This window comes from Miscanthus floridulus, chromosome 19 (assembly GCF_019320115.1).
Source record: "Miscanthus floridulus cultivar M001 chromosome 19, ASM1932011v1, whole genome shotgun sequence".
Lineage (NCBI taxonomy): Eukaryota > Viridiplantae > Streptophyta > Magnoliopsida > Poales > Poaceae > Miscanthus > Miscanthus floridulus.
Genome location: NC_089598.1, coordinates 97102651 through 97169839, shown reverse-complemented (window position 1 = coordinate 97169839; position 67189 = coordinate 97102651). Strand labels below are relative to the sequence as shown.

At 42.7% G+C, this 67189-nt stretch overlaps 2 protein-coding genes across 2 annotated transcripts; both read left to right on the top strand.

Annotated features, from left to right (window-relative positions):
* Positions 1-27843: 27843 nt before the first annotated feature.
* Positions 27844-28476, top strand: LOC136526436 (uncharacterized). The gene has a single exon (XM_066519102.1). It carries the CDS (start codon positions 27844-27846, stop codon positions 28474-28476), a length of 633 nt encoding a protein of 210 aa, XP_066375199.1.
* Positions 28477-28514: 38 nt separating this feature from the next.
* On the top strand, positions 28515-35249 carry LOC136526435 (uncharacterized). Its single transcript, XM_066519101.1, has 5 exons — positions 28515-28856; positions 33985-34113; positions 34234-34344; positions 34447-34579; positions 35170-35249. The coding sequence occupies exons 1-5, from the start codon at positions 28515-28517 to the stop codon at positions 35247-35249; spliced, it is 795 nt and encodes a 264-aa protein (XP_066375198.1).
* The last annotated feature ends 31940 nt before the right edge of the window (positions 35250-67189 follow it).

The following is a 67189-nucleotide window of genomic DNA, read 5'->3' as shown; positions in this document are numbered from 1 at the left end:
GAAGCTCCATATCATAGGGCGTCAACTAGTTGACCACAAGTCTAGTAATCCTCAGGAAAGTCGTCATTACCATAGCCATCTGTTATCCATCTGGGATTTTTCTCTCTCCCCTTCTCTTTTTGGCCTGTTGGCCCACGCGTCGGCCTAGCTTCTCCCGTGTGGCCTCCGCTTCTCTGCAGCGGCCCAGCAGTGCGCCCGCGCCCTGAGTCGCTGACCAACCGGCCCCACTCGTCAGCGTCGTTCTTCAACCTCTCGCGTGTATCCGCGTCAGTCACGACCGCTGCTGCCTGACTCTGCGCTGCCCCGGAGTCCACGACCGTCACACCTCCTTCTTTGCCATGTGCGCCAAGGCTCCCCACCCCATAAATAGCGCCCCTGCGTTGCGCCGCCCTCATCTAGCCTTAAAGCGTCAGCCACCACCCTCGTATTGCACCAGTCGCCGCAACCCTAGCACTGCCGCCATCACCGCTCGCCTCGCCGAACACCACGCCGCTCTCGTTCGTTTCATGCCGTGGTAAGCTACTTAGTCAAGTTCGCCTTGCTCTCCTCTCTCTCCCGGTGTCTTTGGTTTGTTTTCCCGTGGTCCATAGGTCATATCCCATGTGCGCCGCCCGCCTCTGGCCATGGTGCCGCTGTCGGAGATCGCCGCCGGCCTCGCCGTCCGCTCTCTCTGGTTTATTTCCAACCGTCCGATCCAAAATCAAGGGCTGAGATTAGAAGTTACCCCTTCACTTGTCGTTTTGCGAAAAGGCCCTTATAATTATTTGGATCTTAACCCGCCGCCCCTGCATTTATTCTAAAGAGCCCCCGCGTTCTCTTTAAATTGTATCCGCAGTCCTTAGGCAGATTTAAAATCAGGTTTTAATTATTTTAAATTCGGAAATTAAGTTTCATTTATTTCACTATACCACAGCCCATACTAGCGTCCAACCAAGGGTCGGTAAAAATGTCGAAATGCCGTTGGACGGTTGGACGGTATAACTTAGTGGCTTACAGTCAGACGCTATATCTTGTTTTGGCTATAGACTGTCGGTCGTTAATTCTATTTCACTTCGACGTTGAACGGTCGGTCGTTATATCATACTTTTAACGACCCACCACTCGTCGCCGTAGATCCCGCCTAACTTTTTAATGTGGACACACCTGTCAGAAAAAAAATTGGAGCCCGCCATTCTAGCCCGCCAAGGCGCAACACCACATCAGCCCATTCCCGTCTCCCCTGGGCGCTCACCCCAGTAACCCACGATCCCTTTCCCCAAACCCCAGCGCAGCACCCCGCCGCCGCTGGCTCCAATCGAAGAAAAAAAAACCGCGGCCACCACCGGTCCTGCACACGGAGCCGCCCCCTGAGAACTGCTCGCCGCCGTCGGCCGGCCGCCCTCACCGGTGGCCCACTAGCCTCCTCCGCGCGCTCAGTCAGCGGGCCGGCGACCTCAGGTCGCCCCTACCGGCAGCGACCTCATTCCAGCCGCTCCGCGCCGACGACCTCAGCTCGACGCCGTCTCCAGGTCAGCACAGCCGGTGAACTCAGCTCGCCCCTCCCTCCGCCCCCATCAGTGACCTTAGGTCCCCCTCCCCCACCACCACATACGGCACCCCCACCCCCTCCAAGTTGCTCTACACCTGCACCCCCATCCCCACCCCCTTTGGGGTCCTCCATTCTTCTGCACTGGCGCCACAGCCAGCTCTCCCCCTATCTCCCTCCGCATGGCCAGATTCAAAGTAAGGGAGCCACGGTGTCCCTCTACACTGTGTTTGCTGCTGTTGACTGCGTCACCTCCTTACTAACTAAGTCATGGATCTGTGCATGTTGTATTCATGGTTGTCTAAAGCGTACAAGAAGAAGGTGCTCCTTGGACCTCTGCCCTAAGAAAAGCCGCAGCATCTACAGGCGCCTCATCAGGCCTCAACAAGCACTAGGAACCAGCTCGTGGATTAGACTCACGAGTATCAGGTAAAGTGCTCTCTACCACTTCGCTACCATTGTTGCTGCTTGTCTTTTCTGATTCTTGGTAAAGATTCTCCATGTAGTGATATGGATCTCTATTTCTGCTACTAACTGTGCCTTCTATTTATTATAGTGGACACATTTGTTATTGCTTATTTGCTTAACTGGGCCAAATCAACAAGTACACGTGGCATAGAAACTAAGTGTGCTCTCTGCATCCCAGATGTTGCTTAGTCGATTTGGCATATGGCAAAAATGAATATATAGTTCATGCAGAGCTTCAATGTGTCATCCAGATTTATTGTAGGAAGTATAGCAGTTGCCTTTAAATTTACTCAGTGTGGGCTGTGGCTTTAGTTTGATCATCAGTATGGACTGTGGTTTAGTTTGATCTTTATTTACTCCACATTCAGTTACTGTGGCTTAAGATTATTTTTTCCTATTTTTTTGCTTCCTGTGGATAGTTCAAGAGAATCTATAGCTTAATTGAAAACCGAGTGTAGCTCATGAGAAATATGGAAAGTTTACTTATAAGACAGGGTCCCCTCCCCCTCCAAACTAATCACCCTATTTTGCAATGTTTATTCTTGTTAAAGTTAATATGCATGTGTTCTATTTCTTGCTTGCTTGCCTGCCTGTCAGTACGACTGAGACTGAATTGAGTTGAACTGAATTTCAGAGAAGAAGAGTACACATAACTCTTGAACTCCCTTAGAGTGCAGATCGTGCAATATAGCAGTTTGGGAGGACCCATTGTTCTAATCAACTTATGCTATGCAGGTCACTTCCCTACCCTTGCTTATTGTGTGCATGCTATATCAGACACATTTTTCCGGTCATGTTATGCATAAGAGTTTCAGTTTGGCAATTTAGTTTTTTTGCAGCCAACAAACACGAAAGCAGCATAAAGCTGGACCAGTTGTTAGTTAGACAAATAAGTGTTCATGACCCCACATAAAAGAAATCAAGCCCATTCCCTATACATCTAATTTTTATTTTACCATTCCCATGTTTTCATTGCCCACCGTTATTAAGAGTTGGTACATGTAGTTGATATAATATTAGTTGTCGATCATTGGTTGAAGATCATCTTACTTTCCAATTCTAGGTGGGTATTTCATTTGTCGGTGTCACTAGCTTTAGTGGACCTGAAGGTCTCTTAGTGTGGATGCCTCTCACTGCACCATAGATGACATAAAGTTAATGAAGTATAGTATAAGTAACTTTGAGTGATTTTGGTGGTTCCCCTTATTCTAAATGACAATATCCATTTAAGACAACTTTCACTATTGCATTCACTATTCCAATAATCATTGGTACGAGCTCGGTCGAAACATAGTAGTGTAAGTATTGCTGGGACAGTTCATCTTTCGGTGTAGGGCTAAAAATAGAGTTCATCATTGCAAATGTGTGAACTGAACATTGCAAATAAAGCATGTGTTTGCTACCACTGAAGTATTGAGCAAATGTATGATCATAATGTTTGCTACCACTGAAGATTCCTGTAGGTCAAGTCGTTGCTAATCATTTCTGATCATAATGTTTAATCATTGAATTTTTGTCTATGTTGCTAGCACTAGCAGCCTAGCATGATTGTGTTACGTAGGTTTGAAATGCCATGAACTTACTCTTTTATTATTCTATCTAACCTTGCAGGTTGGGTTAATCGCTTCGCCAACGCCGGTGATACTGCTGTGGTTGTTGCTGAGAGCACAGCAGTTAAGGTAATTTTAGAATCTGTTGCTGTGATACAATGTGCTATCTCCAATTTACTTAATCCTAGCATGAACTTATGATTGCTTCCAGCTGGACTTGATTTTTTTTATTGTTAATGTACTCACGATCAGTTCCAATTTAAGCCTATCATAAAACATCTCTTTCACATAACTATATATTTAGTATCAGCTACGTTAGTGGTTTCTGCTGGTGTCCTGAGATAGTTGGTGAATGGTGAATTGGAACAACAGTGCGGTGACATATGGTTATAGGAAAGTTAATGCCAGAATTTAATTTAGCTGCTTCTAACTTGCTACAAGAATTTTTCTTTTTTCAAACAAGAGCAGCCTTTTATTTACTAATGGTGCTAATTTCATTATAGATCTCATGAAGGCTACTCATGAGGACCACACGGAATTTCTGCTTTACTTGGTCTAGATCCATGACGAGGTGGGTAACCTTTTTTTATACTACAAAAATGTAGGTAGGCATGCAAGATAGTTTGCTCCTCATGCTATGGTTATATGACAGGAAACCTATCGATATTAATGAAGGGTGAGTCATCTGCATGCTAATTACAGTTCATGCTAGCCTAGAGTTCGTATTTGAAGGCGTCCCTCTAAAATAGTGGGAAGGTTCCTGTTGGATTGGTGATTGCTGATGGAATTATTATGGTATCCAGATCAATTTTATTTTTGATGTACTGAAAATTGCACTATTTGTTCAGCTTTTTATAATGGAATTTGTATGGTAGGTCTGGCAGCTCCATGAGTTGACCTTCAACAAGACGGTGTCGACATTGACCAGCTCAAGGTACACCTATGGCCCTTATTTCATTAGATTTTTTTTTTGTCGACATTGACCAGCTGAACATTGATGTCATATCCTGCTTGCTTGCATACTGTTTTTTTTGGTTGAGTAAATAGCTTTACTGAATTTGTGGTACGTGTACTAGATAGGTCTAGCTAACTAACCGTTATATTTCACTGATCACTGGATGGAATACTTCACTTTCCTATTATCTTGTTTCTTGCATTTACAGTATGAGATGATTGTTCACGCAGGCGCAACTAGGGAGCACTGTTTTCCTTTGATCAATATATTTGTCCACTTGATTGTCTATAGGTGACTGCTAGCCAGGAGACATATTTTGCTACTTGAGATGAGCAAATAGCAAGTGACATGGCTGTCTTCTGAATTAAATAGAGACCAGAGAGAAGTAGCGCAGATGAGTTGACTCATTTGATCTATATTTGCATGCTATACACAGACTACAGTTACAGAAAGAAAGTGTGAATTAGAGGTTACATTGCAGTAGTACACGAATGAATGGATGGAAATTAGGACAGATCAACTGCAGATAGTTATTAGTTGTGAAATATTTTTCATGTAGCAAGATATGAGTATTTTTTTTTGTTCTATGATGAAATTTAAGTTTTGTCGGCTCATATTTTTGGATGTTCAAACGCCGCCGTAGCATTAGCACGGGCATTGGTGATGAAGAAATTGCCTACGTTTGGACAGAATGGTTCTAGAACAAAATACCATTGTAATGAAATAATAAGTTATTTGAACCTATTTATACTTGGTAAACTGATGGGGTTCTTAACGAAAAAAAAGAAACGAAAAAAACTTATGTTGGTTCTTTGGTTTCAAATTTAGAATGGGAACGATCTTGGGAGTGTTCTTTGTCTCCAGGCACTTGCAGTAACATGGATGAAATGATCGATTCATGGAAGGAGTTCAGGAAAGTTATGATTCGAAAATTTGTTACTTCAATCCATCAGTCAATTCAAACATTTGAGGATGGTAATGAAATTTTATATATGACCATGTATATAATTTGGAAAACTGTATATAATCCGGAAAACTATAGAAAACTGTCGTTGTTTGGTTGTTTTCATGTGCACTTTGAAATAAAGCCGTGGCGTTAGCACAGGCATTATACTAGTGGCATGTAAAGCAGGGCATTAATACTGTATTAATAAATGTAAGTTTTATGGAAGAAGTAAAATTTTTTTAGAACTCTTGCCATGTATTCTCTTCTGAGGTTCCTTCTTTTGTGGTTTGCCTGCTAGTAGAAAAATCAAAGGGTTCTTGTTATCAACACTTAAGCACAATGTAGCATGTTGGAGAGAACAGGGCTCTTGTCACTTTTACCTCTGTATTTGTGTGCCCAGAGAAGGGCTATGAATGCAAGTAGCACCAGCTTGGTATGGTCAAGAAAAAATTATGGTCAGTTTTAGAATATTTGTATTACTAGTACTGAAATCTACACACTATTTAGGTAGCCAAATCAAAAGCATGTTACTTAGCCGAATTACATCTCAGCTGCTATTTGGATTGGAACTATTAGTTTATTATATCTTTTATTTGCAGGTGGGAGGTAATGGCTAGGGGGGGGCTGATGCATGCAGGAAGCAATTGGATGGAATTTCACATGGCCAATGCATTATTTTGGACATTCTAACTAGATATGAATGCTTTTGGACATTCTAACTAGAGATGAATGCTTTTGTTTAAGTGATGAATTGTAATGAGTGCGAGCAAACCATGAGATGTAAACTGTGCAACTAGTGCAAACATCTATATATGAGCTATGCATTATTCTATCTTGATGGCCAAACTGCCTTATGTAACTTGTTTCTCCAAGTTGAGCTTATGGATATGATATAATGATATAATTGTGAGGTATGATGAGCTTCATTGTCATAATTGTGCATATTGTCCAAAATGGAATTGATGATTTTATATATGGTTCATTGATTGTATGATTAGTACTGATACTGAGGTTAATGAATAATTTGAGGTTAATGATAGTGTCAGATAGTGTCAGATAGTTGGACGCTATATAATATATAGCGTCTGACCAATAGTCGCTATAAGTATGTACTTGGCGTCGAACAGTCGGTCAGTATATCTTTAACGTACCGTCGAACGGTCGGTCGCTATAATTAAGGTCGGACGCTATAACTTATAGCGACGCCACTTATACCCACGCGTCAAGTCGGACGCTATATGTATATAGCGACCTACCGTAGGTCGCTGTACTAACTTATAGCGACCTACTGTAGGACGCTGTAGATAGGCTGTGGTATAGTGTTTACAAAACTGCCACTACCTTCTTTAGGCCATATCTTCTCCGTTTTAACTCCGATTTGATCTGTTCAACTTACGTTAGGTTCGTAATTAAGTAATCTACATGTTCATACTACTATTAAGTATGTTTTCAACTTTTAAAATTCAAGGTTAGATTTAATCTATTATTTTATTAAAGGAAATCTTGTTTAATTCCTAACTTCTTCGTTTTAGCTCCCTCAATTACCTTGGGAGGTGATTTACCCAAGATGGCCACCTATGCTCTGCACCGCCTATGAGATGAATGGAGATGAAGGAGAACGGGAGCCATGGTGGTGTTGACCTGGGGCGCTAGTTGCTGGATGGCTGCAGTACTTCTCAAAACAGAGACGAGTAAATGAGTAATGTTACACTTACTGGTCTACTTTCCTTTCCTGTACTTCTTTCTACTTTGATTTATGTATGATGAGGCAACTCCATGAGCCTAGCCTTAATTTAATCTGCATTATCTGCACCACTAGCTCTGGGTCCATGCTCCATGCCCTCCTTATATATCTCTGATCACCTGCCAACTGTCGTCTTGTGCTACCTATCACCAGCATAATTCTTGTAGATGCAGTTTCAGGCCATGTTGATCCATTCCATCAACCACGAAGTTTAGAGAAATTGTTGCCTTCATCTCTACACAGCTCGGCATGGAAGGTACAAGATATCCAAAAAAGGCAGGGGCGGATCCAATGGTGGGGGGTTGGGGGGGGGGGGGGGGGGGGGCTCAAGCCCCCCTACCCATACCGAAACAGTGGAACCTCCTGTGGAGCCCCCATGATTTTTTAGATAAAGTTCTATAGTATAGGGGGCTATACCGAAACAGTGGAACCTCCTGTGGAGCCCCCATGATTTTTTAGGCAAAGTTCTATAGTGTAGGGGGGACTAAGATTTAAGATTGAGCAGCAGTGTTGTTCAGCCCCCCTGAAATATTTCCTGGATCCGCCGCTGTCCAAAGGTGCAGTAGACGTGTTCCCATGCAGACATTGTGAACCGTGCGTAGCAGAAGTAGCAGGAGCCTGTGGTTGGCTTCCTGTCCGCCATTGTTTGAGTCTCGGACTCCACACTAGTAGTCCTCGATGGGCCACTTGATGGAAAAAGGGGTGCTCGATCTTCCATTAGGTCGAAGTAACTCAGTCCTTATAATAATATATCAGGTGAGATTTAGTTGCGGTGCTCGGGCTCTAGTAATTGTTCCTTGCATAACCACGGAAGGTAGTCCTCATTGTAATGTGAGCGAATAATGTCAACGAATAAGCTGACAACATTGTAAGACATGAGCCAGGATTTTTCCATTTTCCAAAAAATAGCCACGCAAGGTAGTCCAAGTTAGGATCAAATGCTTTCACCTTGTGTTGTAGTCTATGAACATTTTTTTAGGAATCCTCTATGGATAATTGTAAATAAGATTACTCAATAATCCATCTTCCTTGCTACGTTAGTATACACATCCTATTTTTAATAACCAATGGCACCAGATTCTATGCAAGAAGACTTAGGCCCCGTTCGGCTTACCCCATATTCGATTTGTTCGACTTGTTTTTTCAGCCGGAACAGTGTTTTTCTCTCACAACAATTCAGCCAGAGCAGTGTTGTCAGCTAAGTTTCAGACCAGCGAATGGTGCGGCTGCAGCCATTAGTTTAATTGCACAAATGTGAGATCCCGCATTTGCTGAGATGCTCAAAACTATTGATTCTTTCACGTCTTATAGAAAGCATAGACCAAACGAGTACATATATTGTGATCTTCTTTAATTTGGACTATTATATTATTTAGTCCTTGTATACCTAATTATTACAGGGTACAATTTACCATTATTTACCCAACTGCTAAAATGGTACCAGAAAAAATTAATACAATAATGCATGAGCCGAATGTACTCCTGTACTAGAGTAAATAAAGCCAAGAACTGGAACCAAAATATACAAAGCTACGTATGGCTATGGCCATCATTTATGTGTTTTTGTCTTCTCTATCTAGTTCTATGATATATAAGCTCCACCACATTAGCAATGGAGAGCAATAGCGCATGAAAGGGGTGATTATGTGTGCACCAATAGGAGAGATTATTCTTTGCGTCCTATATATCTTTTGTATCTTAAATAGTTGCAATCGGCATGGGAGGTATGGGGACTTACAGAGGTGCAGTATTTCAGATCCTAGGTTGTTGCGGGCTGGCGGCTGAACCTTCGCCGCTTGCATTCCTAGATATGTAGCGCGCCTCAGGCCGTCATGAAAAACTTTTGGTTGTTTAGGCGTCTGCAATTCAAGATCCAAGGCAGGTTGATCTTGGCTTCATTGCTCCACATGGCCTGTTCCCTGTTGTGACTTGGCTGACGGCTGTCTGGTGCCCTGGTTCAGTAAAGCAAGGTAGAGCTTTTTTTTTGGAGGGGAGAGCAAGGTAGAGCTGGTGAAGGAGCCAGTGGTTGGCTTCAGTCCGCCAATGCTTGAGTCTCAAACTCAGCAACAGTAATCTTTGATGGGCCAATGGGAAAAAGGGTTCTTGATATTAGGTGCTCGGGCTCTAGCAATTGGCCCTTCCATAGCCACCGGTGGTATCCACTAAGTTAGGATCAAATGCTTTCGATCACCTTGTGATGTTGTCTAAGAAGAACATTTTTTTTGTGAAGAATAGACTATGAACAACTGCAAATAAGATTACTCACTACGGGAGACGCGCTCTTTGCCGAGTGCTCGGCGCTTTGCCAAGTGTCGAAACACGGGCACTCGGCAAAGAGGCAGTTTGTCGAGTGCCGCACTCGGCAAAGCCGGCCCTCGGCAAAGGCCGTCTTTGCCGAGTGTCAAACACTCGGCAAAGAGGGACACTCGTCAAACGTCCTATTTGCCGAGTGTCAGACACTCGGCAAAGAATAACCCTCGGCAAAATATCTCAGCCGACGTCGGTGGCCCCTCCGTCATCCTTTGCCGAGTGCTGGCCGTTAGCACTCGGCAAACGTGCTGTCTTTACGCCGGGCACTGATCAGGAGGAGTATTATGGGACAGTTGAAGAAATATACGAGCTCGACTACCGTGGTTCCAAAGCACTTAATCTTGCCATATTCAAATGCCAGTGGTTTGATCCTACAGTATCGAGAAAGTCCCATCAACTTGGGATAGTCGAAACTCGATAGGATTTCTTCTATCCAGGAGAAGATGTCTATATTGTGGCTCAACAAGCCACACAAGTTTATTATTGTCCATATGCTTGCAAAACCGACCCACGTCTTCAAGGTGGTATATTGTGCACAAGGTATCACCACACGGTAGATTACCTCGCTCAAACCCTGATGATTACAACTTGAACCCAAACACGCATGACGGAGAGTTCTATCAACAAGAAGAGGGGCTACCAGGGATGCTTGAGATAGACTTAACCGGAGAGATCGAAATGAAAGCAGACGAGGAATGGGTTGTTGACGAGGACGCTGCAAATGAGGTGCATGATCCGAAGGACTTGGAAATGCTTGACGGACTACGACTAGGCAATGACAACGATGAGGATGAGGCTGTTGAGGATTTGGACAATCTTGATAGTGATGACGATACCTATCGTCCAGATAATCCCGATCATGAAGAATATTAGAAATACATGTAATACTATGTTATTTTGTAATTACATTTTCTTTATTTTGCATCTCTTACTAAGTACGTCTCGTTTATCTGTACTTACTGGTTTACTCTTTTTAATTGCAGGTGATGGGACCCACTAGGAGGAGCTGCCCCTCAGTTTACGCCAACCGGAGGGACATGGCGGCGGCTGAGGAGGTGGAGGCATCAGAGAGGCCGAGGAGGCCGAGAGGCAGGCCCAAGTGGGAGCCGTTGACTGACCACGGGCACAGCTCCTCACGCGACCCTATGCACGACGACGACCTTCAGCACACGGTGGACGGGGACGGGGGTCCACGAACGGAGGACGAGGAGGCAGTTCTAGCGACGGAGGACGAGGAGGCGGCGACGGTAGGGGGTTCCACTTCCTCTGGTACATCGAAGCCCTACCAGAGAGGTCCCGCAAAGCTCCCGAAGCGACTGATACCTGTTGAGAGGCGCCCACTGATTGCACCCGAGGGCGATAAGTAAGTAACTTCATATGTTCTTCATTTGATATGTTGAAAAATCATAATAACAACTAATAACTATTGTGGACCACATGTGCAGGAACTGGGTGCTTGTGGACCAGGCGCCCCCGGCACGCAATGTGAATGGCATCCTAGGACTTCTGTGCAAGGAACACTTCCCTGGCCTGGTTAGGAAAGGAGATCAGGATTGGGAGCGGGCCTGGACGTTCGACCACTATGCCCTCGTGCAGGATGCTCCAGATCATAATGGCATCCGCTGTAGAAACAAGGCAGATCAGGTGATTAGGGAGTTGTGAGTAAGTCTTTCTTGCACTACATTCCTCAATTCCTCGCATTCATTGGACATTCTTGAAATAAAATAATGGATAACTCGTGTCTTTATGCAGGACTTCTTCAGAATCCAGGAGAGATAGGAGAAAAGTGCGTATCAGGTGGCTTACGCTTCCTATAAAAGGCGTGTCACAGACTTGCACTACGAGTCCCGCATCCAGGCCCACATAGACTACAATGCCAAGTTCCTACTCAGACGTGTCAACAAAGAGGAGGCAAGACGGATAAAGCTAACAAGGGAGCAGTACATACAGGTAAATACAAAACATGAATATTCATTTCTTTTGAGATTAAGTATGCCTAATTTGATCTTCTGACATGTCGTCTACTTGATGTCCTGTAGGCGATTCCAAGCTGGTGCGCCACCCACCCCGATTGCTGGGAATATATTGTGGACAACTGGTTGGACGGAGACTGGTAGAAGAAGCACGAGGAGGCCCGCGATAGGCGTTTGCAGATGCCCGGTGTACCTCACCATCAGGGCAGCCGCAGCCTTAGCAAATATGCAAAGGCATATGTAAGTCTCCGCTATTGCTCTAATCTAGCTGCACTCAATTCCACATCATTTCTAACCACATGTTGTTGTCTTTCTCGTAGTCGGATGCACACGGTGGCCAGCCAGTTGGTCAACTCAAGGCATATGCTCTGGCTCACATGGGCAAGGCGACGACCGACATCGAGTATGACCCAGATGCCCCGGTTGAGGCGTACACCAACTCCAGCGTCCACACCCGCCTCTCTTCATACACGGAGGCGGCAAGGTCAGTCCATGGGCCCGGTTATGATCCGAGAACCGAGGAGCGCCTTGATCCTCAACTCATGATGAGGGTGGGGCAAGGCAAGAAACATGGGCGGTTCTGGATTGGCGACGGCGTCCTTGACACGGCCTCTACTCCTCCTCTCCACCAGCTCCGAGCATCGAGCACGAGCTCAAGCGTGCCCATACGCAAAGGCTACAGGCTTTGGAGGCCCAGCGGGAGCAAGATCAGCGGTAGATGGCCGAGATGATCAAGTTCATGCAGCAAATTGGCCAGCAACAAGGTTGGGCGATCCCACAGACGCTGCTTGCTCCAGATCCACCTCCACAACGTCCTGATTCTATCCCAATGAGTATAAGTACGAAGTTTTACTTTCTATGCTAAAACTTAGAGAAACCTAGTGAAACCTAGAGAAACCTAGTGGTGGTGGTGTGGTGTTGGTGGTGGTGGTCACCGTGTTGTGGTGCTCATGGTGGTGGTGGTGGTGAAGTGTTGGTGGTGAAGTGTTGGTGATGGCGGTGATGTGGTGGTGGTGGTGGTAGTGGCGGATATTTATCTTGCATATTTATCTCCTCTTGTCGCTCACGTGCAATCTCTTCTATTTTGTGCAGCATCAATCGGGGACGACGTCGAACCATCTCGGAGGGTCGCCGGGATCACACTTTGGGCCATCCCAACCCGGACCGTCGCCGTGAGCTTCAAATGGCAGCCGTTGTGATATAATGCACTTGTGAACTTTGTGAACTATGCTTGTGTGTTTGGACTTTGGACTAGGGAGTCGAGATTGTGATACTTATATGCTATGTTTGTGTTTGTGGTGGATTGTGATATACATTTGTATTATATATATATTTGTGTGATATATAGTTGTGTTATATATATATATATATATATATATATATATATATATGTATATTTTGTTTGCAACGATGGAAGACTAAAAACCAAACAAAATTGAATTTTTCACTTCTTTGCCGAGTGTCATATGACACTCGGCAAAGCTGGGAATCTGGGACACTAAGCTTCCCAGCTTTGCCGAGTGCCATAGTCAAGGCACTCGGCAAAGAAAATAAAAAAAACTGCTTTGCCGAGTGTCTACCTACAGCACTCGGCAAAGAAAATATAAAAAAAAGAAAACAAGCTTTGCCGAGTGCCAGATGCAGACACTCGGCAAAGCATTTTTTTTAAAAAAAATACATTTCTTTGCCGAGTGCCGACGTGGCACTCGGCAAAGAGGCCGTCACCGTGACCTGGCCATCACGGCGGCTTTTCTTTGCCGAGTGCCGTCGTGGCACTCGGAAAATCCTTTGCCGAGTGCCCGATATGCGGCACTCGGCAAAGAAGCCTTTGCCGTGAGGGGATATACCGACAGCTCTTTGCCGAGTGCAGCACTCGGCAAAGGCTTTGTCGAGTGCAAAGCCTTCTTTATCGAGTGCAATTGCACTTGGCAAAGCATGCGTCTGCTGTAGTGACTCAATCCATCCATACTACATTAGTATACTCTTCCTATTTTAATAACCAATGTCACAATAAGATTCAATGCAACAAGACCGATTTCAATAGCTTGGCTGCAGACATTAGTTTTATTGCACAAAGGTGATATCACTCATTCGCTGACGTCCTATAGAAACCATAGGCCAAACGAGCGGCATATATTGTGATCTGCTTTAATTTGAACTATTTTATTATTTAGTCCTTGTATACCTAATTACAGGTAAAATTTACCATTATTTACTCAATTGCTAAATAGATTTTACCAAATTGTATGCAAAAATTTTAGGGCGGCGTACCCAGGTACCCTATATATGGCCAAATCCTTGGTGTGACACGCACTACAGCTTGGGCCGCTACATGCTGGAGTGCATCTTAAACACAGATAGCCTGTTTGGGAGGCCGTATCGTATCGTGGATTATTTATTGCTGGCTAGTTTGGTGTGAGAGAAAAACACAATTCCTGGCTAGAAATTTACGATCGTTTACGAGCAAGCGACCAGGCTGAGAATCGTGTAACGGTCTTGCTCCCTCATTCATGTGATGCTTGTTGGTCTGCCCTGCTCTTCGGTACTCCATTTTGATCTGCGTATTAATTATGAACTGACTCCACGTGGCTAGCCTTTATTTAATCTGCATTTTTGGCTTTTTGCACCAGTACTTGCAGAGTTGGTGCAAGCTGGGCTCATCTCTCTAGGGCCATGCTATCCTCATTTCTCCTCCTCGAGTCCCATCATTAGAAGACTCTTTGGAGGATGTCCCAACTCACAGAATGTTAGTGGAGTTCATGCCAGATGCGAGGTTCTCATAACCTGACGTTTTGTGATATGGACCAGCAAACTGATGCTTGAAGGTGCAGTCTCAGACCATGTTTTTCTTTAGTCTGTCTAACCAACGACTGAGCGTTTTAGAAACCTCTGATTTTTTTTACATGCTTTTATATTGTCTTTTAACTATATTACACTGTCTTATTATTATATTACACTGATTTATTTAGTGTAATTTATTGAACAGAGTGATATAATTTAGGAGACTGCAGATCTCAGAGAAATAGATGCCAAATGTTTCAGAAAAAAATATAAATTATTTCTACGAATTGTAGATATCAGATAGACATATGTTAAATTGTTCACAAATTGTAAACAAATTTCAGAAAAAAATTACAAATTCTTTAGACAAATTGCCGAGCAGAGCAAGCATCATGCCGTGGGGGCCTATTGGTGCCGGTCAGGGCCGGCGGCGCGCGGGCTCGGCCTGGGGAGCCGCGGCCGGCCTTGCGGCGGTGGCGGAGGGCTGGCCTGGGGCGACACAGGGGCAGCGGCGGAGGTCCTGCCTGGGCTCGGCGGGGGCTGCGGCGTAGATCCGGCCTGGGGCGGCGGTGGAGGGCCGGCCTGGCTGCCTGTTGCTATCCGGCCGGGGGAGCTGCACGCGGCGCCGTCGCCTGAGGCGGAGATGGGAGCCAAAGCCGTACGGGCGCAGCTGACACAGTCAGATCGTGTGGCCAAGAATTCGTGTGTTGAGAGGTGACCAAACACCCGAGTGTTATTTAGCGATACTCTTTTTTTTATCCCAAAATACTGTGGGGAAATCTCCACAGTGGTTTATATTGATTAGATTAAAAAAACACATGCGCTTTGCACATCCTCTCTTTTTTGGCCTGTCTCAGACCATGTTGATCCATCAACCACAAAATTTTGGAGAAACTGTTGCCTTCGTCGACACACTGTATGGAATGGAAGGTACTGGGATATGCAAAGGTGCAGGAGACATGTTGCCATGGAGAAGCAGCTGTCCTGTTCACTTTCACTTGGCTTATAAACCGTATTTTTTCAGCCAACGAACAATACTTTTCTCTCACAACAAATCAGTCAACAATACTTTCAGTCATGTCTTATCAGCCAAGCGAACAGAGCAGTTGTTTTGCTCCCATCATAGGGTCTTCTGTCTGGGGATGAAGCACAACATCAGAGAGGAGCTTACGTGAGTTCCAACCATCGCCCTGTTCGTTTGGTTTTGTTTGACTTATAAGCCGTATTTTTTCAGTCAATGAATAATATTTTTCTCTCACACTAAATCAGTCAACAGTACTTTCAGCCATGACTTATCAGCCAAACAAGCCCAAACGAACAGAGTGAATGAGCACTTGCACAGTATCCTATCAATGACCCTTTTCATTTAATTTAGTGGTTAGGTCGGCTTATACTATCAATGATCCTTTTCATCTAATATTCTGATATGTCAAACTATCCTAAGTTTAATCAAGTTTCTAGAGAAGTGAAAAGAGCATCGACACCTACTACACCATAGAAATTAATTTTGAAAATATGTTTCATAATTGACCTATTACGCTCTTGGTCAAATATAGATAGAATAGTTTGAATTATATATAATCCTTTATGTACATATTCATGGACAGGTTGAGAGTGTATATTAATATCTTCCAACTAGTAGCGTAAAGGTTCTCACAACCTTCATTTTCAGATTATACAAAATTCCTAAAGGAACATATATAGATATGTCTGCTGATTTTTTACCCCTAGCTATGAACTCGCTTCCAGCCATACAAACCCCTTCAAGGTAAACATGAAAATCAGATGAAAATTAAATCCCCCGAGTTGCAGTTGACATAAAAACACATTCGATAACACCTAAAGCTTCCAGAAAAATAATTTGAGATGCAGATGGTGGATAGAGTTCTAAGTACTACGTAATATTCATCACCACCGGTTTGTAAGCCCCATCACAGCCGGTTCCAACCGGCTGTGATGGGGCTTACAAACCCGTGGTGAATGTGGGAGGTGGTAACCATGGTCATCACAGCCAGTTCTTTTACCAACCGGCGGTGATAATCATTTCCAGGAATCACAAATCGGGCCAAAACAAATAGCAAAAATGTTACCGACCCACGGTGAAAATGTTGTCTGTAGTAGTGTCTCCTGGAAGTATAAATGAAGCAAAAGTTGCCAAAACCATTGCATCAGACTTTTATTATAATTTAATTTTTTCAGGAGTTATTCTAAAACCTTTAAAGAAATGAAAGATTTCAATGGATCACATAGTTGGATCATATATACAGAAATGGACCATTTATGAAAGAACACTGCAGCATCAAGATCGAGCATTGTTTTCCAATGGACACTACTACATAATCGATTTTTTGGGGCAGCTCGTAACCATTTGTAGGGGCGGTTTGGCCAGCCGCCCCTACCGAACCGTCTCTACAAATCATGTATTTGTAGGGGCGGTTCCCAGGCCGCCCCTATAAATCGATTTGTAGGGGCGGCTGTAGTACCAGCTGCCCCTACAAACAGGTATTTGTAGGGGCGGTTCAATCTAGAACCGCCCCTACAGTGCGTTTTCCCACAAAAAAAATCAAATTTATAATTCAAAATCACGTTGCCGAACGTCCCGCGACCAACGTTTCGAACCGCGTTCGCGTTGCCGAACGCCCCGCGACCAACGTTTCAAACCGCGTTCGCGTTGCCGAACGCCCCGCGACCAACGTTCCAAACCACGTTCGTGTTGCCGAACGCCCCGTGACCGCGACTACAAGCACAAGAGTATTATATAAACTACAATTACACGTCCAATTCATAAGAATATATACAACCCATCATTAAATATACAAATTCCATACACATTCTTATCAACGTCCTAGAGTTAGCCTTTCAGTCTTACGAAGGTGTTGGTACTGAGGATTTATACCTAACTCAGACTCTCGGTCATGGTAGGCGCCTCTGACGTGTACAATCTGATCCAATATGAAGTTGCAAAGGTCGCCGATGAGCTCTAAGAGTTGGTCATCCTTGTATGGGTCTCTTTTCATTCATTTCTCTTCTCTCCACTACAAGAGAACAAGTTTCGGTTTAGTATTTCATACCATGTACGAAGTTTTTATACTACGAGTGAAGAGATTCAAACTTACCCTTAAGGGGTGTCTCCTGTAGGCACCTGTGTTACTCATCATAGAACATATATAGTATCCACAATGTACACTCCCAAGCCTCTGCTTGGGGCACTGTGTGTTTTGCATATAAAAATGTTAAGTAATGCTTTTGACAGCCATATAACGGAGTACTGAAGAAGTAAGTTACACTTACCGCACATAGTATTTTTATAGCCAGCTTTTCCTTCCTTGCTGGATCATGCCTTCCATGATGATTAGTGACATAGAACCTAAATGCCCTGTTCGAATTATTTTAGCAAATGCAACTTGTTAGTATCCAAAAGTAAACGTTACAAGTATGTATACAAACATATAAGCTAATGAGGATTGTCGATATGTATACATCTTGAGAATCGATATGAAGTCTTTGTATGTCACCGTGTCCTTATCTAATGAATCAAAGACCCATGACATGCTCCTCCCGACATCGACGACTATACAAATCCAGTGGTTGCTGCATGGATTTAATCATAGAACTAGATAAGCTCTTTTGCATCGAATAAAATATATCGAACAAAGCTTTAAGTATAGAGTTGAACTTACTCGAAGTTGTATGGTAGCCATATAGTAGAGTGTTGTTGGAGATTTTTGAAAGCCATGGCAATGTATGCCGCAACCTTAAGGGACTCTTCCCTTAGTTTCGCCGTACGGATGCGCTCTTTCTCCCGAAGAGTCTTTGCAGCAGCTAGCTCTTTGGCATCCAGTGTCCACCGTTTAGGGTAATTAAAATTTGTTTGGGCTATAGCTTGAGGGTCTACATACCCGGCTTTCACACTTGGCATTTGTTTGACAATGTGCACTTGCATTCTATAAATCGAGGCGTGGGTTAGTTACAACAAAATTCAAAGATTACATTCATATCATATCGGGAGGACAAGGACTTACAGGCACCACGTGCGAATTAGATTCATCTCCATTTCTCCTAGGTGAAAGCATGTGTGCATGTCATTGAAGTCAAAGACAATTTTCCCGGCTGGGCTTCCAAATGTGCCGGTGGGGAAGCATGCTTATATGATATCTATGCTCGTTGAGAGAACACGCAAGTACCAATCATGGAACCTTCTCATTCCAAGTGGTAGGCGCTAGATGTCCTAGTTTGGTAGGAAGGGCTTGCCTCTTTCATATGTTTTCGGGCAATCCTTTGACCATTCGATGGCATCAACATTTGGATACTGCTTTGCAATTTGGTGGAGTTTGCTAGTGACGACCTCCTCAGAACCCCATGATGGGACTTTTTTAACTTGGTTCTCAGGCTTGAACTGGTCATGGGAATACCACTTGGACACCGACGAGACATCTTTGATTGGAACATAAACTGGCCTTATGTTGATTGGAATCTTCTTTCAAAGTTCCCATTCAGGCACGTCCTCATCTTCTTGTGCATCACCTTCTTCAGGAGGCACTCATTGTTCATGTATCGGTTGTGCTTGTTGAGAAGACTGTGGCATCTCATCATGCACTTGCTCGGTACAAGCTAGAGAAGGTTGAGGCGTCTCATCAGGCACATGCTCGCTAGGAGGCGGGGAAGAATGTGGCATCTCAGGAATGTGGAGGTCACAAGACGGTGAAAATATCTCCTCGACCTCAACAACTCGCTCCAAATTCGGGAGAGGGGGAGGCGGCAAAGAAGCAGTCAATATAATGTCCCATTTGTGCCAGAGGATGAACTGCCCCATAACGTCTCTGAGTAACACCAGCCCCTCGGGAGTTGCGTAGTCTATCATCCACTGCATGAACTCGGGCTTCACTATATGCACCTCGACCCTAGTGTAGTCTGGCGGTATCTTATTATTTTGGTGTAAGCCACTAGGTGGATGTGCCACACCCGTTGCCACCTCCATCATAGTGTACTGCCGGCCGCTGAGAAACATCAAGGTGCAACTAGTTGGTTCCCGTATGCGATTGACTGGGGTTGTGGCTGCAGTGGAACCTTGGCTGCTAGGAACTTTCGGAGGACTACCAACTAATGCCAGTTCTCCCGGCGGCGTCACTAATATCCGTGGCTCCGTAGACAGTCCTTGCTCCTCCAGCGCCTTTGCAACTAGAGCCTTCACCTGGAGCTCAAGACTAGTCTCCCGGTCTCGGGCATGTTTCTTGTACATGCGCCTGTCCTATTCGAATCCTTACTTCCAGGTCATCCATTTCCTTAGCCCCCTAGTGCGGCCTATGTGCTCCTTGTTTCCCAAGCCAAGGCTAAGTTCGTCCCTCTCTCTGGAAGGATTGAATGAGCCCTTCTCCTTGTCTTCAGCATATTTCAGTATCCTTAATACCATCTCTTGGGTCTACGGCTTATCAAACTTAAGATTACTGCTGGATGATTCAGTACTCATCGCATATATCCAGTTCCTTGAGCGTACCTTCAAATTCGTCACATCGATATTCCCAGCAACTGCAGCCTCTTCGTCCATCTTCCTAAACTATTCTTCTTTGGCATAGTAGCCACCAAGGCCTAGATGATGGTGGTGTTTGTTCCTCTTCGCCAGCTCGGTGTTACGGGCACTGAGCTCCAATGCCTCAGGTGAAGTCTTCTGAGCCACGAGCTCCTCCCATTAACTATTTGCCGAACTCGTTGAAGGGAGTTAACCCCTTTTGGATATACTTCATGTTGAGCTCCAACCTCTAACGTCGGAATGACTCTCCCATCATCCTGATAGTATTTTTTTACCAATTCGTGCTTATCCTCTAGAAATCTAAAATTGAGCTTCAGCTGCCTATCCCATAGTGCATTCTTTGTGTTCTCTGGTACCTCTTTCTAGTTAGGGATTGCAGGGTTCAATTTATCTCTTACTAGGGTCCCGATCGCATTACAGAATCATCTTCTTAATTCCTTCAGCTCAAGGACCTCCCCTGCTGGCCCGACCTCCATTATCACATAGCATGCCTTATCGGGATATAGATTTCCTTTTCTATCCCCTTGTTTCCTCTTAGGCTTGGTAGTCATGGTTGTGTCTTTAGGTTGTGGAGCAGAGGCATCATGATCCGTCTCTATGACTGTTGCCTCTGCTCTCCTTTCCTCTACTCCGTCTTGTCCAGCGAGATGTCATGGACATCGATGTCGTCTTTTTCGAGTTTTAGGAGGGACCTGTATATACGTCAGGTCAAAGTGTTAGCAGAGGTAACACAGCCAAAGCTTTAGCAAAATTTACAAGCTAAGGCTTTTTCCCTACCTCCTCGTTCGGGTCAAAATCCTTGTCCAAATCTTCCTCCGTTGGCCTCCTTCTGGCTTCAAGTGGAAAAGGATCCTTGGGACTTTCATATCCCTCTTCTGAGTCATCATTATCATCATCCTCTTCTTCTTCACCTCCAGCAGCCTCTCTTGCTCTTCCTTCTGCTCCCCCTTCCTCCTCGTCACACTGCTCCTGAGTAAGCATCACTTCTAGATCCTTTTCTAACTCGTTATCGAACTGCTCCTGAGTTAGCTGGTCCTCTAGTGCTTGCTCATAGGTTGGGTGCTCATCATGCTCGAGGCATCGGGCTGCACTATCTGGTGTCCACGACATTATTTCGCGCTTTGTTCTAATAGATGCAAGAAAGTGTGCTTTAGGTATGCGAGAAGGTATAAGAAATAAAAAAGGGCTATAAACCAAAGTAGTCCTATAAAACAACAATATATCAAAAAAAGAGTAGTAGCAGTGGTAGAGGCCTCAGAAACATGTCAATCATCATCTGATCTTAAACTTGGAGCATCAAGGCATCATAACAGAGAAGAGAGGAGATGGTAATGTAGGGGCAGCTGCTAATGATGCCAAGTTTCTCACAAGTTCTTGATCATCAGCTCATATTCCATATAATGTATGGACTTGGACAATTTCATCATTGACAAAACAAAGGAGAGGAGAGGAGAGGGGAGATTTGGCAAAAAAACCAACAGCTGCTTAGCAAACATTGTGCAGCAGCTGATGGCAAAAGATAGGACAACAAGTCCTGGGCGAGTATTGGGAGATTTGGCAAAAAAAGCAACAGTAGCCAACAGTTAGTAGCTAGAAGTAGCAAGTAGTAGTAGTAAGTAGAAAGTAGTTGAGTAGAGTAAGTGTAGCAGTAGAGTGGTAGTAGTAGAGTAAGAGCAGCAACCACTTAGGAGTAGCAATTAGTAAGAGGAGTAGTAGGAGTAGTAAGAGGAGTAGTAGTAGGAGTAGTAAGAGGAGTAGGAGGAGGAGGAGGAGTAGGAGTAGTGGTAGTAGTAGTAGTAGCAACAGCAACAACAGCCACTACACACCAGCAGTATATAAGCAAAAAAAAACAGAGGAGTGGTAGTAGTAGAGTAAGAGCAGCAACCACTTAGGAGTAGCAAGTAGTAGTAGTAAGTAGAAAGTAGTAGAGTAGAGTAAGTGTAGCAGTAGAGTGGTAGTAGTAGAGTAAGAGCAGCAGCCACTTAGGAGTAGCGAGTAGTAGGAGTAGTAGGAGTAGTAAGAGTAGTAGTAAGAGGAGGAGTAGTAGGAGTAGTAGGAGGAGTAGTAGTAGTGGTAAGAGGAGTAGTAGGAGTAGTAAGAGGAGTAGTAAGAGGAGGAGGAGGAGTAGTAATAGTGGTACGAGGAGTAGTAGTAGTAGTAGTAGGGAAGAAGGGACGATGGAAAATGGTTAGTACTTAGTACAGTTTCACGAGTAATGTTTCAAGAGATAGAAGTCATCACTCGCAGCACCATAGGATGTGTACGGATCTAGGAAACACAAACAATAGCTAGGAAAAATAATCATGTTATCAGACATGTAACTGGTTTGTGCGCCAAACAAAGTAGCTATTCTTTTAGCATATAAACAAGGCATAGCTTATGAATGAGCATCGAGCACGTGTTATGACAAATTAATTGTGCAAAACAAAAAAGAAGCAAGGAAGACGCTTTGAAAAAACCAATAAAACATTTAGTGGGAACAATCAATAAGTAAACCTAGTCCAAATATATGTGAACAGGTATCTGGATTTTGCATCTAGTAGTTTATTTAGTCTCAGGACTGAAAACATTCAACGTGTGCCAATTGTAAAACATCACATGCTTCCAGTTAATCTTGTCCAATAAAGTCAGGAAGTGCACAGCTAAAAAACAGCCAGCGTTCATGCAATATTTAGTTTATACAGTTGAGATATCCAACTTATCACAAAAATCTGACCACAGTAAAGCTTCACGACCACTGATAGAGAAACACAGGTGCCAGCTCAAGTTCACTGATAGAGAAACCCTGACGGCGTCGGAGGAGAAGAGAGCGCCCAACAACAGACAACACCCGTGCACCCTTTCTTTTATAGTCGAGATGATTTGTAGGGGCGGTTCCTGATCCAACCGCCCCTACAAAGATTTTTTATTTTTTTAAATTATTAATTCTGCATTATAAAAACAATTGTGTATATATAAAACAATTGTTACCAAAATAAAAGTACTATAAAAACAATTGTGTATATGCACAAATATAATATTTTGTATTATTCTATATATGAAGATATATATATATATATAAACAATTGTAGTCAAAACAATATAGAAAACAAAAAAAAACAAAAATAAAAATTTGAATTTTAAAACTTCGACTATAATTTTATGACATTAAATGAATTAAAATGAAAATATTATAAACATAAAAGTTGTATAACTCATCAACATGTACAACTTTTATTTTGGTCATCTTGTCATGTGACTTTGTTTGAACGATTCAAATTTTGAAATTCAAATAATTTCAACTTGAAACAATATTTTGAAAGAGTAAATGATTTCAGATGAAGAACTCATGAATACCAAAGTTGTATAACTCATCAATATGTACACCTTTTATTTTGATCATATTTTCATTTGACAAATTTGAACAGTTAAAATTTTAAATTTCACTAAACGGCAACTTCAAACAAGATTTTGAAACCTTAAATGATTTCAACAATAAAAGTCGTGAACATAAAAGTTGTTGAACTCCTCACTATCTACAACTTTTATTTTGGTCACTTCTTCATGTGACAAAGTATTAGTAAACATTGTTCATAAATTCACATGACTCATAGTTTCATGAACTATACGAAAAATATATTGATTTATGAACAAAGTTTACTATCACTTTGTCAGATGAAGAAATGATCAAAATAAAAGTTATAGATCTTGATGAGTTATACGACTTTGGTATTCATCACTTTTTTCAGCTGAAATCATTTAATGGTTGAAAATCTCGTTCGAACTTGTCATTTTTTTAAATTTGAAAATTTGAAGTGCTCAAACTTTGACAAATAAAATTTTGTAGTAATAGAGTGGATGTTCAAATAGAGTTATCTGGATGTTGCAAAGGGTAGTCTCACACACATGCATAAAATGTAGTCTCACACACATACAAAAATATGTAGTCTTACACACGTACATAAATATATAGTCTCATATGCATGCATAAATGAAGTCTTACAAACACACACTTACACAAACACTCCACGTTCAACAACTAGCTAGCCCGCTGTAACAACTTTTCCTTTGACACCTTTTCGTTCCCATGGCATTATGTCTTTGGGGAGGTTCTTTTCCACAACACTGATCTTCTTAGGAAAGTCTGTGAATAGCGGCATCTCATCGTAGTTATTGTAAGCTTCAACATCGTCCACGCCATCAACTCCAATAATGTGTTGTTTCCCGGAGGCAACCACGTGCTTTGTCTTCTTCTTCGGGAGAAGGTTACTTTATGGGTCAAACATATAGAAAACTTGTGCGACACATGAAGCGAGCACCCAAGGGTCATCTTGGTTGCCTAGATTCTCGAGGTCCAGGACTCTCAATCCGATCTCGTTCAGTTGGTGTTGTTTGATCCAGCGGTATCAAAACAGGGCCACCGTGATATCCTTTCCATAGTCAAGTTCCCATATCTCTTCAATGATGCCAAAGTATTGGATCTTCCGCCCTAATCCATCGAGTGCCTCTATTCGAACGCCGCTGTTTTGGTTCACATATTTACTATCCTTTGCGTGGGTATAGTACGTATACCCATTGATGTCATAAGCATTCCAAGATGTCACTTGTCTCGATGGCCCCTCCGCCAACCTACTGATGGTAATAGAGTCTATAGTTTCTTCAGGCGGTATGTTTTGGTCCTTCAACAATGTAGTTAGTCGTTGCTTGTGTTGTTTCATGACCCAATCATCCAAATGGCCATTTCTCTCCGCCATAATGATAGCCAAGTGTTCATCAATGTACGGTTTCATTAATTGTGTACTCTGTAAGACACTGTAATGTGCCTGACTCACCTCTTTGTAATCATGGTTGATGAACACTTTTCTACCACTGGTGCCCTTCCCAGCCAGCCTACCCTTGTGACGAGAATCGGGTTTACCAATTCCTTTCTGTACTTTTAGGTACTCTTGACAGCACTCGATGACTTCTTCAGTACTATAAGCCTCTATCATGGAGCCCTCTGGGTATGCTCGATTATGCACATATTGACTTAGAACCGACATGAACCACTCGTAGGACCACATTTCATGCAAATAGCAAGGGCCTAGCGCCTGTATTTGATGAACCATGTGAATCATGAGCTGTGGCATTATATCAAAAAAAAGCAGGAGGTAAACACATCTCCAGTTGGTTTTGTGTCTCCACCACAAATTCTTGTAGGTCACTCAGCTCTTGCTTGCCAATCGTCTTCTGTGAGATCTTTGAAAAGAAGTAGCACATGCGGGTGATGGCCATTTTCAAGAACTCTGGTTTTATAGCCCTGATTGCAATAGGTAGAAACACTGTCAGCATCACATGGCAATCGTGAGCCTTGAAGTGTGTTATTGACAAGTCCTTCATCGACACTAGCTTCTTCACATTTGCTGAAAACCCAGTCGAGACTTTGATCCCCCTTAGAAAAGTGCATATAACTCTCTTCTCGTCTGGTGTTAGGTTGAAGCATACCGCGGGCAGAGTGTATTTTCCATTAGCCTCAGGTACCGGGTGAAGCTATGGCATCACGTTTAGCTGCACCATGTCTTTCCGTGCTTTCAGACCATCCTTTGACTTGCCTGTGTCCATCAAGGTAGCAATGAGACTCAAAGACATTCTTCAGATATATATAAAAATGAATCAACAACAACAACAACAAAACAATTTCAGATACATATAACAATTTCAAAAATGAATCAACGAACCATACATCCAAGAGTTCTTGTACTCCATCTTTTACAACAACAAAACAAACATTAAAGGACAACTTATTGATATATATATATAAATGAATTAAATTAATAATTACTTAAGAATAATTGTATATACTTCAGATATATATGAATATAAATCTAATATAATTACATGAAGCATACAAACACACCATGATAGAGGAAAATTAATTAATGGCTCATTTATCCTTAAATAATTAAAATACATATTTATTAATTACAATAAACAATTTCAAAGACAACAATTAGCAACAATTATACTTTATCCAATATCTTTCATACAAACCCTAGTCCAATTTCATCAAACATAAATTTACAAAAACAAAATTAATAAAAAAACCAAACCCAAGATCTAGATCCACATGCACATGAAACATCCATAAAACTAACTAATTGTTCACTAAAATCAAGAAACATGGGTATGATCTTGTTCCTATCCCTAATTTACCCTAGTTCATTTAAAACTTGGGTCTAATTTGCTTCATAAGTAGCTCAAGCACCATAGAAGAGAGAGAAAAACAAAACTCTAATTACTCACTAACCAACCATTAAAACTTCAAAAAAAGTGTGGAATAGCATTTTCTTACCTTCTACAACCTCTCCACCAAAGGATTCGAGACCAAAACCTTCCCCCCTTAGTAGAGCAATTTTTGGGAGGTGCCCAAGGCCTCCCCACCTTTGTTTCACGGGTTGGAGTGAGTGACCCGAGGAGGAAGAAGGTGCTGTAGCTATTTTATATGTGGGTCATTTGTTGGGGTGGCTGGTGATTGAGCCGCCCCTACAAATTGGAGCTATGTATACGGGGGTCATTTGTAGGGGCGACTGGTGATTGAGCCGCCCCTACAAATTGGAGCTATGTATACGGGGGCATTTGTAGGGGTGGCTCAATCACCAGCCACCCCTACAAATAGCAACTCTAGGGGTGGCTGGTGATTGAGCCGCCCCTACAAATCAGACCCCATTTGTAGGGGCGGCTCGTATCACCAGCCGCCCCTGTCGTTCCATTTGTAGGGGTGGCTGGTGTCTAGACACCCGAGCACGCCACTGTAGGGGCGGCTCCATCACCAGCCGTCCCTACAAAAAAAACGAACCATTGCTAAAAATCATTTTTTATGTCGTGGGAGGGGCACTGTTGGTACATGATTGGTTTCTCTGTATATGTTGCGGTGCTGCTCTCTCCTCTTAGTCTGAAGTCACAGCATACCAAGACATTATAAGCCTTGAAGCTGCCATCTCCATATATTATATAGAATATATAGCCTTCACTTCCTTTCCCTCCCTTCCTACAATGCCACAAGTGATAGATATATAGCTGTGCACACAGAGCTCAATCTTACAATATAAAAATCCCTAGAGCTAATAAGTGGATTCCAAATTTTGAGGTTTCTTACATGCATGGTCTTCCTCCTCTTCTACCCCATTGCAATAGTAGCATGGATCGGATTCATGTAGAAGTAGACTTGTGTGATATTATGATGAGTGGTAATAGTAGACCATACTATCGCCCTGTTTGTCTGTGTTTGTTTGGCTTATAAGCCATATTTTTTTAGCCAACGAACAATATTTTTCTCTCACACCAAATCAGCCAACAATACTTTCAGCCATGACTTATCAGCCAAACAAGCTCAAACGAACAGGATGATACACATGGGAGGTACCAGAATATGTTTGCAGCCATATTAGTACATTACTATTTGTCCTTTTGTGTTTTTATTTTCCTGACATAACATTGGATCGACCTGGGAGGTACCGAAATATGTTGAAGCACCATGACAATCACCCTAAGCTCACATGTAGGATGCTTGGTTCTGTCACATATTCACTCATCACAATCTCGGACACCAGGAGGCTACTAAGCAAGGTGACCATGGCTGTCGGACCTTGGGGGCGGCGCCAAGGAAGGGTCTGGTGTTCTATGAGGAGGCCTAAGGTACATATGGTGGTGAGGCGAACCAGATCAGACACAAAATGGAAAAAATCTCCTACAACTAAAAAGAACAAAGTGTAGACATTTTTTTGTGCAACATTTGTTTTGGTTCGTCCGTTTGCCCACGCCTACGATCCCACGACATCTCCTTGATTGAATATTGCCAGTCATGTGATAGAGGAATCACAACAAAATAGGAAGTAGAAAATTATTGTGCTATCCATATACACATTGCATATTTACATACACCAGCATACATGGTAACGAGCAAAAGAAAAGAGAATTAACACAGAAGGAAAGAGAATAAAGACAAAAAGAACCTCTTTGTATTTCTGAGAACCTTGTCAAATCTGCCTACATTTAATTACTTCCCCGTATCTGGTGCAACAAATGGTTTTGATAGATATTAGAAACATGCTGCAGTCTATGGGGAAAGACATAAGGTCATTTCCTCTTCTAGATATTGATCACTCATACGACGATGCCAGCCATATTCCTCGTGAGATATTTGAGGAAGCTAGCGTCGAGCAGAATCCCAAAGATGTGCTATTGTGCAACTCACTCAACGTCGAGCAAAGGTCTACCTATGATGAGATAATGGCCGCTGTCTGCAGTAAACAAGGTGGGTTGTTCTTTGTGGATGGACCTGGCGGGACAGGAAAGACATTTTTGTATAGGGAACTTCTAGCAAAACTACGCAGCCAGGACAAGCTTGCCATGGCTACAGCTACATCTAGAGTCGCAGCAGCCATAATGCCAGGCGGGAGGATGACCCACTCGTATTTCAAGATACCCCTCACTCTTCAAGAGGGTGGTTGTTGTAGCTTCACGAAACAGAGTGGTACTGCCAAGTTGCTGCAGCAAGCAGCTCTCATAATTTGGGACGAGGCATCTATGACAAAGAGGCAAAATGTGAAAGCACTAGACAACAGCCTACGGGATATAATGGGCCGGTCAAACCTACTGTTTGGTGGAAAGATTGTTGTCCTTGGTGGGATTTCAGACAGGTCCTCCCTATTGTGCGGAAAGGATCCAGAGCTCAAATAGTCGGTGCTTCTCTACGAAGGTCATATCTTTGGGAATCCATGCGCCACCTAAAGCTTGTTTGCAACATGAGGGCTCAGAGTGACCCATGGTTTGCAGATTATCTATTGCGCATTGGTGGTGGAACGGAAGAGGTTAATGGAGATGGCAATGTACGTATTCCAGACGAGATATGTGTCCCATACTCTAGAGATGCCGAGAAAGATCTTCATACATTGATCGACATCATCTTTTCAAATCTAAATGCAAACATGGCGGACAAAGACTACATCACCACCAGAGCGATTTTATCTACACGTAATGATTGGGTGGACATGATCAATATGAAAATGATTGATATGTTCCAGGGCGGCGAGACGGTGTATCACAGTTCTGACTCTGCGGTAGATGATCCACATAACTACTATCCATCGGAGTTCCTTAATAGTTTGACCCCCCAATGGGCTGCCTCCCCACGTCTTGAAGCTCAAGCTCGGGTGTCTTGTCATATTGCTTAGGAATATTGACCCTGCCAATGGGCTATGCAACGGTACAAGGCTGGTGGTGCGGGGGTTCCAAAGAAATACAATCGACGCTGAAATCGTGGTGGGGCAGCATGCTGGGAAGCGGGTATTCCTTCCTCGAATACCGCTATGCCCGTCTGATGACGAGATGTTCCCATTCTAGTTTAAGAGGAAGCAGTTTCCTATCAAGCTGAGCTTTGCCATGACGGTCAACAAGTCATAGGGCCAAACTATCCTAAACGTGGGTGTGTACCTACCCGCACTGGTGTTCTCTCACGGTCAGTTGTACGTTGCGATGTCTAGAGCCACGTCAAGAACCAATATTAAGATCCTTGCCCTCCCGCCTGATGCGGAGGCACAAGAGGAGAAGGCCAAAAAGATAGAGAAGAAAAATGCTAAAAAGAATGCCAAGAGGAAAAAAATAAGAATGCGGCAAATAAAAAAGATAAGGATAAGAAGACCCCAATAGCGGATGAAACTTTCATGAAGAATATTGTATTTAAGGAGGTTCTAACGCCATAGGCGAGGTAACAAAACATTACTAACACATACAATGCATTTTTTCTATTTAATTTATATTGTATAAATAATATCTCACTAATGTCATATTTGTTGCTGTTCCTAGGTATTTTTAAATGGTTTATCAGACTCTACAGGGAGATGTTGTATATAAACTTGTGTGATGGCATAGTGAAAATTGAACATGTGTTATATTATTGTTATAAAAATGACACTTTTAGTGTTTTGTTCATAATATTTTGTTTTGTAACCATTCATAACTATTACACGTGTATGTTCTCAAAACCATGAGTTTTGTCGACTTTCCCCACTTTTCTCATGTGCCAATGTGGGATCAACCGAATTAGCACCTGCATAATTACAAACATAAATTACTTGAATAAAACCAACGAAGCAAGTTAGCGATAATAGTGAACAATAGTGCTAAACAACACCATACCAGTGGTCGTGGGATGGCACGATCGTAGTGGCGTTGGTTCCGCGTATTCACGAGGATAGCTCCTTTGTATTTTTCATTGTTGAACTAGGGTCATTAGTTTGTGAGCACAAAAGAAATAGATATCGGAGATTTCTTCCTGCCAATATAAAACATTATTTTCGCCGCATCACGAAAATGTCTATAAAGTAGAGTTTGTGAGCTTGTGACGCCGTGCACTCTGTGACTGTATTAAATTCATAAAGTTTGCTTTTTGGATTAAATATCACTTTAACGTTGGTATTTAATTTTTACAGAATTGTTATCTTATTGTGCGATCCGTGTGTTTTTAGTACAAAATGTTAGTTATCCCGTAGCAACGCACGGACACGCTACCTAGTAGTCAATAAATCACAGAAGGGTACTGTGGTCTCACAACCTTTATTACCATGTATCATACAAAGTTCCTAAAGGTACATACACTGATAGACACAGTATATCTAATGATCTTTTTTCACCGGTGAATTCTGTTTGGGCCGGACGTACAAAATTCCTTTAGTAATACTGTTCTATGGTAAACGTGAAAATCTGAAGAAAAAGAAATCCCCCTACTGTGTTGCTGCTGATGTAAAAAAAATACGTTCTAAACATCACCTATAGCTACTAGAGATTAATTTGAGATGCAGATCTAAACACTTCCTGGAAGTCTAAATGTAGCGAAACTATTGCAGTGTAGTTCTCCAATGCATAATGCATTTTTAGAGGCGGAGGTTTACACCACCTCTAGTAAAGTGCCTACATAAATAAATAAAGATTTGCAAAGGCAGTATCTTTCTACTCGTCTCTACAAATGAATATGAAATTAACAAAAATATAGCCCGATGAGCTCGGTTGGAGGCCCACCGAACCCGCTTGGAGCCTCATTGATGCCACTAACACTGGAGGTTTGCTTCTTTTCTTGCCGAAGACATTGTTGTCAAGGCAAAGGTTGCACGTGCGAGCCCTCGCTTCGAAGCCTTCCATAGAGATCTGGTTGACTTCAGTAATGATTGAGATTGAGAATCGAATCCATTCCAACAAGAGAGCAAAAGAGAAAAAGAGGGACAGTGGACTGACCTTTCAGTGCCATCAACGCTCTTGGGTCATATGGGCCCAATTCACAACAATTACTAGTAACTAATGGGATGTGGTGTTACATTATATGTACTAACTTATAACTTATAACTTATGTCAAAACTTGAAAATACAAAAATTATGAAACACATCTTATGTGCAAAAGTTATTAAACACAAAAGAAACGAATTATCTTATAACTTATGCCAAAAACTTAGAAACACAAAATTTATTAAACACAAAGGAACAAATTCACTGATAACTTATACCAAAACTTAAAACACTAAAGTTACAAAACACAACTTATGTACAAAAAATTATCAAATACAGCTTGTGTACATAAGTTATTCTATACAACTTGTGTACATAAGTTATTCTATATAACTTAAATGTATAAATTAATATTATAACATATTAGCAGATATGTTGGTAGCATTCATAAAAAAGCAAGAAAAATAAAAGAAGAAAAAAATAAGTGAGGAAATAAAATGCAATAGAGAAAAGAAATAAAAGATAAAAGGACGGAAGTGAGGAAATTGAATGTCTGTGTTATCGTAGCGAGACGTAGATTCATTTTACAAACTTTTCATCTTGATTTTATGTTGATTGGTGTACTGTTCTAATCTATAGCTTTTGTTTGCTATGCATGATTGTATGGATGCCTGTGTGGTGCTGCTTGATCTCGAGTTGATAGTGAGTTTTGTGTTGGTGATCTAGAGCAACTCTTTGAAGATCAAGACCTACAACGATACTTTGAATTAAGGCAAGTATAATATGAGGCTCCTTGTTACCTATTCACTTTAATGCAATCTCAATTCATATGCATGTGTTAATGAACAGCTTGGAGTCTACCTACCTTGATATTGATTATCATGTCCTTGATATACCTATGGGTTTTGCATGTGGGTAGTATGCTCAGTTTGCTCCAACTAATATTGATTAAAGAATACAATTAAAGATATATGCAACATGGAATTAAAAGATACTTTTTAGCAACATGGAACCAAGGGGGCTAGAGCATTGGGCCTATTCTTAGGGTGCTCTAGTTTCTCTCCATAAGGACTTATCTTTAAGTGACAACCTAGGACTTATAGTACAACCATGAGGACTACATGACTCTAGTCTTAGTCTAGTACCTTGCTCTTTCTAGTTTGTAGCAGTTTACCGATAGGGCAAGAGGGGCATACCAGGCTGGGTATGGGCCTCATCCCCAAGGTGTGTACTATGCTACGTGTATCAGTGCCACTTTTGGAGATGACTCCATAACACTTGGGAGATGAAATCCTTAGTGACTGCTCCTTATTAGAATAACTAGGGAAAAGCTTCGTAGTGTACCCTGCCTGCTCACCTTGGAAGTGTTTTGGGAGTTGCAAACCCGAGCATATGGGTATCACGACTCATGGTGAAAGTGTACAACCTCTGTAGAGTGTAAAACTGGTATATCAGCCGTGCTCATGGTCACGAGCGGCATGGATCCTTACTAAATAGTTGGTTACTCAGATGGTTTGGGTTAAGACTAAAATTGATGATATCTCTAATTATTCATATTTGGGAGCCTAAGCATAACTTAGCAACTTATGATTAATAATAAAATATGACCAACTAAAAGTGCTTACCGCAGTTCAGCCATGTCAAGCCTTTTGAGCCTACATCCCCTCCTGTTATGCTTGCTAAGTGGTAGTAGCTTACACTTGTTTTATTTCAATACTTTGGCAAAATCTCGGATGGGTACCAGATGGAGGTTCTTCAGTGGAGTTTCCCCAAGAGGTGTTAGGCTTATGATCAACCAGTTGATGATTTCTGTGGTGTTGGAGGCTTTGCCAGAAGAATAGAGTTATAGAATATACTGTAAAGTAAGACTATGTCTTTTGTAACAACTACTTATGTGCTATGTAATAAAGACATTGTCTTTGATATTACCCCTTCATTTGTAACTGTATGTGTGAATTGAACTCCTGGACACACATATGGTGTGTATCTGGTTTTATCCTTAAAATCAAGTGCTATAAAGTGGTATCGGAGCTATGTCGACTGTAGGACGCAAGCCTAGTTAGAGAATGGTCGTTTTAAGGTTCAGAATTTGCTATAAAATCCTTGGTCTATAAACCTTGCTATTTTCTCCTATACTATATTCTTGCCTCTACTGTTCCTCTCCTCCTTGTTGCTATAAATGTTGTCCCTATCCTCACCCTTGCTTTGAGTTGCTTTTAGAGCTATCACTTACCACATTCTTGCGCAACATGAAGGTGAAGCTATAGAGTTTTGAGCCCTTGATACAACAAGAACGCTAGTAACATGAGTAGAGTCACTGAGTCCTAATGCTTGAATTGTGAACCTTTAATGTTTGAATGATGGTCTTGATGTTCATGCTTGATTTGGATCTTTGTAATGATTGCAATGATTTAGTGGGTTATGCTCACAATTTCATTTAGTTTACATGATAAGGCTTAAGGACCAATGATTAGATAGTTGGGTGGGTCTTTCTCGTCTCTACGCGTGCTGTTTCTGAGCAGTCAGTGTTCATCGGGTTATATCTCCTCTGGTAGATGCCCAAAAGTCATGGATTACAACCAATAATTGTGCTAAATGTTGCAAACAGATGGTTTCTACTAGGAGAAGTGCTTCATGGGATGCCAGAAGGAATGTCCTAATGCTAATCCACCACCACCAAATCCTCCAACTATAGAGCAATCTATGATGGCATAGACTCAATTGCTACAGACCTATGTTCAGAATGTATGCATCAACCCACATCAAGCACCACCGAGAGACACGTGTGATGAATTTATGAAGGGACATCTGCCAACATTCTCTCATGCAAGCGATCCACTAGAAGCTGATGACTGGCTTAGAGCTGTGGAGCGACAACTTAACATAGCTCAATGTAATGACCATCAGAAAGTGCTTTATGCTTCCGGTCAACTTCAAGGAGCAACTTTAGACTGGTGGGAATTATTTCAGGTTAGGAAAGATGTAAATCAGATTTGTTGGGAAGATTTCAAGACTGCCTTTAGATCTTATCATGTTCCAGAAGCTTTGGTGGAGATCAAGGAGGAGGAGTTCCTCAACTTGAAACAAGGTTCCATGACAGTGTGTGAGTATCGTAACAAATTCACTCAGCTATCACGTTATGCTCTAGGAGAGGTGGTCAATGATGCTAAGAAATAGAAATGCTTCTTGAAAGGATTAAATGATGGACTTCAACTGCAGTTGATGACTGTTGAGTTTCCTGACTTCCAAACTTTGGTGAATAGGACCATTTTGATTAAGAACAAGCGTCGGGAAATAGAAGAGAAGAAAAGGAGAATTCAAAGCCAATCTGTAGGTAGCAACACACGCCCTCGCTACACTCCCTAGCAAGAATTTCAGCAGAGATACCAGAAACCAGCTAGTCAGTGGGATTATGATCCTCCTCAACACCAGCAAGTGCAACCGTATGTGAACCAGAGTCCACCCCAAGAACCACTCATCAACTCCCCAATGAAGGATAGTGTGCCCAACACCTCCTCTTCAGGCAAGAAGTGCTACCGCTGTGGTGAACCTGGTCACTATGCAGGTCAGTGTCCAAAGAAGCCGAATAAGCAACAATCCCGCAATGGAAACCATAAACAACGGACTCATATGCAAGGCAGAGTCAATTATGTGATGATAGAATCTGCACAAGAAGCCCGCGATGTTGTGTTTGGCACTTGTCCAGTCAACTCTAACCCTGCATCGGTTTTGTTTGATTCTAGAGCTTCACATTCCTTTATTGCACATCGTTTTGTTAAGGAGCATAATATACCAAAGTGTCCTATGAAGAAACAGATGTTAGTTGACTCACCTTGTGGGGATATACATGCTACATTGATGTGTCCTAGTGTAAGAGTTGAAATAAGGGGGTAGAGTTTTTGGCAAATCCGATTGTGCTGAAATCTTCAAGCATAGATGTAATTCTTGGAATGGAATGGCTAAATCCACGAAATGCAATTATCCAATGTGAGAATGGTACAGTACACTTGATGTCCAGGTTAGGAGAAGAAGTTATTTGCAAGGCAACTACAATGATAAGAGAGGTGTGCAATGTTAATCAGATGGAAGGTGCAACCATAGATAAGACCAAGGTTGTTAATGAGTTTCTTGATGTTTTTCCTGATGATTTGCCAGGTATGTCGCTAGATTGTGATATTGAGTTTATTATTGAGCTTTTGCCTAGAACTGCACCTATAGCAAAGAGACCATATTGAATGGGAGTCAATGAGCTAGAAGAACTTAAGAAACAGTTAAAGGAGCTATAGGATAAAGGTTTCATACATCCTAGTTCTTCACCATGGGGAGCCCTAGTTATATTTGTTGAGAAGAAAGATGGTACACAGAGGATGTGTATGGATTATTGCTCTCTCAATGAGGTAACCATCAAGAACAAGTATCCTTTGCCTAGAATTGATGATTTGTTTGATCAGTTGAGAGGTGCTTGTGTGTTCTCCAAGATTAATCTTTGCTCTGGTTATCATCAGTTGAGGATTCCTTCATCAAACATTCCCAAGACTGCTTTTACTACTCGGTATGGATTATATGAGTACACAGTTATGTCCTTTGGATTGACTAATGCACCTGCATACTTCATGTATATGATGAATAAGGTGTTTATGGAATATCTCGACAAGTTTGTTGTGGTCTTCATTGATGATATTCTAGTCTTCTCCAAAATAGAAGCAGAACATGAAAAGCATCTGAGACTAGTTCTGCAGAAACTTAGAGAACATCAACTGTATGCTAAGTTAAGCAAGTGCGAGTTCTAGCTGAAGGAAGTCTCTTTCCTTGGGCATGTTATCTCTAATGGTGGGGTAGCTATGGATCCTAAGAAGGTTAGTGATGTGTTGAGTTGGAATCTGCCTCAAGATGTAAGTGAAGTCCAGAGTTTCCTAGGAATGGCCGGATATTATCGAAGGTTCATTGAAGGTTTTTCTAAGATTGCCAAGCCTATGACATCTCTACTTGAGAAGAATGCTAAGTTTGTATGGACTGAGCAATGCCAAGCTAGTTTTGAAGAGTTGAAGAAAAGGTTGACTACAGCTCCGGTGCTGGTACTACCAGATCTGAACAAGAGTTTCTCCATCTACTGTGATGCGTCTCGACTTGGTTTGGGTTGTGTTCTTATGCAAGAAGGACAAGTAGTGGCTTATGCATCTAAGCAACTAAGGAAGCTTGAACTAAATTATCCAACCCATGATTTAGAGTTAGCAGCTGTGGTTCATGCATTGAAGATTTGGAGACATTATCTTATTGGGCATAAGTATGATATTTATACAGATCATAAGAGTTTGAAGTATATCTTCACTCAGTCAGATTTGAACTTGAGGCAATGTCGTTGGTTAGAGTTAATCAAGGACTATGATTTAGAGGTACATTATCACCCTGGAATGGCAAATGTTGTAGCTGATGCTTTGAGCCGAAGGAGCTATGTTAATGCAGCTCTAGTGATGCGGTTACCTAAGGAGTTATGTGCTAAATTTGAGCATCTTAATTTGGGAATAGTTGCTAATGCAATGGAATTGGAAGTGGAACCTACACTTGAACAAGAGATCCGCAAGGGTCAGTTGGAAGATGAGAAAATCAAGGAGATAGTAGAGCTGATCACAATTGGCAAAGCATCGGGTTTTCGATTAGATGATCAGGGAACAGTGTGGTTCAAAAAGAGAATATGTGTGCCAGTGATAAAGTCCATTCGAGAGATGATTCTAAGAGAAGCCCATGATTCAGCATAGTCTATCCATCCAGGTAGTACTAAGATGTACCTAGATCTGAAGGAGAAGTACTGGTGGTACAGTTTGAAAAGAGATATGGCAGAATATGTAGCAATATGTGACACCTATCAATGAGTCAAGGCAGAACATCAAAGGCTAGCAGGTTTACTTCAACCTATGAAGATATCTAAGTGGAAGTGGGAAGAAGTTGGTATGGATTTCATTGTTGGATTATCCCACACTCAAAGTGGTTATGACTCAATTTGGGTAATAGTAGATCGGTTGACTAAGGTTGCTCACTTCATACCGGTCAAGACTGCATATACGGGTGCAAAGTTGGCAGAATTATACATGCAACTGATAGTATGTTTGCATGGAGTTCCTAAGAAGATTGTGTCAGATAGAGGTACTCAGGTTACATCACACTTTTGGAAGAAATTGCATGAGTCTATGGACACTAAGTTGAATTTCAGCTCAGCTTATCATCCACAAACTGATGGACAAACATAGAGAACCAATCAGATCTTAGAGGATATGTTGAGAGCTTGTGCTTTGCAATATGGTACAAGTTGGGATAAGAGTTGTGTTACGCTGAGTTCTCTTACAATAATAGTTACCAGAAGAGTCTCAAGATGGCACCATTCGAGGCATTATATGGTAGAAAGTGTAGAACCCTGTTGTTCTAGAATCAGATAGGAGAAAGTCAAGTGTTTGGACCTGAGATCCTCAAGGATGTTGAAAGACAAGTGCAGACTATTAGGGAAAACTTGAGAGTGGCACAATCTAGACAGAAGAGTTATGCTGACACTCAGAGAGGAGAATTGGTTTTTAATATAGGGGATTATGTCTACCTAAAAGTGTCACCTATGAGAAGTGTGAGAAGGTTTAATATGAAAGGAAAGTTAGCACCAAGGTATATTGGACCTTTTAAGATTTTAGAGAGATGTGGAAAAGTAGCTTATCAGTTGGAATTGCCTGAGAGTTTGTCGGGTGTACATGATGTGTTCCATGTGTCTCAATTAAAGAAGTGTTTACGTGTACCCGAGGAGTAGATACCGTTAGAAGAGCTTACAGTTAAGGAAGATCTTACCTATGAGGAGTTTTCGGTAAGGATTTTGGAGACTGCAGAAAGGGTTACAAGGAGTCTCAATTGAACTCCTGGACACACATATGGTGTGTATCTGGTTTTGTCCTTAAAATCAGGTGCTACAAAGTGGTATCGGAGCTATGTCGGCTGTAGGACGCAAGCCTAGTTAGAGAATGGTCGTTTTAAGGTTCAGAATTTGCTATAAAATCCTTGGTCTATAAACCTTGCTATTTTCTCCTATACTATATTCTTGCCTCTACTGTTCCTCTCCTCCTTGTTGCTATAAATGTTGTCCCTATCCTCACCCTTGCTTTGAGTTGCTTTTAGAGCTATCACTTACCAAATTCTTACGCAACATGAATGTGAAGCTATAGAGTTTTGAGCCCTTGATACAACAAGAACACTAGTAACATGAGTAGAGTCACTGAGTCCTAATGCTTGAATTGTGAACCTTTAATGTTTGAATGATGGTCTTGGTGTTCATGCTTGATTTGGATCTTTGTAATGATTGCAATGATTTAGTGGGTTGTGCTCACAATTTCATTTAGTTTACATGATAAGGCTTAAGGACCAATGATTAGATAGTTGGGTGGGTCTTTCTCATCTCTGCGCGTGCTGTTTCTGAGCAGTCAGTGTTCATCGGGTTATATCTCCTCTGGTAGATGCCCAAAAGTCATGGATTACAACCAATAATTGTGCTAAATGTTGCAAACAGATGGTTTCTACTAGGAGAAGTGCTTCACGGGATGCCAGAAGGAATGTCCTAATGCTAATCCACCACCACCAAATCCTCCAACTATAGAGCAATCTATGATGGCATAGACTCAATTGCTATAGACCTATGTTCAGAATGTATGCATCAACCCACATCAAGCACCACCGAGAGACACGCGTGGTGAATTTATGAAGGGACATCTGCCAACATTCTCTCATGCAAGCGATCCACTAGAAGCTGATGACTGGCTTAGAGCTGTGGAGCGACAACTTAACATAGCTCAGTGTAATGACCATCAGAAAGTGCTTTATGCTTCCGGTCAACTTCAAGGAGCAACTTATGCCAAGAAGAATAGAGTTATAGAATATACTGTAAAGTAAGACTATGTCTTTTGTAACAACTACTTATGCGCTATGTAATGAAGGCATTATCTTTGATATTACCCCTTTATTTGTAACTATATGTGTGAATTGAACTCCTGGGCACACATATGGTGTATATCTGGTTTTGTCCTTAGAATCAGGTGCTGCAAAAGTCGTACCTACAAATCCATTTTCAAAAAATTCACAAATCCAGGCAAAAAAAATATGAATTTTTTATTCAGGGAGGCCCTCACCGTCAGCCACACGTTGCATTTTTTCACACTTCATGGCTGCTGGATTTCAAACCCATGACCTCAGACTCACACATTCCCACCTCTAACCACTCCACCCATCACTCATTTCTATCCATAATTGATTTTCTTTCACCACATATTATGCTAAATCGAGTTTAAATTGATTGTTTGAGGCCCTAAATGAATTCAAATGAAAACGTTGTCAACTATAAAGTTTCATAACTTTTTGAGATCTACGACTCTCATTTTGGTAGTTTCTCCATCCGAGGTTGTTTAAAAAAATTTGAATTTCAAATTTGAGAAATTCAGACGTAGTTTTTCTTGACAAGATGATTTCAAATCAAAAAGTTGTCAACTACAAAGTATAACCTTTTGAGATCTGTAACTTTCATTTTTGCTATTTGTCCATCCAAGGTCTTTTAAAAAAATTCAAATTTCAAAATTTTGGAAATTCAAACATAGTTTTCCTTGACGAGATATTCTCAAATCAAAAAGTTGTGAACTATAAAGTTTCTTAACTTTTCGAGATCTACAACTTTAATTTTTGTAATTTCTCCATCTGAGATCGTTTGAAAATTTTGAAATTCAAATTAGAGAAATTCAAATGTAGTTTTTCTTTATAAAATGAATTCAAATAAAAAAGTTGTCAACTACAAAGTTCTGGAACTTTCCGAGATCTATAACTTTTATTTTGATCATTTGATCATTTGGTCAACCAACATAGTGGTTGTAACATTGTTCATAAATGTTACATATCGCTCTTATAGTTCCATAAAGTTTAAATTTTATGAACAATGTTACTACCACTTTATCGGATGAAGAAATGAACAAAATAAAAGTTATAGATCTTGATGAGTTCTACAACTTTTATGTTCATGATTTTTTCAGCTGAAATCATTTAATATTTCAAAATAACGTTTGAAGTTGCTATTTTTTGAAATTCAAAATTCAAATAGATAAACCACACTCACATGAAAATATGGATAAAATAATAGCTGTAAAAACAAAATAAATTAATAGAGCATGATTTTAGAAAAAAAATCATCAAATTGGAAGTTAGTATGAGAGAGAAAGACTAGTTACAAGTTTTAGCCAGAGATTAAAAAAAGAAACCAGTGTTCTTCAACAATTTGAAAATTGAATTTTAAATAATATTTTAAAGCAGTAAATCCTTTCAAATAAAAAGTTGTAAATAGCAAAGTTTCATAACTTTTCGAGATCTACAACTTTTATTTTGGTCATTTCTCCATCCGAGGTCGTTTGAAAAAAATCAAATTTTAGTGCTTAATTGTTACTGTTCGGCGTCTATTTGTATTAAGCCGCCCCTACAAATCCAATTTGTAGGGTGGCTGAATATAGAACCGCCCCTACAAATCAAGCCATTTGTTGGGGCAGCTGGTAACACCAACAACCGCTAAAAATAGATTTATAGGGGCGGCTTGTTTATGCATCATTTATAGGGGTGGCTCAATATAGAGTCCCCCTAAAAAAAGGATGTTGCTACAAATCCTTTTTGTAGTAGTGTATAAGATTCTCTGGAGGATGTCCCAAAACTTAGTGTAATTCATGTCGAAAGCAATGTTCTCACTTGCGCCTGGTACTATATAGACCCATGACCAGCACACTGATGGTTGAAAATGTAGTTTCTGGACATTGATCCATCAGGCATAAAACTTGGAGAAACATTGTTAGCTTAGCCCCTATTTGATTTATAGAGGCGGTAGGTTAATAGTGCCGCCTCTTAATATAAATTCCCAAGTGTTCTAAAACCGATTTCGCACCGGTGCAACATGGCCAAAATAATCATAATTGTGTTATTACTTTTTCTAGTTAAGCCAAACCTTCACAGAAATGAAGCGAGGCATGATTCACTTAGTAAGATCAATACAACATCTAGGGCTTTCTTTGTACTCCCTCCAGCTCTCTTATATGAGCCTCTGAAGTACCAGGCAATCAACACTTTATGGACTATTTTTCTAGCTACCATTTTCATGTCTCACTAACTTCCATCACTACTACAAAAAGCATTTCTAGGGGCGGCTGATAACCCTTTGTAGGGGCGGTTTGCCCAGCCGCCCCTACGCAAGGGTCTCTACAAATCATGCATTTGTAGGGGCGGTTCCTAGGGCGGCTCGTATTACCAGCCGCTCCTACAAACAGGTATTTGTAGGGGCGGTTCAATCTAGAACCGCCCCTACAGTACGTTGTCCCGTAAAAAAAAATCAAATTTATAATTCAAAATCGCTTTGCCGAACGTCCCACGACCAACGTTCCGAACCGCGTTCGTGTTGCCGAACGCCCCGTGACCAATATTCCGAACCGCATTCGCGTTGCCGAATGCCCCGCGACCAGCGTTCGCGTTGCCAAACACCCCACGACCGCGACTACAAGCACAAGAGTATTCTATAAACTACAATTACAAGTCCAATTCACAAGAATATATACAATCCATCATTAAGTATATAAATTCCATACACATTGTTATCAACGTCCTAGAGCTAGTCTTTTAGTCTCACGAAGGTGTTGGTACTGAGGATTTGTACCTAACTCAGACTCTCGGTCATGGTAGGCGCCTCTGACGTGTATAATCTGGTCCAATATAAAGTTGCAAAGGTCGCCGATGAGCTCTAAGAGTTGGTCATCCTTGTATGGGTCTCTTTTCATTCCTTTATCTTCTCTCCACTACAAGAGAACAAGTTTCGGTTTATTATTTCATACCATTTATGAAGTTTTTATACTACGGGTGAAGAGGTTCAAACTTACCCTTAAGGAGTGTCTCCTGTAGGCACCGATGTTACTCATTATAGAACATATATAGTATCCACAATGTACACTCCCAGGCTTCTGCTTGGGGCACTATGTGTTTTGCATATGAAAATGTTAAGTAATGCTTTTGATAGCCAAGTAATGGAGTACTGAAGAAGTAAGTTACACTTACCGCACATAGTGTTTTTATAGCCAGCTTTTCCTTCCTTGCTGGATCATGCCTTCCATGATGATTAGTGACATAGAACCTAAATGCCCTGTTCGAATTATTTTAGCAAATACAACTTGTTAGTATCCAAAAGTGAACGTTACAAGTATGTATACAAACATATAAGCTAATGAGGATTGTCGATATGTATACGTCTTGAGAATCGATATGAAGTCTTTGTATGTCTCCGGGTCCTTATCTAATGAATCAAAGACCCATGCCATGCTCCTTCCGACATCGATGGCTATACAAATCCAGTGGTTGCTGCATGGATTTAATCATAAAACTAGATAAGCTCTTTTGCACCGAATAAAATATATCAAACAAAGCTTTAAGTATAGAGTTGAGCTTACTCGAAGTTGTATGGTAGCCATATAGTAGAGTGTTGTTGGAGATTTTTGAAAGCCAGGGCAATGTATGCCGTAACCTTAAGGGACTCTTCCCTTAGTTTCGCCGTACGGATGTGCTCTTTCTCCCAAAGAGTCTTTGCAGCAGCTAGCTCTTTAGCATCAAGTGTCCACCGTTTAGGGTAATTGAAATTTGTTTGGGCTATAGCTTGAGGGTCCACATACCCAACTTTTACACTTGGCATTTGTTTGACAATGTGCACTTGCATTCTACAAATCACGGTGTGGGTTAGTTACAACAAAATTCAAAAATTACATTCATATCATATCGAGGGGACAAGGACTTACAGGCACCACATGCAAATTAGATTCATCTCCATTTCTCCTAGGTGAAAGCATGTTTGCATGTCATTGAAGTCAAAGACAATTTTCCCGGCTGGGCTTCCAAATGTGCTGGTGGGAAAGCATGCTTGTATGATATTTATGCTCATTGGGAGAACACGCAAGTACCAATCATGGAACCTTCTCATTCCAAGTGGTAGGCGCTGGATGTCCCGGTTTGGTAGGAAGGGCTTGCCTCTTTCATATGTTTTCGGGCAATCCTTTGACCATTTGATGGCATCAACATTTGGATACTGATTTGCAATTTGGTGGAGTTTGCTAGTGACGGCCTCCTCAAAACCCCGTCATGGGACTTTTTTAACTTGGTTCTCAGGCTTGAACTGGTCATGGGAATACCACTTGGACACCGATGAGACATCTTTGATCGGAACATAAACTAGCCTTATGGTAATTGGATGCTTCTTTTGAAGTTCCCATTCAGGCACGTCCTCATCTTCTTATGCTGTAGCTTCTTCAGGAGGCACTCGTTGTTCATGTATCGGCTGTGCTTGTTGAGAAGACTGTGGTATCTCATGATGCACTTGCTCGGTACGAGCTGGAGAAGGTTGTGGCATCTCATCAGGCACATGCTTGCTAGGAGGCGGGGAAGAATGTGGCATCTCAGGAATGTGGGGGTCACGAGACGGTGAAAATATCTCCCCGACCTCAACAACTCACTCCAAATTTAGGAGAGGGGGAGGCGACGAAGAAGTAGTCAATATAATGTCCCGTTTGTGCCAGAGGATGAACTATCCCATAACGTCTCCGAGTAACACCAGCCCCTCGAGAGTTGCATAGTCTATCCTCCACTGCATGAACTCGGGCTTCACTGTATGCACCTCGACCCTAGTGTAGTCTGGAGGTATCTTATTATTGTGGTGTAAGCCACCAGGAGGATGTGCCACACCCATTGCCACCTCCATCACAGTGTTCTGCCGGCTGCTGAGAAACACCAAGTTGCAACTAGTTGGTTCCCGTATGCGATCGACAGGGGTTGTGGCTGCAGTGGAACCTTGGCTGCTAGGAACTTTCGGAGGGCTGCCAACTAATGCCAGTTCTCCCAGCGGTGTCTCTAATATCTATGGCTCCATAGACAGTCCTTGCTCTTCCAGCGCCTTCGCAACTAGAGCCTTCACTTGGAGCTCAAGACTAGTCTCCCGGTCTCAGCCATGTTTCTTGTACATGTGCCTGTCCTCTTCGAATCCTTGCTTCCAGGTCATCCTTTTCCCTAGCCCCCTGGTGCGGCTTGTGTGCTCCTTGTTTCCCAAGCCAAGGCTAAGCTCGTCCCTCTCTCTAGAAGGATTGAATGAGCCCTTCTCCTTGTCTTCAGCATATTTCAGTATCCTTGATACCGCCTCTTGGGTCTCTGGCTTATAAAACTTAAGATTACTGCCAGATGATTCTGTACTCCTCATATATATCCAGTTCCTTGAGCGTACCTTCAAATTCATCACATCAATATTCCTAGCAATTGTGGCCTCTTTGTCCATCTTCCTAAACTATTCTTCCTTAGCATAGTAGCCACCGGGGCCTAGATGATGGTGGTGTTTGTTCATCTTCGCCAGCTCGGTGTTACGGGCACTGATCTCCAATGCCTCCGGTGAAGTCTTCTAAGCCACGAGCTCCTACCATTGACTAGGAGTTATTTTGCCAAACTCATTGAAGGGAGTTAACCCCTTTTGGATATACTTCGTGTTGAGTTCCGACCTCCAACATCGGAATGACTCTCCCATCATCCTGATAGCATTTTTTTACCAATTCATGCTTACCCTCTGGAAATCTAAAATTGACCTTCAGCTGCCTATCCCATAGTGCATTCTTTGTGTTCTCTAGTACCTCTTTCCTGTTAGGGATTGCTGGGTTCAATTTATCTCTTACTTGGGCCTCGATCGCATTACAGAATTTTACTCTTAATTCCTTCGGCTCAAGGATCTCCCCTGCTGGCCTGACCTCCGTTATCACATAGCATGCCTCGTGGATATAGATTTCCTTTTCCATCCCCTCGTTTCCTCTTAGGCTTGGTAGTCGTGGTTGTGTCTTGAGTTTGTAGAGCAGAGGCATCATGATCTGTCTCTATGGCTGTTGCCTCTGCTCTCCTTTCCTCTACTCCGTCTTGTCTAGCGAGATGTCATGGACGTCGATGTCGTCTTTTTCGAGTTTCAGGAGGGACCTGTATATACGATAGGTCAAAGTGTTAGCAGAGGTAACACAGCCAAAGCTTTAGCAAAATTTACAAGCTAAGGTTTTTTCCCTACCTCCTCGTTCGGGTCAAAATCCTTGTCCAAATCTTCCTCTATTGGCCTCCTTCTGGCTTCACATGGGAAAGGATCCTCGGGACTTTCATATCCCTCTTCTGAGTCATCCTCTTCTTCTTCGCCTTCAACAGCCTCTCCTCCTCTTTCTTCTGCTCCCCCTTTCTCCTTGTCACACTGCTCCTGAGTAAGCATCACTTCTAGATCCTTTTCTAACTCGTTATCGAACTACTCCTGAGTTAGTTGGTCCTCTAATGCTTGCTCCTCATTGGTTGGGTGCTCATCATGCTCGGGGCATCGGGCTACACTATCTGGTGTCAGCAACATTATTTCACGCTTTGTTCTAATAGATGTAAGAAAGTGTGGTTTAGGTATGCGAGAAGGTATAAGAAATCAAAAGGGCTATAAACCAAAGTAGTCCTATAAAACAACAATATATATAAAAAAAGAGTAGTAGCAGTGGTAGAGGCCTCAGAAACATGTCAATCATCATCTGATCTTGAACTTGGAGCCTCAGAAACAACAATATACCAACAGTTACTAGCTAGAAGTAGCAAGTAGTAGTAGTAAGTAGAAAGTAGTAGAGTAGAGTAAGTAGAAAGTAGTTGAGTAGAGAAATCGGATACACTATGTCAGCACTTAGTAACCTAACACGACTCAACGGAAAAACCTTGCATTTGGGCAGGGACCTTTGTTCTAGTTCATTTGTGCATCATTGTAAACCCAATCAAGTTTCTTTTGTGTTGTCATAATACCTTTTAGTGTTCTCACTAGCCACTAAATAAATAAATCAACTATAAATCTGCAATTAACTGATGTTCTCCGTGATTATTCTCCCTTCTATCTGCTTATACTATAAACTAGTGTGTATGCATGGTTTGCAATTTCTGTACCTTCTTCTTAGCATAGATAGATAGAGCTGTCCGTTCTAATAAGCGTTCGTGTAGATCTAGCATTTTCAGTAATTTCGGGGATATATACAACACAGTAATGCTTTGATAATGTGACTTTATCCTATTGGAAAGGTAGAGACGGAGAAGAAAACACACATGATGGACTGTAACTTATTAGTCATGATGGTGCACTGTTTTGGACTAGTTAGCTCCTTATTAGTCCTTACTAGTTAGAGCATTGGACCACAAATTGGCAGTGGATTTTGACATTTTCAATCACTTCTAATCGGCCAAATAGCTAGATATAAAGATAAAGATATGTACCAATTCAAATTAAGGTAGCGAAATTAGGCGTCACTCCTTTCTCTCTCAAGCATCAATCAATTAACTGGACACAACGAACCGAGAGGTTTAACAAGAAGCAAGCGTGATAGATTGCACCAAGATGCATGTATTCGAAACTGAAATGGCCGAGCAATGCTAAACAATACTGTAAACACATACAGTGCTAAACTAAAATTGGAAATGATTATCTAGTTTCTCATCAAACACTTACAGAGCTTAAGTTATGTGGTTTCAGCTAAACACATAGCCTAAGTTCTAGGGATTGCAACAAATGCAAGCTGTCTTTTAGTGATGGTGAGTCATGTTATTTCTGACTAATTTATAAAGGTTTGCATCACTAAAAGATTTAAAACAAATTTAAATTATACATAAAAAATAGCAGGCTATCACAAACATGTCGTGGTTACTGTCGAGACAAACAAAAACAAGGCCTACTAGAGGCATCCTTGTATGCACGCAATAGAGAAGAGGGAGAGAAAGGGTGAGGAAAAAGAGCACCTGTCATTCTTGTAGATCGAGATGTGGCGGGGACTAGTGGAGGCTGGAGACGAGGTGCCGGCGACGCGCACAGGTTGAAGACGGTCGTCAACCACCGATGCATCGTCGGCATGCGGGGGCGGGACGCCGAGGGCCGAGCGTGGGGTGCCGGGAGCCTGCGTCGTCGGCGGGCGGGGGCGAGCGCCGGGGGCCGGGTGCGGGGCCGCTGGAGGCTGAAGGTTCCTCGCTCACCGGCGGCGTCGCCGCTCCTCTAGAAACCCTAGGGCGGGTGCGCGGGAGGGGGCGAGGGGGCGCGGGTGCGGAGAGATGCGCGGAGATGGGGGCGGGCGCTAGGGGCCCGGTGCGGGACCGCTAGAGGCTGAAGGTTCCTCGCTCGCCGGCGACGTTGCCGCTCCTCTGGAAACCCTAGGGCGGGTGCGCGGGAGGGGGCGCGGGAGGGAGCGAGGGGGCGCGGGTGCGGGGAGATGCGCGGAGATGGGGCGCGCGGATGCGGGGAAGGGGCGCTTGACGGCGTCGGTGGGGAAGGGGCGCGGGCCGGCGTCGGCGGGGCAGCCTGACGGCGTCGGAGGAGAAGAGAGCGCCCAAATGAAGACGACACCCGTGCGCCCTCTGTTTTATAGACGTGATGATTTGTAGGGGCGGTTCCTGATCCAGCCGCCTCTACAAATGCATTTGTAGGGGCGGTTCCTAATCCAGCCGCCCCTAGAAATATATTTTAATTTTTTTAAATTGTTAATTCTATATTATAAAAACAAATGTATATATATAAAACAATTGTGACCAAAATAAAAGTAATATAAAAATAATTGTGTATATGCACAAATATAATATTTTGTATTATTCTATATATGAAGAAATATATATATATATATATATATGTATATAAACAATTGTACTCAAAACAATATAGAAAACAAAAAAAACAAAAATTAAAAATTTGAATTTTAAAACTTCAACTATAATTTTATGATATTAAATGAAATAAAATGAAAATGTTGTAAACATAAAGTTGTATAACTCATCAACATGTACAACTTTTATTTTGGTCATCTTGTCATGTGACATTGTTTGAACGATTCAAATTTTGAAATTCAAGCAATTTCAACTTGAAACAATATTTTAAAAGAGTAAATGATTTCAGATGAAAAACTCATGAATACCAAAGTTGTAGAACTCATCAATATGTACAACTTTTATTTTGATCATATTTTTATTTGACCAAATTTGAACAGTTGAAATTTTGAATTTTAATAATTGGCAACTTCAAACAAGATTTTGAAACCTTAAATGATTTCAACAATAAAAGTCATGAACATAAAAGTTGTTAAAATCCTCACTATATACAACTTTTATTTAGGTCACTTCTTCATGTGACAAAGTATTAGTAAACATTGTTCTAAAATTCACATATGACTCATAGTTTCATGAACTATACGAGAAACATGTTGATTTGTGAACAATGTTTACTATCACTTTGTCAGATGAAGAAATGATCAAAATAAAAGTTGTAGATCTTGATGAGTTATACAACTTTGGTATTTATCACTTTTTCACCTAAAATCATTTAATGGTTGAAAATCTCGTTTCAACTTATCATTTTTTTAAATTTGAAAATTTAAAGTGCTCAAACTTTGTCAAATGAAAAGAATGACCAAATCAACACACTAACTTGATAGAGCAAGATTTTAGAAAAATTTAGAAAAAAAATCATCACATTTGGAGTTAGTATGAGGGAGAAAGACTAGTTATAAATTTTAACCAGAGATTAAAAAGAAAAATCACAGCTGTTCATGATGATCAGTGATGAACAAGTGTGATTTCTCTTTTTAATCTGTGGCTAAAACTTGTAACTAGTTTTTCTCCCTCATACTAACTCCAAATATGATGGTTTTTCCCCTAAAATTTTCTAAAATCATGCTCTATCATTTTAGTCTAGTCATCTATCTTTGTCATTAATTTTGAATAATTCAAATTTTAAATTTCAGAAAATGACAGCTTCAAACCTGATTTTCAAACACTAAATGATTTCAGCTATAAAGGTGACGAATATAAAAGTTGTATAACTCATCCAGATCTCCTACTTTTATTTTGGTCGTTTCTTCATTTCATAAAGTGTTAAGTGATTTTATAAAGTTTTAGTGGTAATAGAGTGGATGTTCAAATAGAGTCATCTGGATGTTGCAAAGGGTAGTCTCACATACATGCATAAAATGTAGTCTCACACACATACAAAAATATGTAGTCTTCAACACGTACATAAATATATAGTCTCACACGTATGCATAAATGAAGTCTTACAAACACACACTTACACAAACACTACACGTTCAACAACTAGCTAGCCCGCTGTAACGACTTTCCCCTTGACACCTTTTCGTTCCCATGGTATTATGTCTTTTGGGAGGTTCTTTTCCACAACACTAATCTTTTTAGGAAAGTCTATGAATAGCGGCATCTCATCGTAGTTATTGTAAGCTTCAACATCGTCCACGCCATCAACTCCAATAATGTGCTGTTTTCCGGAGGCAACCACGTGCTTTGTCTTCTTCTTCGAGGGGAGGTTACTTTGTGGGTCAGACATATAGAAAACTTGTGCGACACGTGAAGCGAGCACCCAAGGGTCATCTTGGTAGCCTAGATTCTCGAGGTCCAGGACTCTCAATCCGATCTCGTTCAATTGGTGTTGTTTGATCCAGCGGCATCGAAACAGGGCCACCGTTATATCACTTCCATAGTCAAGTTCTGATATCTCTTCAATGATGCCAAAGTATTGGATCTTTCACCCCAATCCATCGATAGCCTCTATTTGAATGCCGCTGTTTTGGTTCACATATTTACTATCCTTTGCGTGGGTATAGTACGTATACCCATTGATGTCATAAGCATTCCAAGATGTCACTTGTCTCGATGGCCCCTCCGCTAACCTACTAATGGTAATAGAGTCTATGGTTTCTCCAGGCGGTATGTTTTGGTCTTTTAACTATGTAGTTAGTCGTTGCTTGTGTTGTTTTATGACCCAATCATCTGAACGGCTATTTCTCTTCGCCATAATGATAGCCAAGTGTTCATCAATGTACGGTTACATCAGTTGTGTACTCTGCAAGACACTGTAATGCGCCCTACTCACCTCTTTGTAATCATGGTCAATGAACACTTTTCTACCACTGGTGCCCTTCCCAGCCAGCCTACCCTTATGACGAGAATCAGGTTTACCAATCCCTTTCTGTACTTTTAGGTACTCTTGAGAGCACTCGACGACTTCTTCAGTACTGTAACCCTCTATCATGGAGCCCCCTAGGTACGCTCGATTATGCACGTATCGACTTAGAACCGACATAAACCGCTAGTAGGACCACATTTCATGCAAGTAGCAAGGGCCCAGCACCTTTATCTGATGAACCATGTGAATCATGAGATGTGGCATTATATAAAAAAAGCTGGAGGTAAACACATCTGCAATTGATTTTGTGTCTCCACCATAAATTCATGTAGGTCACTCAGCTCTTGCTTGCTAATCGTCTTTTGTGAGATCTTCAAAAAGAAGTAGCACATGCGGATGATGGCCATTTTCAAGAACTCTAGCTTTATAGCCCTGATTGCAACAGGTAGAAACACTGTCAGCATCACATGGCAATCATGAGCCTTGTAGTGTGTTATTGACAAGTCCTTCATCGACACTAGCTTCTTCACATTTGCTGAAAACCCAGTCGAGACTTTGATCCCCCTTAGGAAAGTGCATATAGCTCTCTTCTCGTCTGGTGTTAGGTTGATGCACGCCGCGGGCAGAGTGTATTTTCCATTAGCCTCAGGTACCGGGTGAAGCTGTGGCATCATGTTTAGCTGCACCATGTCTTTCCATGCTTTTAGACCATCCTTTGACTTGTCCGTGTCCATCAATGTAGCAATAAGACTCTCAAAGACATTCTTCTGCATGTGCATAGCATCAATGGCATGGGGGACCTCCAAGTCTAGCCAATAAGGTAGATACTGAAAGAAGATCGATTGTTTCTTGAAAGATACTCCTTCGACAGGAGGTGTGCTTCTATCTCTGTTTGTCCCATTTGGATTCTTCTTTCCATACACGACGCGTATGTTTTTCACCATTCTGTACACGTGTTCTCCGTTATGACATCTCTCCGGAGGGGGTTCAATCTCTGGGGCGTTGTCATAAATTCTAAAGAACAATTTGTTGTGGTACTTGTGACTTGTCTTTAAGAAGCGTCGGTTCCTTAGGTAAACTATCTTCTTGGATGCATCCAGGTACACCCATGTAGTACCATCCAAGCAAACCAAGCATCCCGTCTTCCCTTTGATCTGTCCAGACAAAGCAAACAACGCAGGGTAATCATTGGTAGTAACAAATATTATTGCTCTACATATGAAGTCCTCCTTTCAGAATGCATCGTACATCTGCTTCCCATGCCTCCATAGCGTCTCCATTTCTTGCATCAAAGGCTCGAGGAACACGTCTATATCAATGCCTGGTTGTTTAGGGCCAGAAATAAGAATAGTGAGGAGAAGGTATTTTCTCTTCTGACACAACCATGTTGGGATGTTATACATGGTCAAGATCACTGGCCATGTGCTATGGTCGCTCATCCTCTCATTGAAGGGATTCATTCCATCGGTGCTCAAGCCAAACCGTACATTCCTTGGGTCATCGCTGAATTCTTTGTGCTTCTCATCAAACCTTTGCCACTAACTACAATCAGCCAGGTGTGCAATCTTATCATCATCCACCTTGCGCTCATCATCCCACCATGTCATGAGTGTGGCTTCTTTAGGGTTTAGGAAGATACGTCTCAAGCGGTCGGTCACTGGCAGGTACCACCTTACCAAGGCAAGAATTCTTCTCTGCTTTGCATCGTTGCCTAATGGAGTGTCCTCTGGGGGCTGAGATTCTTGTACCACCTTTTTTGTACCCTTCTTATTCCTCTTTTTCCCCATGGAGGCTTCGTCCCCACCGTAAAGGTCATTGTTCTTGTACCGGCTGGCCCCACACCAGGGACATTTATCCAGTGACTTGAACGTTTCGCCATGAAAAAGTATACAGTGGTTGGGGCATGCATGGATTTTTTCAACCCCCATTGTCAATGGACTTATGACCTTCTTCGCTTGGTATGTGTTGGTGGGAACTGAGTTTGGTTGTGGCAGCACCCATGACAGGAGATGCAATAGATCATTGAAACTATAGTCTGACCAGTCGTACTTAGCCTTCAGAATGAGTAGCTCAAGCACAAAACATAGCAATGTCCAATGTGTCGGACAACCCTTTTCAATACCATACACAGTCTCCTTCGATGCTTTTGTCACCCTTTCTAAATTTTCTAGACCTTTCGGGCTATTTAGTAAAATCTCTGGTCCAAGGGCTCGAATCATGTCCCCCAAATCATCTTCATCCCCGACACGTGGTCCACCATCATTATTGGCACCACCTTCGTCGTTACCATCGCAACCACCAGCATCACCACCTTGTTCATTGCCAAACTCAAAATCCATTCGTGCATCAAGCTCTGTTGAATATTGGGACAGGGATTCTATGGTTTCGTCGTCGTATTCCTCCTCATCCTCGTCGTTAACAATAACCGTTTCACCATGATGAATCCACACTATGTAGTCCTCAATAAATCATCACATAATCAAATATGATATGATGATAGTCATATCTGTCCATGCCATACGGTTCTTGCAATCTTTACATGGGCAAATAATTATATCCTTATTCTCTTTCAATGTCGTTGCATGCTTCTTTGCGGCTTCAATAAATTTATCCACCTCTTCACGGAAACCTGCCTTGAACCTTAACGAACCATACATCCAAGAGTTCATGTACTCCATCTTTTACAACAACAACAAAACAAACATTAAATGACTACTTATTTAGATATATATAAAAATGAAACAAATTAATAATTACTTGAGAATAATTGTATATACTTCAGATATATATGAATATAAATCTAATATAATTACATGAAGCATACAAACACACCATGGTAAAGGAAAATTAATTAATGGCCCATTTATCCATAAATAATTAAAATACATATTTATTGATTACAATAAACAATTTTAAAGACAACAATTAGCAACAATTATACTTTACCCAATATCTTTCATACAAACCCTAGTCCAATTTCATCAAACATAAATTTACAAAAATGAAATTAATAAAAAACCAAACTCTAGATCTAGTTCAACATGCACATGAAACATCCATAAAGCTAACTAATTGTTCACTAAAATCAAGAAACATGGACCAAATAAGGGTATGATCTTGTTCCCCTCCCTAATCTACCCTAGTACATTTAAAACTTGGGTCTAATTTGCTTCATAAGTAGCTCAAGCACCATAGAAGAGAGAGAAAAACAAAACTCTAATTACTCACTAACCAACCATTAAAACTTCAAAAAAAGTATGGAATAGCATTTTCTTACCTTCTACAACCTCTCCACCAAAGGATTTGAGACCAAAACCTTCCCCCTTAGTAGAGCAATTTTTGGGAGGTGCCCAAGGCCTCCCCACCTTTCTTTCACGGGTTGGAGTGAGTGATCCGAGGAGGAAGAAGGTGCTGCATCTGTTTTATATGGGGGGACATTTGTAGGGGCGGCTGGTGATTGAGCCGCCCCTACAAATCGGAGCTATAAATACGGGGCCATTTGTAGGGGCTGCTCAATCACCAGCCGCCCCTACAAATAGCATTTCCAGGGACGGCGGGTGATTGAGCCGCCCCTACAAATCAGACCTTATTTGTAGGGGCGGCTCGTAACACCAGCCGCCCCTGCTGTTATATTTGTAGGGGCGGCTGGTGTCTGGGCACCCGAGCACGCCATTATAGGGGCGGCTCCATCACCAGCTGCCCCTATAAAAAAAATTGAACTGTTGCTAAAAATTATTTTTTACGTAGTGCATCCTCTTGCTACATTTGTTTGACAAAGTACACATAGAAGCTCACATATATATGCGCACACACTCCATCTTTATGAGTACCTGCAAGAGACTAGGAAGTAGATCCAAGTTAAGGCCGGACACGGATACAGGTAGGATAGGTTATTGGTCCGACAACAATCAACATGTATGGAACCTAATTAATGGAGTTGTTCTCACATCACCATCCACATCGTACATTGCCCCGTCACGCATAAATCATTGGAGCTAAGTGGAGTCCAGATTTTCAGATTTCTTCTACATATGACAAAGTAAAGTGGCCATTCTTTCTAAACACTACAAATGAAAGGATTTTCACCAAGTGGATATCTTGGGTTGAGTGTTTTTATTCAATTGCAAGTGCTGCCCTCATCAACAATGATGTTGACCATGTTTTTCAAACAAAAAAGTGCCTCAAACAAGGTGATCACCTTTCTCCATTACTTTTCAACATTGTAGCTAACAGTTTAGTAGTCCTGATTATCAATAGAGCCAAAGAGGATGGGTAGATTATTTGTTGGGCCACAACTTGTTGACTATGGTCATCAATCCTTGAGTATGCAGCTGACACAATACTTTTTTGTGGATCAAGATCTTCACAAAGCTCAAAACAAAAAGTACGTTAAGCTTGTTGTCTCCATAAGTTCAGTGTTGGATCCATGTGGTTCGGTACTTCTACATCCTCCTAAAAATGAAGGACAATGTTTAAAAAAAATGAAGGACAATACTTTTTCACTAGGCAAAGGATATTGCCTAGTCCAATGCATTCAATGTTCTATAGTGTGTCTCATTACTGGAGAGTCACTCATGTTGGCTTCTGAAAAATGTAATGGCCTTTAATGGCCCTATCTTACCGGTGGTTTGTGAGGAAGCCTCTTTTAGGCTCCTTCCATCCAATAGTGGTGGTTGTCGGAGGTGAACTATATATTTTGTATCATAATTTTTTATCCTTTTAAAGTTTTTTGTGTCATCCTTGTATGAATTATGTATGCTCCATCTTTTGAATAATACAACCACCTCTTCCAAAAGTTAAACTTAACCATGGCCACTACTTTGGGTACCAGAACTTGCAGGAGACGTTGTTTTACATCCATATATGCATTGATTTGCAATCTTGCATAAGTAGCACATATCCAAAGCCCAAATTAGTGCCAACATGAATAATCTCCTGTGGGTCAGTGGCTAGTAATTGTTTGGTGGATGCAATAATTTGATGTCCTACAATTTTATTTGTTAGTTTACATGTCCTTAAATAAAAAGAAAACAAAAGTATGCCATGGCTTTGTGTGTATTTAATTTATTAAACCGTTTCCTTGTCATATGTGTTTTTCGAACCACTACTACCAAACTGATAGATGAGCCTGTTGAAACCCACTAACGGAGGCAGAAGGCCTAACCACCTCTGCTAAATAGAACATTTAACAATGGATAATGTAGCATCCATAGCTCTTTTCTCCCAATGGATCGAGGGGATGTTTGTGCATGGTTGTTTTCCATTCTCCCTTGCCCCATACAGCTCTCTTATATATAAGCTTACCGCTACCTAGAAGTACGAGGTTACTAGCACATTTATAGGCCACTCTTCTGGTTACCATCTCCATTCCTTATTTTACAAGATAGTCTCGGTCCGTTCCTACATTGCTAGGATCCTACATACTTAACTCTTTGTAATTATAGATCAATCTTCCACTAAGTGGAGTCCAAATTTTATGGTTTGTGCATAAGTATCCATCCTCTAGATCTTCATTTTCCATCTTCTAAGGAAGCTCCACCATGCATGGATTGGACGCATGTAGACATGTGTGATGAGTGCTACATAGATCATGTTATTCATGCACCAAGATGAGGCGACAATACTCTTTTCCACTTTGTTATTTCCATACATGATGGACAGGAATGGGAGGTATCGAAGCATGCACATATAAGACTTCTGGAAGCCGAAGGAGCTTATTGGTTATGGACTTTTTGCACGTCTTTATTGTAGCTCAAATAATACCGATGAAACTACTAAGCAATGTGACCATGGTGGCTAGACCTGGACCTTGACTGAGGCTCTAATTCCATTGTTGTGTTTAATTTGTTGGCTGACTCCTTGTCCCATATTGAAGTCCAAGGTGCTGGGGAGCTACAAGTCCTGCAGTTGGCTCAATTACTATTTGACGCGTGTGCGCTGTGCCATGTAGCGGTGCACGGACATGTGGCGCAAGGGGAGAGCGGGGAATGAGCATGGAGGGTGGACGCGGAAGACGGGATGGCGGCACGTGCACTATGTGTCAGATCTGTTTTGCGGAATATGCATGTGGTACACAAACTTTAAAAATGTGATAACTTTGTCAAGCATCTATTTTAAATTTTGTTTGCACCACTACATTCATTTTGACGAGATCTATAAAAGTAGATGCATGTCGCATATGTTTTGAAATAATTTTCCTGGTTATAAGGTTTTGCGCCTAGGAGTACAAAGTTTCAAATGTTGTAGTGCAAATTTTCGAATTACAAAGTTCTATTTTAGGTGTATAAAGTTCGTAGCATGTCATCAGTACAAAGTTTGAAATGAGCTAGTATAAAGTTCCTGAATGTAGGTGTAGAGTTTTGAAATCCCAAAGTTTTAAACCTAGCAGTATAAAGTTTATAATGTGATAGTTCAAAGTTTGAGAACCTAGTAGTACAAAGTTTGTAATGTGATAGTTCAAAGTTTATACATTCTGAGTGTAAAGTTTTGAACCTATCAGTAAAAAGTCTATGATGTGATAGTTCAAAGTTTACAAATTCTGAGTCAAGTTTTGAACCTAGCAGTACAAAGTTTCTAGAGTGATAGTTCAAAGTGCATAAATTATGAGCGTAAAGTTTTGAACTACAAAGTTTTTGATCTAGGAGTATAATGTTGGATATGTACAGAAAGATTTCAAGTAATAATATTTTGACATGTAATACTTTGTATTAGTACTTGTACAGAGTGTTTTTTGAACACGTGATTTCAAAGTTTTTTTCTTAAAAAACAAAAAGTAAGACATGAGAAGGGAGAAAAAAGACTACTTCCAGCCCTGTAGACACGCACACCTAACCCGCCTCCTATCCCGACGCACACGCTCTTCACATACCTGCACACGCCGCTACCCCTCCGAGCGCACGTTCGCAGGGTAAGATCGTCGTCTTGCAGTTGGTGTGCATGTCTCTTGAATCCCCCTGCATTGCTAATGATATAAAAATACCTTCTCTAAACCTGAAGCTGATAGCAAATCGGTTCAAGATGCAGATAACGATGGGGTATAGACTTCTCCCGGAATTCCAAATGAAGAAAGGTGACACAAATATAATTGACAAAATTATCTTGTCAGGTGTTTTTCATTATTATACTTTATTTATTTATAGGAATCATGCATGCACGTCAGCCTTCAAAGAAATATGAGACTACGTGGCATCGTGGCATGTGGTGATGTCGAGTCATTTCACGTACGTAGTACAATTCTAGTTAGAAATATGACATTTATGAATGAAAAGTGTGTTGCATCGTCATGAGCATTTTATTCCTTGGAGGCACTATATATGATACAAGAGCTAGGATGATGGTAGAGCTCCTCCTGGATCTTGATTCTTCGTGGGATATATGATTCTATGGTTGAAAAGTGATTCTTTATGGTAAATTAAATTTTGCTACGTAAGTGCTCTCCTGCTCTCTTATCTGCACCTTTTTTATAAGAACATCAAAACACATGTGGTAATTTTGAATCAGACATGATCCGCTTTAGAGCTCCACCATTACATTAAAGGCTATCCTCATGTCCTCTCTCTCTTATATTTCAGAGTCCTCACATCCTTGCGCCCACCTCCCTCCATTGCTACAAATACTCTTATGCTTAGTAGGTACCTACTAGCTCAATATCTCACAATAATCTAGAGCCACAAAGTGGAATCGAAATTTCAAGGGTTCTTTCTCCTTCCTATTGTATGGAAAAGCTGTTAAGATATTTAGGCAATTTCAGTATCAATTTAATCCAGAAAAATAATAATGTCAAGTTTGTAACATCAGACATGTGCACATGCGATCTAAGTGTCATGAACATGTAGACGATACTAATTATTATGATTTTAATCGCTAAAAATAGGGGATGAACTACAACATACCCCGCGTCACCATAGCCGGTTGCACTAGTTGACATAGCGCTGGTTGGAGTAGTCGTCCCGCTCGATGCAGTGCAGAGAGGTTGGAGTGCCAATCTCCCGTCGCTGCCACGAACGCCGAGAAGAAGATGAGGTCATCGTACGATCGAGTAGTCACGTAGTCGCTTCCCAAAAACCTGATTGTTGGTCTTCACTCGAGCAGATGAACTCACGAACGACGTCGGTTTCAGAGGCCTACTCTCCCTATTCCCGTGCGCGTAGGAACCAGGACGGGGATGGCAGATAGCAGCACAACAACAGTGTGACGGTATTCTGGCAATGTGTTATCAACTCTCGCGAACAAGAGGAGTACCCCTTTTATGCAGCAACAAAGAAAGACGAAAGTGAAGAGACGAGCGCATGAAAAGGTAATGTCTATCATGGCAGAATCTGTTACTAGTAACTCATAAAACTGACAAATCAATTGTCATTTACTAATAACGGAAACCACTAAGACATACATCATGAACCACTATCAGATAATAGTCATCATGAACATAAAACTCATCAAACCAAAAGTTACACTGCATAAAGCACACAACAAATTACACCTAACATTAACTTGAATCTTGGAATTTCCTTTGATTTAATTGCTGAATAAATTGAACAAACCCAATTAAACCCAACAATCCCCACCAAATTCCAAGACATAGAAAAATGCTCTCAGTTTTGCTGATATTTGATATACCAGTTTTTTTTTGAGACTGTTAAGTTGAACATCAACCTAGGACAGAGATTACACTTTTTAACAACTGAACAATGGACTATGCCTTAAATTGACAGTTTTGTGTGAAATAAGTTTCACCTAAGTCCTTTACTGATACAAGGCTGCCTAAAGCATCCCCTTTGGGTGGAGCTTATAAGTCAAACTTCCAGGCCTTTCATAAGTATCTAGAGATTACCCACACCTTATAGACTATGACTAGCAGTCGAACTTATATAGGTGTGTTCCTTCTAAGATGTCCTGTAGGCCGACATCTCTGCTTGAATAAACCAATCAGATCACATTAAGGTTTATACCATCCTACCATACAACATAGGTAAAATGTGCATCTCAAACTATATGGACCTTATTTCAAAGGTTCTCTCCATCAATCAAACACTAGCTTGTTTCACCATCCTACTTTACGGGATCTCCGATCACATAGGACAAGTTACCACTGTGGAATGACTTCGCGTGGGTCTCAAGCCCATCTCCCTCGATGCACCATCTATCACATTACGTGACAGACCCTTTGTGAACTGATCTGCTAGATTCTTAGGTGTATGGGCATAGTACAATGCTATAACTATGGAGTTTCTCAGTTTTCTGACAGATTTTAACTGCTTCTTCACATACCTTGTAGACTTCATGTTATCCCTAGAACTGTTCACTTTGATTATCATAGTCTAATTATCACAGTTTATGGAAATAGTCGATATTTATTTTTAAACCACCGGTAAATCCATAAGGAGTTCACAAAGCCACTCGGCCTCAATAGTGGCAGTATTTAATGATGTGTGTTTTGCTTCCATTGTTGACCTCGTTAAGACGGTCTGCTTGCAAGACTTCCATGAAACAGCGCCACCTCCAAGTAAAAACACATATCCACATGTGGCGTAAATCTCATCAGCATCAGATATCCAGTTTGCATCACAATACCCCTCTAGCACCCTTAGGTACCCGGTATAGTGAATGCCATAGTTCACAGTCCCCTTTAGATAGCGCAATACCATCTCGAGAGCACGCCAATGATCATCTTCCAGATTTGAAACAAACTGCTGAGTTTGCTCACAACAAATGAGATGTCAGGCCTCGTTGCGCTAGCTAAATACATAAGCAAGCCAATAATTTGAGAATATCTCAATTGATCCCGTGCTATTATGCGATTTTTCCTTAATAGCACACTTGGATCATAAGAAGTTGAAACAGGTGTGCAATCACTGTACCCAAAGTGACTCAGCACATTTTTCACATAATGGGATTGCAAAAGCATTACCCCACCATTTCCTTCTCTTAGTAGCTTTATGTTAAGAATAATATCAGCCTCTCTCATGTCTTTCATTTCAAAGTTACTAGACAACAAATCTTTCACTTCCTTAATCACATTGATATTATTTCCAAAGATTAGTATATCATCCATATATAAGCACAAGATCACACCTTCTCCCCCACCATACAGATAATAAACACATTTATCAGCTTCATTCACAACAAAGCCGACTGATATCAAAGTTCTGTCGAACTTCTCATGCCACTGCTTAGGTGCTTGCTTTAAGCCATATTGTCGGGTTCATAAACCCAGGGTCCCTCGGGGACTGGCTTCCACGCCAGGGCTCGGCCTAGAAAAATGGCCTTCCTTTCCTCTGGACCGGCCCAAAAGTCTAAAACCAACAGACCGGAGCACTCGCTTCAGGCCCAGGTTGCCTTCGGACGGCCTCTCCGATCGGAGCGTTAGCGTCAAGCCTTGGCTGCCTCCGCACGGCCTCCACTCGGAAAGCCTAACCCGAGGACCACCTCCGCCTCCGACCCCACGACCAGGGCTCGCGGGAAGCCTGCTCACCGCTCTTCTCTGACTGGCGCGCCAGAACGGACTAGGGACCATCCGATCGGGGACACCTGCTCGGAAAGAACCAGAAGGCATGCGGAGAAAGGAAAGGCATGGCTCACAAGTCAACACCACTGTACCAGGGACCATACCCTACACGAAGTAGTGCTCTGCAGCCACCCTGACACAAAGTATTGTAGGGGCCGCTAGAAACTCCCATATGGTAAGCCCTCCACGTGTCTCTAGACACCGATTGCGGTATGGGCTCCAGGATTTGCCATACCGGGTGAACATAGCACGGCTCCTCACGTGCCACTAGGCATCCAGAAGTATTTGCAGGTACCGGCGTCCATCCTTCCTGAAGAAGATATCTTGACCCCCCATGCACATCTGACATCCTATAGCGACATCGATAGTATTGGGAGGCTTCAACCATTATCCAATTTTCATCACCGTAGGTAGCAAGACTTAGAAATATCTGTACTCTCCCCCTCTCACCTATAAAGCCATCCCCTTCATCTATAAAAGGGGATGCGCTCCCTCCCCTGAAGAGGAGATCGATTTCTTGAAGCCCAGACTCACTAGATCGACATCAACGCTCCCAACCACAGGACCGCCAAGTTTCGACCGCAACCCTTCTGGTCCGAGCCTTTCGAACCTCTTGTATACCCCCTCCTTTCTCCTCCTCGTTTGTACCCCCACTACAGACTTTGAGCACCTAGGCTTAGGAATAAAGTCGCCGACCGACCCTAACTAGATGTAGGGCACGTTGCCTGAACCAGTATAAATCCTGTGTCATTGTGTGCTAGGCCACCTCCGATCACAACGTACAGCAAAACTACAAATATTTACTAGTTGGTCACTTTCCGCACCGACAGTTGGCGCCATCCAAAGAGCGCCATTTCCGCAGCATTTCTGGCCTCCCACCAACATCACCAAATACATTGGGGAGACAAACCCAAGCATTTGGCTTGAAGACTTCCGGCTCGCCTGTCGAGCAGGAGGAGTGGATGATGACTTTTTCATCATCCAATATCTTCCCATTTGCGTAGGGGACCATGTTCAGGCATGGCTCGAAATGCCTTCCACATGACAGTATCCGCGACTGGACAGACCTCAAGAGGGTCTTCGTCGGGAATTTCCAGGGGACGTATGTCCACCAAGGAAACTCCTGGGACCTCAAGAGCTACCAGCAAGAGCCCGGCGAATCCCTGTGGGATTACATTCGCAGGTTTTCCCACGTTGTAACTCCCTCCCTGATGTCGTCGACACAGATGTCATCAGTGCCTTCCTCTTCGGGACAAACTGCAAGTCCCTGATCCACAAGCTTGGCTGCCTAAAACCCTACACCACCCACTATCTACTCGACATCGCCACCAACCACGCCTCTGGTGAGGAGGCAGTCGGAGCAGTCTTCGGCGGAGGCTGGGACAAAGGCAAGCCCAAGCATGTGGATCTAGACGAAGGCCCCTCCACTCAGAGGGGCAAAAAGAACAGGAAGGATCGGCGCCGGACGGACGATACCGCATTGATCGCCGTAGCTGATCGCACACCCAGGTAGCCCCAACAAGGACTGCCTGACCACTTCAACAAACTCATGGATGGTCCATGCCCCAATCACGCCTATCCCGTCAAACACCTCTACAAGGAGTGCGAGCTCCTCAAATGTTTCCTCCAATAGGCCGGCGCGCCAAAGGAGGGGACGGCAAGGAACCAGCAGTCAGGAGGGGTGGCGCGACAGGCAAGGACAGGGACGGTTTCCCTAAACCCGATGAGTGCATCATGATCTTTGGTGGATCCGATGCCATCTGGGCCAAACGCCAGCACAAGGTATGCTAAAGGGAGGCATGCATCGCCGAAACAGCCGTCCCCACTTTTCTTAGCTGGTCGGAATCCCCAATCACCTTTGATCAGAGGGACCATCCCTCCTACGTCGCGAGACCAAGATGTTACCCACTCGTCGTTGACCCCATTGTCCACAAGAAGTGCCTCACCAAGGTGCTAATGGACAAGGGCAGCGGTCTCAACATCCTGTACGTCGACACCCTCGATGCCATGCACATCCCCCGATCAGAGCTCCACCCGATGGGCTCCCCCTTCCATGGGGTAATCCTGGGAGCACAGGCATACCCACTCGGACAGATCGATCTACTCGTCATGTTCGGTAGCCGAGCCAACTTCCGCTCGGAGGTCCTCACCTTCAAAGTGGTAGACTTTCCGAGGTCCTACCATGCCATTTTGGGGTGGCCATGCTATGCAAGATTCATGGTGATCCCCAACTACACCTACCTCAAGCTGAAGATGCCGAGACCAAACGGTATCATCACAGTTAGTAGCACCTTTTCACATGCCTTCGAGTGTGACCGCGAGCACTACGAGCTTGCCACCGCGGTCGTCAACTCATCCAAGCTCCTGTAGCTCAGGGAGTCATCAACCCCTGCAGTCCTAGACTACAACAAACCAACCTCCTTGATGGCCTTCCGCCCGCTCGAGGAAACCAAGGTGGTGGGTGTCGATCCCACCAACCCAACCAAGACAGTCCAGGTTGGGACCTAGCTTCCGGCCAAATAGGAAAGCGAGCTCGTCGACTTCCTATGCGACAACCACGATGTCTTCGCATGGCAGCCATCTGACATGCTAGGGATACCCCAGGAGGTCACCGAGCACGCACTACGCCTTACCTCGGGCTCTAAACCAACCAAACAACGCCTGTGTCACTTCGACGACAAAAGGCGCAGGGCCATAGGCGAGGAAATCGCCAAACTCTTGGCAGCTGGGTTCATTAGGGAGGTCTTTCATTCCGACTGGCTTGCTAATCCCGTCCTAGTCAAAAAAAAGATTGGGAAGTGGAGAATGTGCGTCGATTATACTAGACTCAACAAAGCGTGCCCAAAGGATCATTTCCCATTACCACGCATAGACCAGATAATTGACCCCACCTCGGGTTGTGAAATCCTCTCCTTTCTGGATGCCTACTCAGGCTATCACCAGATCATGATGAAAGAGTCCGATCAGCTCGCAACCTCCTTCATCACCCCGTATGGTTCGTACTGCTATGTAACCATGCCTTTCGGCCTGAAGAACACTGGCACCACCTACCAAAGGTGCATGCAGCAATGCTTCACCGACCAAATCGACCCGCTCGACCAGCTTGATCAGGCCGAGCGGCCAAAACCAATGATCGCCGTCTATGTTGATGACGTAGTGGTCAAAACGTCCCAAGCTTGCGACCTGGTTGCAAACTTGGCCGCGATGTTCATGAACCTCCGAAGGTTCAACATCAAGCTAAATCTCGAAAAGTGTGTTTTTGGGGTTCTAAAGGGGAAACTGCTGGGATACATTATATCTGAGCATGGCATCGAGGCCAACCCCAAAAAGATCATGGCCATCTCCAACATGGGCCCCATATGCAATGTCAAGGGCGTGCAGAGACTCACCGGTTGCCTGGCTGCCTTAAGCCGCTTCATCTCCCGGCTTGGTGAACGGGGGATGCCACTCTACAAGCTCCTCAAAAAGCCGGATGCCTTCATCTGGACTGAGGAAGCCCAGTAGGCTCTCGAAAGCCTCAAAATGTTCCTAATGTCGGCCCCAATCCTCATCGCTAACAAGCGGGGAGAACCCCTCCTCCTCTACGTCATGGCAAGTAACCATGTGGTGAGCACCGCCCTGGTCGTAGAGAGGGAGGAACCGGGACACCAGCTCAAAGTGCAGCGACCCGTATACTTCATCGGAGAAGTGCTTACCGACCCCAAGGTCCGGTACCCCTAGGCACAGAAACTCCTATACACCATGTTAATGGCCGCCTGGAAGCTCCTACACTACTTCACCAACCACGAAGTCACAGTCATCACTTCATACCCACTCAGAGACATCATCCACAATCATGACGCCGTGGGACGAATCTCTAAGTGGGCCCTTGAACTCATGGGCCATGACATCAGGTATACCCCCTGCACCACGATTAAGTCTTAGGCTCTTGTGGACTTTGTCATCGAATGGACAGAGGTCTAGCTATCGGCCCAAGACGTCTCACACGAGTACTGGACAATGTACTTCGACGGGTCTGTAATGGCGCCCGGCTCGGGGGCTGGAGTGCTTCTGATCTCCCCAGATGGGAGTAGGCTCCGCTACGCCATCCACCTCCACTTTTTGGCTTCAAACAACGCCGCAGAATATGAGGCCCTTATCAATGGACTACGCATTGCCATCGAGCTCAGCGCTACGTGACTCTACATCTACGGTGACTCAGAACTAGTCATTGATTAGGTCATGAAGGATTCCTCCTACAAAAGCCCCCTCATGACAGCATACTGCCAAGAGGTATGTAAGCTCGAGGACAAATTCTAGGAAATCAAACTGCATCACGTCCCTCGAAGGGACAACGACGCCGCTGATTTCCTCACAAAACTGGCCGCCAGGCGAGATCCGCCCCCAAGCGGAGTCTTCGTCAATGACACCCATGAGCCATCCACCCGCATCCTAGAAGGTCCAACCCAGACACACTCCGATAGCCAGCCGGCGCTCGGGGGCTCTAACCCCAGTACCTCTATAATGATGTCACCCGCGGACGTTGCTGTATTGGCACCCGATCAAATCGATTGGCGAGCACCGCTACTCGCCTACCTCCTCAGGAGGTTCTCCCACCTAAAAGAACCAAAGCCCGATGAATCGCTCGATGCACCAAGACCTTCATCATGCTCGGTAATGAACTCTACAAACGGAGTCCGTCAGGAGTACTCATGAAGTGCGTCCTCGCCAACTGGGGAAAATAGATCCTCCTCGAGGTCCATTCTGGGATCTACGGGCATCATGTGCCCCCAAGGTCCTTGGTCGGAAAAACCTTTCGCTAAGGTTTTTACTGGCCCACCGCACTACGAGATGTAGAGGTGGTCGTCTGCGGCTGTGAAGGATGCTAGTTCTACGCTCGGCAAACCCATTTCCCAGCACAAGAGCTCCAAACCATCGCAATCACCTGGCCATTCGCGATCTGGGGCCTCGACATGGTAGGACCTCTCAAGAAAGGTCCAGGCAGTTTTACTCACCTACTCATAGCAGTCGACAAATTTACCAAATGGATAGAGGCCAAGCCCATCACCAATCTTTGCTCGGAAGAGGCGGTCAAATTCTTCCTTGACATCATCTGTCCGATTCGGCGTTTCTAACTATATCATCACTGACCACGGGACTAACTTCACCAGAAAGAAGTTCCAAGACTTCAGCAATGGATATGGCATCAGAATCGATTGGGCTTCGGTCGGACATCCACAAACTAATGGTCAGGTCGAACGTGCCAACGGCATGGTCCTCCAAGGACTCAAAACACGCATCTTTGACCAACCCAACAAACACACCGGGCGATGGGTTGCAGAGGTCCCAGCGATCCTCTAGAGCCTAAGAACGGCCCCAAACCGATCCACGAGATTCACACCTTTCTTCCTAGCCTACGGAGTGGAAGCTGTGTTGCCCTCCGACCTCGACCACGGTGCACCGAGAGTAAAAGCTTTCGACCACGATTGAGCACGGCAGCTCAACAAGATGCAGTTAGCCTGCTCGAAGAGGGCCATGAGACAACCGTCATCTGCTCTGCTCGCTATCAACAGACCCTCCGCATGTACCACGAAAGGAAGATCAGAGGAAGGATTCTCGAAGTCGGTGATCTCGTGCTATGAAGGACCCAATCAACAAAGGAAAAACACAAGCTTTCTCCACCCTGGGAAGGACCCTATACGGTAATCAAAGTAATCCGACCGGGCACCTACCGACTAGAGGACAACAACGGCAATGTTCTCAACAACACTTGGAATATTGAATAGCTACGTCGTTTTTTCCCTTAGAAACTGGTCTAAACACCTTTGATTAAAGCACATACTCCTGTAAGAGCGCCCCCGCCCAAACGCTTTCAACCCGGGTCGCTCGGGGGCTCCATAAATATACAAATATTGAGTACTACCTCTCTATTTTGTTTACTGCTGTATGGAAAATTCCTTCCTACCCTAATGGAAGGGTAGTTTGTTCTTTTGTTTTACCTTACATAACTTTGCCTTAGAACATTCCAACTAATCGCACCCCGCCTTTTCCTATGGCTACAACCGACCGAGCCTCGCGGACCACTCCTCGGGCTCGCAAAGTTGCGACCAACGGAACAAACGGGCAGGTACGAAATAGAAAGAAATTTAAAACAAAATTATGCTAAGGAGAAATTAAGGAACGGAAGGGAACAAGCTTCCCTGAATGGAATGACCCCATCACAGAAAACAAAATACAATTATAACTGTTAAGCACATGAACGTTTTATACGGGGGCTTCCCCCACAAATTTAAAACTATCTGCTTCCACTAAACTACTATTATTTTTACATACTACTGGGGTGGCCTGGCGACAACCGACGACGGTGCAACTGACGAAGGCTCGAGCTGCTCACTTCCCGATGATGCGGCATCCGGCTCAGCCAAGACCGGGGCGACATTCACCTCCAATCTGACATCACGCTCTGGGTTTGCAAAAGGATCCATAAGTCCTCCCCCTCGCTCACTCTTCCTCTCACTTAGGAACCGCCATAGCGTACAGGCACTCTCGGTGAGAAAGAAGAAGGAAGAGCGAGGAATCTTCGCCAGAAGAGACCACCAGACCTCCCTAAGTCGATCGAGTCACCCAGGAGAGATCAACCGGCCTCCTGAGTTGATCGATTCACTCAGGATAAGCACCTAAGATACAGG

Excerpts from the sequence above, each read along its gene's own strand:
- LOC136526435 (XM_066519101.1), top strand. The coding sequence starts at position 28,515 with ATGCGCCACCTAAAGCTTGTTTGCAACATGAGGGCTCAGAGTGACCCA. Across the intron at positions 28,857-33,984 it reads ATCACAGTTCTGACTCTGCG|GTTAGGAAAGATGTAAATCA; the intron begins GTAGATGATCCA and ends GAATTATTTCAG. Across the intron at positions 34,114-34,233 it reads TGAAACAAGGTTCCATGACA|TTGATGACTGTTGAGTTTCC; the intron begins GTGTGTGAGTAT and ends CTTCAACTGCAG.
- LOC136526436 (XM_066519102.1), top strand. The coding sequence starts at position 27,844 with ATGCTGCAGTCTATGGGGAAAGACATAAGGTCATTTCCTCTTCTAGAT.